Source organism: Bubalus kerabau, chromosome 11, assembly GCF_029407905.1.
Source record: "Bubalus kerabau isolate K-KA32 ecotype Philippines breed swamp buffalo chromosome 11, PCC_UOA_SB_1v2, whole genome shotgun sequence".
In the NCBI taxonomy this organism is placed as follows: domain Eukaryota; kingdom Metazoa; phylum Chordata; class Mammalia; order Artiodactyla; family Bovidae; genus Bubalus; species Bubalus kerabau.
The window spans coordinates 94,972,252-95,044,340 of NC_073634.1; the positions used below are offsets into that span (position 1 = coordinate 94,972,252).

The 72,089-nt window shown below is 40.0% G+C and overlaps 2 protein-coding genes across 2 annotated transcripts in view; both read right to left on the minus strand.

The window, feature by feature from the left end:
* Nucleotides 1–25,633: 25,633 nt before the first annotated feature.
* On the minus strand, nt 25,634–53,052 carry LOC129623855 (N-acetyllactosaminide alpha-1,3-galactosyltransferase-like 1). Its single transcript, XM_055541761.1, has 4 exons — nt 53,036–53,052; nt 32,100–32,147; nt 27,521–27,661; nt 25,634–26,300 (listed from the first exon to the last, which is right to left on the minus strand). Exons 1-4 carry the CDS (start codon nt 53,050–53,052, stop codon nt 25,634–25,636), a joined length of 873 nt encoding a protein of 290 aa, XP_055397736.1.
* Nucleotides 53,053–71,619: 18,567 nt separating this feature from the next.
* The window catches only part of LOC129623856 (N-acetyllactosaminide alpha-1,3-galactosyltransferase-like), a 16,725-nt gene continuing 16,255 nt past the window's right edge, over nt 71,620–72,089 (minus strand). The window contains exon 5 of the mRNA XM_055541762.1: nt 71,620–72,089. This exon is cut by the window's right edge and continues 372 nt beyond it. Within this exon, the coding sequence (XP_055397737.1) occupies nt 71,768–72,089 (322 nt within the window). The 3' untranslated portion in view covers nt 71,620–71,767.

Consider the following 72,089-nt stretch of genomic DNA (forward strand, 5'->3'; position numbering starts at 1 on the left):
AGAGCTATCAGGGAAGCCCCAAAGTAAAAGTGTTAGTCGCTCAGTTGTGTCCGACTCTTTGCACCCCATCGACTGTAGCCCACCAGGTCCCTTTGTCCATGGGATACTCCAGGCTAGAATACTGGAGTGGGTTGCCATTTCCTTCTCCAGGGGATCTTCCCAACCCAGGAATCGAACCTGGGTCTCCTGCATTGCAGGCAGATTCTTTACCTACTGAGCTATGAGGTAAAACCTCCTATTAAAAGCATTTTTGGAAAATAAGCCTGAGGAACATTGCGCTTACTACTCTGTGGTGTTTTGAGAAATAATATTTTCCTGCAGAGCTGCCATAACCAATCTAACTGTTTTAATGCCACTGTAACAGATCATTCAACACATGAAACACAGCCTCCGAAGGTCACCTGGGATGAATGAGGCTGGGTCTAATTGGCGAACGCAACAACCAATCCAGAGGCAACTCATCCTCAGGTAGAAAACCACACGCCTGCTGGCAAAAGGCGCTTCTCTGGCTCCCCAGTGAATTTCCTGGTTCCAAAGCGGATCAAGACCTTCCATCAACAAACCAGTCTCAGCTTTGTGCATTATCAATGTAGAAGATTCACTAACATTTGAACCTGAGCATTGAATCCCCAGGCTGCTGGAAGATGACAAGCACTGCCTGACTGTCCTGTGATGCTGTGTGGACTTGACCTCGTCAGCCAGCAAATGTCAGCTCCAGAGTGTTTATCTCATGCTGAACTTCACAGTTTAGACCTGGTTAGTAAAGTGTGGGTATCAGGCACCCACACGCACTCACACTTGTGTTCCAGTGCTGCTCTCGGTTCTCTATTATTTGCTTACCAACACTTGGGTTTTATGGCCAAAGAGAAGTAGGTAATATTAACATTCTGATTGTGGACATGATATTAATACAATGCTCATTAACTATTTACCGATATTTTATGGAGACTTGCACCATACAATATCATTTTAATATATAAACACAATTTTAAGTATTTGTTAAATTAACCACACTTCTCTGGACTGTAATAGATACCTTCTTTGCAAGATATATACATGCATGCTAAGTCACTCAGTCGTGTTTGACTCTTTCTGATCCTATGGAACATAGCCCGCCAGGCTTCTCTCTCCATGGGATTCTCCAGGCAGGAATAAGCTAGCCCTTCTGGTGGGTTAGGTCATACATGAATGGTCTAGTGGTTTTCTCCACTTTCTTCAATTTCAGTCTGAATTTGGAAATAAGGAGTTCATGATCTGAGCCACAGTCAGCTCCTGGTCTTGTTTTTGCTGACTCTATAGAGCTTCTCCATCTTTGGCTACAAAGAATATAATCAATCTGATTTCGGTGTTGACTATCTGGTAATGTCCATGTGTATAATCTTCTCTTGTGTTGTTGGAAGAGGGTGTTTGCTATGACCAGTGCGTTCTCTTGGCAGAACTCTATCAGCCTTTGCCCTGCTTCATTCTGTACTCCAAGGCCAAATTTGCCTGTTACTCCAAGTGTTTCTTGACTTCCTACTTTTGCATTCCAGTCCCCTATGAAGAAAAAGACATCTTTTTAGGGTGTTATCTCTAGAAGGTCTTGTAGGTATTCATAGAACTGTTCAACTTCAGCTTCTTCAACATTACTATTCAGGGCATAGACTTGGATTACTGTGATAGTGAATGGTTTCCCTTGGAAACGAACAGAGATCATTCTGTCGTTTTTGAGACTGCATCCAAGTACTGCCTTTTGGACTCTTTTATTGACTATAATGGCTACTCCATTTCTTCTAAGGGATTCCTGTTCACAGTAGTAGATATAATGGTCATCTGAGTTAAATTCACCCATTCCAGTCCATTTTAGTTCACTGATTCCTAGAATGTCGATGTTCACTCTTGTCATCTCCTGTTTGACCACTTCCAATTTGCCTTGATTCATGGACCTAACATTCCAGGTTCCTATGCAATATTGCTCTTTACAGCATCGAACCCTGCTTCCATCACCAGTTCCATTCACAACTGGGTGTTGTTTTTGCTTTGGCTCCATCCCTTCATTCTTTCTGGAGTTATTTCTCCACTGATCTCCAGTAGCATATTGGGCACCTACCGACCTGGGTTAGGTCAGGTGGTTAAGGTTATTTACTGCAGGGTAACTGTATCAGTCAGGATATATTCACAACAACAGAATACACACCTGGAATTTCAACAGAGAGAATTTAATATAAGGAATTGGTTAAGTAGTTTTGGACACCTGATGTGAAGAAATGACTCATTGGAAAAGACCCTGATGCTGGGAAAGTTTGAAGGCAGGGGGAAAAGGGGACAAGAAAGGATGAGATGGTTGGATGGCATCACCAACTTGATGGACGTAAGTTTGAGCAAGCTCCAGGAGTTGGTGATGAACAGGGAAGCCTGATGTGCTGCAGTCCATGGGGTCACAAAGAGTTGGACACAACTGAGCGACTTAACTGAACTGAAGTAGTTTTAGAGAACTGAAAAGGAAAAAAAGGTGATACTGAGCTAACCCACAGCTAGGAATTGTGTGATGAAGATGTAGGGACAAAAGGAGCTTGAAGGAGAGTACCCTGAGACCTCTGAGACAGCGCCTGAGATTGACAATTGATGATATCTTTGATTAGGCATGATTAGGCTGGTTCTAGGAGTGTCCCCCAGCCCAAAGCTCAATACTATACTTGTTAACCACTGCTCAGAGAAGACTGCATTCTTTCTCCCTCCTTTGCCTTGCAGAATCAAACAGAAAGTCAATTGGCAAAGTAAAAATATAGTTCTCATAGTCCCAACCCTAGCATCACAAAGCAGAGTATTAAAGTGTGGGTTTGGACTGAAAGACGATGGTGTAATAACTGGAACAGCTCGTCACTTTGCCTACTCAATATCCGTGCACAACTTTCTACATCTATTTCAACTTCCGGTGCAGCAATAACAAACTTCAACTTTTCTTTAACAAAATGCAACTGTCCTTTGTAGAAACAGGCACTCTCACCTTTTCCACAAAAAAGAAAAGATTGCAGATGTTATTTTAGTGATCTTTGGGTGATGTCAGTTACTCCTCAACTTTAGTTATTAGAGTCCCTCTTGAATATCCTGTAAGCTAAAGATGAAACTGTAAAGTTAACCACTGCTATTAATTCTTACAGTGCAAAGGAAGATAGTTTGTATATACACAAATACATAAGCACACAGATTTATAGAAATACATTAAGCAAAGAAGAAAATAATATTTAGGGATTAGTCCCCTCTTCTCTCTGGTCATGAGTCTGTAGTTGATACTTGTAATTTCCTTCTTTCCCTATTCATTCCATATTTCCTTTGCTCTAAGCCAGCAACTATACCAAATGGTATGATCCAAAGCTTCATTCCTGAAGACCCTGAATCTTCAGTGACCCCCTCTTGTCTTGGTTGCTGTAGTTTCCCACTAACTTTTGCAGTGAGAACATAGAGGAGAAAATGAAGATAGGTGACAGAGAGGAGACAGACTCCACTGATGTGGCAGCTGGTGACGTGGGTGGGAGTAGAGAACAGAAATCTAGATGTGCACTACAAATTTTACACAGATGTGACCCAGTTCTGGTTTGAGTTTGAATGGAGTGAGATCTGGGCTTTACGTACGGTCATCAACTACCCTGGTTTGCTCCAGACTGAGGGATTGCCCAGAACTTGAGACTTCCTGCGTTAAAACAGGGAAAGTCCCTGGAAAACTGGAATGAGTTCATCACCCCAGCCTATTATGAACTTGGCGTGAGCACCGAGTCACCTTCTGGGATAACCAGTCCTTAGGGAATAAGCAGTCAAGATGGGTTAGTTAGCCCCATAAGAAAGCATTAAGTGGTACAGGGGAGTGGTGATTCTTAAGACTCCATGGCAGCTGTCATTCAGATCCATCCCCAACCCTTGGAACCCATGGGTCCAATGTGAGTTCTAGGGAGAGAAGAGGTCGGGGGTAAAACCTTTGACACCCCCTGCTCAACAGAGTGTGACCCAGAGGAGACAGATTGTTTCTCACCACAGACCACCCACAGCTTCAGAAACTGAAGGCTCTAGCGCATTAATGACCAGTTGAAGATAGGTTGGGAGGTTACAAGGGATGGGGAGGAGGAACTTGGTAACACGGACTGGTACATGGAAGCACTGAAATACTCAGCAGGGCAGAATAACATTTATGCAGGTGGGGCATAACTCAGTGAAATTTGTGTTATTACAGCAAAACATAACAGGAGCAGGCCAGGAAGTGGGGAGGCCAGAGGAAACTTGGCAAGTTAGGCTTTTCTTGAAGCAATTCCCACTGGCAGAAAAGAATTAGGTTACTTTCTTTGTAATATTGCGCCATCTAGTGTTAATTCTTGTGTACTCCTTTGTCCTAGTTCAGCTGCTAAGTCGTGTTCAACTCTTTGAGACCCCATGGACTGCAGCACGCCAGGCTTCCCTGTCTAGTTAGATGCTTAAAGATGAATTAAGAGTCTGAAGACAGTTTCCAAAGTCATCAGTCATGTGTTCTTTTGTTAATTTGACAAATATTGATTGAATAATTTCGATAGGCCAGTTACTTTTCTAGGCATTGAGAGTACAGCTGTGGACAAAAACCCTGAACTCAGGGATGCTTACAATCTTGTGGGGATGATAAATAAGATAAATAAATAAAGCATATAGTATGCTGTATGGCTATAAATTTTGAGGAGAAGAAATAAATTAAAGGAAGAAAGAATTAAGTTTAAAATTTTGGAGAAGGGGACTCTATAAATTTAGACCAGGTGATTGGGCAGGCCTCACTGAGAAGCTGAATAAAACACAGGGATAGTGAGGAACCTTACCTGCCTCCTGAGAAACCAGTATGTGGGTCAAGAAGCAACAGTTAGAACTGAACATGCATCAACTGACTCATTCTAAATTGGGAAAGGAGTACAACAAGGCTGTATGTTGTCACCCTACTGGTTTAACTTGAGTGAAGAGTAAATCATGCAAAATATGGGGCTGGATGAATCATAAGCTGCAATCAAGATTGACAAGAGAAATATCAACAATGTCAGATAAGCAGATGATTTCACCCTAATGGCAGAAAGTGAGAGGAACTAAAGAGCCTCTTGATGAAGGTGAAAGAGGAGAGTGAAAAATCTGGCTTGAAATTTAACATTAAAACAACTAAGCTGATTCATGTTGATGTCTGACAGAAAACAACAAAATTCTGTAAAGCAATTATCCTTCGATTAAAAAACTAAATTAAAAAACTAAGATCATGGCATCCAGTTCCATCACTTCATGAAAAATAAAGGGGCACTTGCTCCTTGGAAGGAAAGCTATGACAAATCTTGACAGCATATTAAAAAGCAGAGACATCACTTTGCCGACAAAGGCCCATATCATTGAAGCTATAGTTTTTCCAGTAGTCATGTATGGATGTGAAAGTTGGTCCATAAAGAAGGCTGAGAGCCGGAGAATTGATACTTTTGAATTGTGGTGCTGGAGAAGACTCTTGAGAGTCCCTTGGACTGCAAGGATATCAAACCAGCCAATTCTAAAGGAAATCAACCCTGAATATTCATTGAAAGGACTGATGCTGAAGCTCCAATACTTTGGCTTCCTGATGCAAAGAGCCAACTCATTGGAAAAGACCCTGATGCTGGGAAAGATTGAGGGCGGGAGGAGAGGGGACAATAGACGATGAGATGGTTGGGTGGCATCATTGACTCAATGGACATGAGTTTGAGCAAACTTTAAGAGATACTGAAGGACAAGGAAGCCTGGCGTGCTGCCGTCTATGGGGTTGCAAAGAGTTGGACACGACTGAGCGACTGAACAACAATGAACAAACTTCAGAAAGTGGGTATAGAGGGAACATATCTCAACATAATAAAAGCCACTTATGGCATACTCAGGGCTAACATCATACTCAGTGGTAGAAAGCTGAAAGCATTTCCTCTAAGATCAGGAATAAGACAAGGATGCCCACTCTCACCACTTTTATTCAACGTAGTTTTGCAAATTCTGGACACAGTAATCAGGAAAGAAAGATAAAAGATATTCAAGTTGGAAAAGAAGAAGTAAAACTGCACTGCTTATAGATGACCTGATGCTCTATTACACATTAAAATGCCCCCTGTCAAACCCCAAAACCCTACCAGAAAACTGCTGGAACTCATCAATGAATTTGATAGAGTTGCTAGGTACAAAATTTTAATATACAAAAGTCTTGTGTATATACGTATACATATTTACTATCAGAAAGAGAAATTAATAAAACAATTTTGCTTACCATCGCATCAAAAATAATAAAGTGAAAAGTGAAAGTGATAGTCGCTCAGTCATATCCAACTCTTTATGACCCGTGGACTGTAGCCTACAGGTCCCTCTGTCCATGGAATTCTCCAGGCAAGAATAGTGGAGTGGGTTGCCATTCCCTTCTCCATCAAAAATAATAAAATACCTATGAATAAACCTATCTAAGGAGACCAAAACCTGTCCTCTGAAAACTGTAAGATGCTGGTGAAAAAAATTGAAGATGACACAAACAGAAAGATAAATTGTATTCTTGGATTGGAAGACTGAATATTGTTAAAATAACCATAGTCCCCCAAGGCAATCTACAGATTCAGTGCAATCCCTATCAAATTACCAATGGCATTTTTCACAGAACGAGAACAAAAATTTTAAATGTATGGAAACACAAAAGACTCCGGATAGTTAGAACAATCTTGAGAAAGAAGAACAGAGCTCAGGAATCACACTCCCTGACTTTAGGCTATACTGAAAAGCTACAGTTATCAATAGTGTTATGGTACTGGCACAAAAACAGACAACTAGATCAATAGAAAAGGGTAGAAAGCCCAGAAATAAAGCCACACACTTATGGTCAATTAATCTATGACAAAGAAGGCAAGAATATACAATGGGGAAAAGACAGTCTCTTCAATAAGTGATGCTGGGAAAACTGGACAGCTGTATATAAAAGAATGAAATTAGAACTTCTCTAACACCATATACAAAAATAAAATAAAAATGGATTGAAGACCGAAATGTAAGACCAGATACTATAAAACTCCTAAAGGAAAACCTAGGCACCACACTCTTTGACATAAAGTGCAGCAATATATTTTTGGATGTATCTCCTAGAGTAATGGAAATAAAAACAAAAATAAACAAATGGGACCTAATTAAACTTAAAGTTTTTACACAGTAAAGGAAACCATAAACCACAAAAAAACAACCTTGGGACTGGGAAAAACTATTTGCAAATAATGTTACTGACCAGTGATTAATTTCCAGAATATACAAACAGTTCACATAGCTTAAGAGGGATGGTATGGGGAGGGAGGTGGGAGCGGGGTTCAGGATGGGGAACACATGTACATCCGTGGCAGATTCATGTTGATGTATGGCAAAACCAATACAATATTGTAAAATAATTAGCCTCCAATTAAAAGAAATAAATTTATATCAAAAAAAAAAGAAAAAACAAACAAACAACCCAACCAATAAATAGGCAGAAGACCTAAATAGATATTTCTCCAAAGAAGATGACCAACTCACACATGATGACCAACACACACATAAAAGCACGCTCAACATTCAGTTCAGTTCAGTCACTCAGTCGTGTCCAGCTCGTTGTGACCCCATGGACTGCAGCACACCAGGTTTCCCTGTCCTTCACCAACACCCAGAGCTTGGTCAAACTCATGTTCATTGAGTTGGTGATGCCATCCAGCCATCTCATCCTCTGTCGTCCCCTTCTCCTCCTGTCCCCAATCCCTCCCAGCGTCAGGGTCTTTTCAAATGAGTCAGCTCTTCGCATTAGGTGGCCAAAGTACTAGAGTTTCAGCTTCAACATCAGTCCTTCCAATGAACACCCAGGACTGATCTCCTTTAGGATGGACTGGTTGGATCTCATTGCAGTCCATGGGACTCTCAAGAGTCTTCTCCAACACCAGAGTACAAAAGCATCAATTCTTCAGTGCTCAGCTTTCTTTATAGTCCAACTCACATCCATACATGACTAGTGGAAAACCATAGCCTTAACTAGATGGACCTTTTTTGACAAAGTAATGTCTCTGGTTTTTAATATACTATCTAGGTTGGTCATAACTTTCCTTCCAAAGAATAAGCGTCTTTTCATTTCATGGCTGTAGTCACCATCTGCAGTGATTTTGGAACCCAAAAGAATAAAGCCTGACACTGTTTCCACTGTTTCCCCATCTACTTGCCATGAAGTGATGGGACCAGATGCCATGATCTTCGTTTTCTGAATGTTGAGCTTTAAGCCAACTTTTTCACTCTCCTCTTTCACTTTCATCAAGAGGCTCTTTAGTTCTTCTTCACTTTCTTCCATAAGGGTGGTGTCACCTGCATATCTGATGTTATTGATATTTCTCCCAGCAATCTTGATTCCAGCTTGTGCTTCATCCAGCCCAGCGTTTCTCATGACGTACTCTGCATATAAGTTAAATAAGTAGGGTGACAATATATAGCCTTGACGTACTCCTTTTCCTATTTGGAACCAGTCTATTGTTCCATGTCCAGTTTTAACTCTTGCTTCCTGACCTGCATACAGGTTTCTCAAGAGGCAGGTCAGGTATTCTGGTATTATCATCTCTTTCAGAATTTTTCACAGTTTCTTGTGATCCACACAGTCAAAGGCTTTGGCATAGTCAATAAAGCAGAAATAGATGCTTTCTGGAACTCTCTTGCTTTTTCAATGATCCAGCGGATGTTGGTAATTTGATCTCTGGTTCCTCTGCCTTTTCTAAAACCAGCTTGAATATCTGGAAGTTCATGGTTCACGTACTGTTGAAGCCTGGCTAGAGGAATTTTGAGCATTACTTTACTAGCATGTGAGATGAGTGCAATTGTGCGGTAGTTGAGCATTCTTTGGCATTACCTTTCTTTGGGATTGGAATGAAAACTCGCCTTTTCCAGTCCTGTGGCCACTGTTGAGTATTCCAAATTTGCTGGCATATTGAGTGCAGCACTTTCACAGCATCATCTTTCAGGATTTGAAATAGTTTAACTGGAATTCCATCACCTCCACTAGCTTTGTTTGTACTGATGCTTCCTAAGGCCCACTTCACTTCACATTCCAGGATGTCTGGCTCTAGGTCAGTGATTATCTTGGTTGTGAAGATCTTTTTTGTACAGTTCTTCTGTGTATTCTTGCCACCTCTTCTTAATATCTTCTGCTTCTGTTAGGTCCATACCATTTCTGTCCTTTATTGAGCCCATCTTTGCATGAAATGTTCCTTTGGTATCTCTGATTTTCTTAAAGAGATCTCTAGTCTTTCCCATTCTATTCTTTTCCTCTATTTCTTTGCATTGATCACTGAAGAAGGCTTTCTTATTTCTCCTTGCTATTCTTTGGAACTCTGCATTCAAATGGGTATATATTTCCTTTTCTCCTTTGCTTTTCACTTCTCTTCTTTTCACAGCTGTTTGTAAGGCCTCCTCAGCCATTGTGCTTTTTTGCCTTTTTTTTTTCCTTAGGGATGGTGTTGATTCCTGCCTCCTATACAATGTCACAAACATCCATCCATAGTTCATCCGGCACACTGTCTATCAGATCTAGTCCCTCAAATCTATTTCTCACTTCCACTGTATAATCATAAGGGATTTGATTTAGGTCATACATGAATGGTCTAGTGGTTTTCCCTACTTTCTTCAATTTAAGTCTGAATTTGGCAATAAGGAGTTCATAATCTGAGCCACAGTCAGCTCCCAGTCTTGTTTTTGCTGACTGTACAGAGCTTCTCCATCTTTGGCTATAAAGGATATAATCAATCTGATTTCGGTGTTGGTCATCTGGTAACATCCATGTGTGGAGTCTTCTCTTGTGTTGTTGGAAGAGGGTGTCTGCTATGACCAGTGCATTCTCCTGGCAAAATGCTATTAGCCTTTCTTTGCCCTGCTTCATTCCGTATTCCAAGGCCAAATTTGCCTGTTACTCCAGGTCTTTCTTGACCTACTTTTGCATTCCAGTCCCCTATAATGAAAAGGACATCTTTTGGGGGTATTAGTTCTAAAAGGTCTTGTAGGTCTTCATAGAACCATCCAACTTCAGCTTCTTCAGCATTACTGGTCGGGGCATAGGCTTGGATTACCGTGATATTGAATGGTTTGCCTTGGAAACGAACAGAGATCATTCTGTCATTTTTGAGATTACATCCAAGTACTGCATTTTGGACTCTTTTTTTGACCATGATGGCTACTCCATTTCTTCTAAGGGATTCCTGTCCACAGTAGTAGATATAATGGTCATCTGAGTTAAATTCACCCAATCCAGTCCATTTTAGTTCACTGATTCCTAGAATGTCGACGTTCACTCTTGCCATCTCTTGTTTGACCACTTCCAATTTGCCTTGATTCATGGACCTGACATTCCAGGTTCCTATGCAATATTGCTCTTTACAGCATCGGACCTTGCTTCTATCACCAGTCACATCCACAACTGGGTGTTGTTTTTGCTTTGCAGTGATTTTGGAGTGCCCCAAAATAAAGTTTGTTATGGCTTCCATTGTTTCCCCATCTATTTGCCATGAAGTGATGGGACCAGATGCCATGATCTTAGTTTTCTGAATGTTGAGTTTTAAGCCAACTTTTCCACTCTCCTCTTTCACTTTCATCAAGAAGCTCTTTAGTTGCTAACTATTAAAGAAATGCAAACCAAAACCACAATGAGGTATCACCTCACACCATTCACAATGGCAATCATTTAAAAAAATCTACAAGTAATAAATGCTGGAAAGGATGTGGGAAAAAGGAACCTTCCTATCACTATTGTTGGAAATGTAAATTAGTGCAACCACTGTGGAGGACAGTATGGAGGTTCCTCAAAGAAACTAAAAATAGAGTTACCATATTATCTTGCAATCCCACTCCTGGGCAGATATCAAAAAAACTCTTGAAAAGATATTGAAAATATACATGCATTTTGATGTTCATAGCAGCCCTGTTTACAATTGGGAAGACTTGGGAACACACATTTAGATTTTTGATCCATTTGAGTCAATTTTTGTAAATGGTATGAGAAAAGGGCCTAGAGTCACTTTTGTGAAAAGATTTTCCCTTTCTGACTCAGTTTCTTTAAAGATATTCTCATTTTATATTTCTTCTTCTATATTTTAAAAGCCTTAAAAGTTAAAGCAAAAATTAACCATGTGAAGCACTAATGCTTTGTTTAAGGTACCAAGTGAAAAGTTTCAAGCTACGAGAGACAGCCATCACTTAGTAGAGTTTTTCAGTAGTCATTTTTATTTGAAATATTTCAGACATAAACATGTAAAGATTATTATAATGAACATGTATCAACAACAAAGCTTAAGAAATAAAACATTTCACGTCTAGAGGAAGCATACTGTATTTCCCTTTCAAATTGCATTTCCTTCCTATCATATAAGTAACCACAATCACAAATTTGGTGATCATTCTTGCAATTCATATCCTTATATTTTTGCTTATGTATATATCCCTCCTTAGTATGTAATGTTACTTTGTGTTTTTGTAAAGTAATACATAAGTGATATATTTTTTTAATTTATTTTATTTTTAAACTTTACAATATTGTATTAGTTTTGCCAAATATCGAAATGAATCCGCCACAGGTATACATGTGTTCCCCATCCTGAACCCTCCTCCCTCCTCCCTCCCCATACCCTCCCTCTGGGTCATCCCAGTGCACCAGCCGCAAGCATCCAGTATCGTGCATCGGACCTGGACTGGCGACTCATTTCATACATGATATTATACATGTTTCAATGCCATTCTCCCAAATCTCCCCACCCTCTCCCTCTCCCACAGAGTCCATAAGACTGATCTATACATCAGTGTCTCATTTGCTGTCTCATACACAGGGTTATTGTTACCATCTTTCTAAATTCCATATATATGCGTTAGCATACTGTATTGGTGTTTTTCTTTCTGGCTTACTTCACTCTGTATAATAGGCTCCAGTTTCATCCACCTCATTAGAACTGATTCAAATGTATTCTTTTTAATGGCTGAGTAATACTCCATTGTGTATATGTACCACAGCTTTCTTATCCATTCATCTGCTGATGGACATCTAGGTTGCTTCCATGTCCTGGCTATTATAAACAGTGCTGCGATGAACATTGGGGTACACGTGTCTCTTTCAATTCTGGTTTCCTCAGTGTGTATGCCCAGCAGTGGGATTGCTGGATCATAAGGCAGTTCTATTTCCAGTTTTTTAAGGAATCTTCACATTGTTCTCCATAGTGGCTGTACTAGTTTGCATTCCCACCAACAGTGTAAGAGGGTTCCCTTTTCTCCACACCCTCTCCAGCATTTATTGCTTGTAGCCTTTTGGATCGCAGCCATTCTGACTGGCGTGAAATAATACCTCATAGTGTCCTTCTACAGAGAGAAATGCTTTTGCTGAAGTTTTCTATTTTGTCATTTGTTTAGAGATAATTTGGAATTGCTTATTGAAGCATTTTTTTTTCAGTGAAACAAGAATTGGATTTTTAATTTTTAAATTAATTTTTATTGGAGCATAGATTTACAATGTTTTGTTAGTTTCTGCTATACAGCAAAGTAACTTGGTTATACATATACATATATCTACCCTTTTTTAGATTCTTTTCCTATATGGGTCATTACAGAGTATTGAGCAGAGTCCCTTGTGCTACACAGTTCTTATTACTTACTTTTTTAATATATAGCATTGAGTATATGTCAATTCTAATCTTCCAATTTATCCCTCCTCCTGAAGCATTTTTTATGATGGCTGCTCTCAAATCCTTGTCAGATAATTCAAATGTTTGGTTTATCTCTATACTGATATCCGTTGATTGCCTTTTCTCATTCAGGTTGTGACTTTTCTGGTTCTTGGTATGATGAGTGATTTTTTTTTTTTTTTTTTTGTATCCTGGACATTTTGAGAATTAAGTTATGAGACTCTAGATCCTATTTAAGTCTTTTCTTTCAGCAGGCAGTAACCCTGTTTATGTTTAGGGCATAGTCCCTTGCTTACTTTCTTTGGCTTTGGTTCCAATGACAACATAGGTTACAGAGCCTAGAGAGTGCCTTTCTGGTTCACTGTGTTCACCTGGCACCACCAGGGCTCCCGTTTGATCCTGTTGATGCTACCTGCAGGGGCCAAGCGTGCTTTCCCAGGCAGGTCCTGCTGGAGAGAGTGTGGGAGATGCTAGGCCTGGGGGCAGTTACTGCTTCCCTGAGCCTGTTCTCAAGGCTACCACCTGAGGCCTGCTTAATCACTGATACTGCGGCTTGAGGGGGGTGGAAGGTACTTTCCTGGACCCCCAGTGCTGCTAGGGTAGGCGATGGGTAGAGGATGCTGAGCCTATGGGACAGAAAGTGTTTCCCAGGACCTTCTCTCTAGGGCACCTTGTGCCAACATGCTTCTTAATCCATCTGTGCCAGTGCCACTGAGGGAGGGAAACATCCTCCTGGGCCTCCTTCTCCCTTCGCCACTGAATGTGGTCATTCTTCACCACTGAATGTGGTCCAGGAGATTTTGGATATAGGTCTCCCTCTGTTGCTGAGTGGAGGGCCAGGAGGGCCTGGGCCTGTTGGTACTTCCGGTGGGGGCAGGTGCCTACTCTTGAGGTGTTGCTGGTGCAGGCAGGGCAGGCCAGCCCAGTATAGAGTGAAGACGGGGTTCCCCACTAGGTCTCTGCTGCCTCTTTCCTGGCTCTTCAGCCAGAGAGAGCTGGCTTTTGCTGAAACTTTTAAAAATCTGCTCCTTTTGGTGGTTTGAGTTGTGGGCCTTCTTCAGTACCCGTGTAGGATATATGGGAAGGAAGAGAAACCCCAGGAGACTTGCCACCATATTGTTCCTCAAGTCCTAAGGTCCCTAGCCAGCCCAACTTCCTCTTCCCACCTTTCAGAGTCCTTTTATGATTGTCTATAATTATTTCCAGGATTTTTAGTTGTATTTTGAGAGAGGTAAAAGGGAAAGTGAGTCTTTGTCATCTCATCTGGGACCAGAAGTTGCAAAGCAAGTGGGCTATTTTAGTACTGAAACATGTATATTACCACATGTAAAACAGATGACCAGTGCAAGTTCGATGCATGAAGCAGGACACTCAAAGCAAGTGCTCTGGGACAACCCAGAGGGATGGGGTGGAGAGGGAGATGGGAGGGGGTTCAAGATGGGGAGACACATGTGCACCCATGGGGGATTCATGTCAATATATGGCAAAAATTACCACAGTATTGTAAAGAAATTATCCTCCAATTAAAATAAATTAATTAGGGGGGAGGAGCTAAGATGGCGGAGGAATAGGACGGTGAGAACACTTTCTCCCCCACAAATTCATCAAAAGAACATTTAAACGCCGAGTAAATTCCACAAAACAACTTCTGAATGCCAGCAGAGGACATCAGGCACCCAGAAAAGCAACCCATTGTCTTCGAAAGGAGGTAGGAAAAAATATAAAAGACAAAAAAAGAGACAAAAGAGGGAGGGATGGAGCTCCATCCCGGGGAGGGAGTCTTAAAAAGAGAGAAGTTTCCAAACACCAGGAAACATTCTCACTGCCTAGTCTGTGCCGAGCCTTAGAAGCACAGAGGGCAACATAACAGGGAGGAAAAATAAATAAACAATTAAAACCCACAGATTACGAGCCCTACGGTAACTCCCCCAGCGGAGAAGCAGCACAGATGCCTGCATCCGCCATTAGCAAGTGAGGGCTGGGCAGGGAGGCACGGCGCGGGCTGCATCGCTTAGAGTAAGGATCTGGCCTGAATACCCTGAGCGCTACCTGAGCGAAATAATTTGGGCTAGCAAACCAGACTGTGGGATATCTACCACGCAAAAAGCCAGCCCTAACCTAAGACACCGCCAGGCCCACACACGGAACAAAGACTGTACAGAGATAGCCGGCTGCAGACCATCCCCCTCCGGTGACAGGCAGCCAGAGCCAGAAGGAGGCAATTGCAGCCCCAGAGAGACATTATCTACAAAACTGTAAGCAGGCTTCTTTGCTAACTAAAACTTCTTGGGGTTCTGGACAGTCAACATCCACCTGGTTGTACACCCAGATAACTGAGTGGCAGGGAGGATAAGTCGCAGCAACTACGCTTGCCAAACACCTCATCACCTGAGCTGCTCGGACCCAGGAAGGGCACAAAACGCAGGCCCAACTGAGCCTGTGCCTCTGAGGACTACCCGAGTGCCTGAACCTGAGCAGCTTAGACCTGGGAGGTGCAAGCAGCCCAGGGCCGGCCATGGATGGTTCCTGGCGAAACAACCTAGAGCCTGAGTAGTGTGGGCAGGGAGGCTACACGTGCCATGAGCGGGGCAGGCCCAGTGTGGCTGAGGCACTGTGAGCATACACCAGTGTTATTTATTTGCAGCGTCCTTACCTCCCCACAGCACGACTGAACAAGTGAGCCTTAAAAAAAAAAAAGAAAGAAAGAAAAAGGTGTCCACCACTGCCCCCTTTGTATCAGGGTGGAAATCAGACACTGACGAGACCAGCAAACAGAAGAAGCTATAACAGAGGGAACCGCCTTGGAAGCGAGGCAATAGATTAAAACCCCATGGTTAGTACCGACTACATAGAAGGGGCCTATAGATCTTGAGAAATATAAGCTGGAACAAGGAACTAGTCATAAATGAACTGAACCCACAATACACACAACAACATCAGAGAAAATCCTATATATATTTTTACTATTTTTACGATCATTCTTTCTTTCTTTTTTTTTAATTTTTAAAAAAATTTTAAGTCCTCTATTACTCCTTTAATTTTCACTTTTATAACCTAATATTACTTTGCAAAAAAAAAAAAAAAGACCCTTTTTTTTTAAAAAAAAAAAAAGCAAATTTCATATATATTTTTTTATAAATTTTGTGACCTTGTTTTTGTTTTTTCTTTTTCTCTTTCTTTCTTTTTTTTCCCTTCTTTTCTTCAACATTGTCTTTTTGAAATTCCAAACTCTGCTCTAGATTTTTAATTTTAGCTTTTTGGTACTTGTTATCAATTTTGTACCTATATTTTTTTTTATAACTTTTGTGACTTTTTTTTCTCCCTTTCTTTCCTTCATCTTTTCTTTAACATTGTATTCCTGAAATTCCAAACTCTACTCTAGATTTTTAATTTATGCTTTTTGGTATTTGGTATCAATTTTGAACCTATATCTTCTTTATAATTTTTGTGACTTTGTTTGTTTTTGTTTTGTTTTGTTTTTTTTCTTCTTCTTTTCTTTAACATTGTATTTTTGAAACTCCAAACTCTACTCTAGATTTTTAACTTTTGCTTTTTGGTATTTGTTATCAATTTTGTACCTATATTTTCTTTATAATTTTTGTGACTTTGTTTTGTTTTTGTTTTTGTTTCTTTTTCTCTCTTTCTTTTCCTTCTTCTTTTCTTTAACATTGTATTTTTGGAATTACAAACTCTACTCTAGATTTTTAATTTTTGCTTTTAGGTATTTGTTACCAATTTTGTACCTTTAAGAACCCAATCTTCAGTACCCATTTTTTACTAGGGAGCAAGATTACTGGCTTGACTGCTCTCTCCCTCTTTGGACTTTCCTTTTTCTCCACCAGGTCGCCTGTGTCTCATCCCTAACCCCTCTCTACTCTACCCAGCTCTGAATTTCTGTGTGTTCCAGATGGGGGAGAACACTTACGGAACTGATTACTGGCTGGATCTGTCTCTCTCCTTTTCATTCCCTCCTTTTATCCTCCTGGCCACCTCTGCCTCCTTCCTCCCTCTTCTCTTCTCTGTATAACTCCGTGAACATCTCTGAGCGGTCCAGTTGTGGAGTGCACATAAGGAAGTGATTACTGGTTAGCCCGCTCTCTCCTCTATTGATTCCACCTCATCTCATTTGGGTCACCTCTAACTCCCTCCTCCCTCTTCTCTTCTCCATGTAACGCTGTGAACCTCTCTGAGTGACCTTCACGGTGGAGAAACTTTTCATCTTTAATGTAGATGTTTTATCAATGGTGCTGTATAGAAGGAGAAGTTTTGAGACTACTGTAAAAATAAGACCGGTAACTGGAAGCAGGAGGCTTAAGTCCAAACCCTGACTTCAGGGAACATTAATTGACAGGAGCTCATCAAATGCCTCCATACCTACACTGAAACCAAGCACCACACACGGGCCAACAAGTTCCAGGGCAAGACATACCAAGCAAATTCTCCAGCAACACAGGAACACAGCCCTGAGCTCCAATATACAGGCTACCCAAAGTCACCCCCAAACCATAGACATCTCATAACTCATTACTGGACATTTCATTGCACTCCAGAGAGAAGAAATCCAGCTCCACCCACCAGAACACCGACACAAGCTTCCCTAACCAAGAAACCTTGACAAGCCACCTGTACAAACCCACACACAGTGAGGAAACGCCACAATAAAGAGAACTCCACAAACTGCCAGAATACAGAAAGGACACCCTAAACTCAGCAATTTAAACAAGATGAAGAGACAGAGGAATACCCAGCAGGTAAAGGAACAGGATAAATGCCCACCAAACCAAACAAAAGAGGAAGAGATAGGGAATCTACCTGACAAAGAATTCTGAATAATGATAGTGAAATTGATCCAAAATCTTGAAATCAAAATGGAATCACAGATAAATAGCCTGGAGACAAGGATTGAGAAGATGCAAGAAAGGTTTAACAAGGATCTAGAATAAATAAAAAAGAGTCAATATATAATGAATAATGCAATAAATGAGATCAAAAACACTCTGGAGGCAACAAACAGAAGATAGGATTAATGAATTAGAAGATAGAATGATAGAAATAAATGAATCAGAGAGGAAAAAAGAAAAATGAATTAAAAGAAATGAGGACAATCTCAGAGACCTCCAGGACAATATTAAATGCTGCAACATTTGAATCATAGGGGTCCCAGAAGAAGACAAAAAGAAAGACCATGAGAAAATACTTGAGGAGATAATAGTTGAAAACTTCCCTAATATGGGGAAGGAAATAATCACTCAAGTCCAAGAAACCCAGAGAGTCCCAAACAGGATAAACCCAAGGTGAAACACCCCAAGACACATATTAATCAAATTAACAAAGATCAAACACAAAGAACAAATATTAAAAGCAGCAAGGGAAAAACAACAAATAACACACAAGGGAATTCCCATAAGGATAACAGCTGATCTTTCAAAAGAAACTCTACAAGCCAGGAGGGAATGGCAAAACATACTTAAAGTGATGAAAGAAAATAACCTACAGCCCAGATTATTGTACCCAGCAAGGATCTCATTCAAGTATGAAGGAGAAATCAAAAGCTTTTCAGACAAGCAAAAGCTGAGAGAATTCTGCACCACCAAACCAGCTCTCCAACAAATACTAAAGGATATTCTCTAGACAGGAAACACAAAAAGGGTGTATAAATTCGGACCCAAAACAATAAAGTAAATGGCAACAGGATCATACTTATCAATAATTACCTTAAACGTAAATGGGTTGAATGCCCCAACCAAAAGACAAAGTCTGGCTGAATGGATACAAAAATAAGACCCCTACATATGTTGTCTACAAGAGACCCACCTCAAAACAGGGGACACATACAGACTGAAAGTGAAGGGCTGGAAAAAGATTTTCCATGCAAATAGGGACCAAAAGAAAGCAGGAGTAGCAATACTTATATCAGATAAAATAGACTTTAAAACAAAGGCTGTGAAAAGAGACAAAGAAGGTCACTACATAATGATCAAAGGATCAATCCAAGAAGAAGATATAACAATTATAAATATATATGCACCCAACACGGGAGCACCACAATATGTAAGACAAATACTAACAAGTATGAAAGGAGAAATTAACAATGACACAATAATAGTGGGAGACTTTAATACCCCACTCACACCTATGGATAGATCAACTAAACAGAAAATTAACAAGGAAACACAAACTTTAAACGATACAATAGACCAGTTAGACCTAATTGATATCTATAGGACATTTCATCCCAAAACAATGAATTTCACCTTTTTCTCAAGCGCACACGGAACCTTCTCCAGGATAGATCACATTCTGGGCCATAAATCTAGCCTTGGTAAATTCAGAAAAATTGAAATCATTCCAAGCATCTTTTCTGACCACAATGCAGTAAGATTAGATCTCGATTACAGGAGAAAAACTATTAAAAATACCAACATATGGAGCTGAACAGCACGCTGCTGAATAACCAACAAATCACAGAAGAAATCAAAAAAGAAATAAAAATTTGCATAGAAACGAATGAAAATGAAAAAACAACAACCCAAAACCTGTGGGACACCGTAAAAGCAGTGCTAAGGGGAAAGTTCATAGCAATACAGGCATACCTCAAGAAACAAGAAAAAAAGTCAAATAAATAATCTAACTCTATACCTAAAGCAACTAGAAAAGGAAGAAATGAAGAACCCCAGGGTTAGTGGAAGGAAAGAAATCTTAAAACTTAGAGCAGAAATAAATGCAAAGGAAACAAAAGAGACCATAGCAAAAATCAACAAAACCAAAAGCTGGTTCTTTGAAAGGATAAATAAAATTGACAAACCATTAGCCAGACTCATCAAGAAACAAAGGGAGAAAAATCAAATCAATAAAATTAGAAATGAAAATGGAAAGATCACAACAGACAACACAGAAATACAAAGGATCATAAGAGACTACTATCAGCAATTATATGGTAATAAAATGGACAACGTGGAAGAAATGGACAAATTCTTAGAAAAGCACAACTTTCCAAAACTGAACCAGGAAGAAATAGAAAATCTTAACACACCCATCACAAGCACGGAAATTGAAACTATAATCAGAAATCTTCCAACAAACAAAAGCCCAGGTCCAGACGGCTTCACAGCTGAATTATACCGAAAATTTAGAGAAGAGCTAACACCTATCCTACTCAAACTCTTCCAGAAAATTGCAGAGGAAGGTAAATTTCCAAACTTATTCTATGAGGCCATCATCACTCTAATACCAACACCTGACAAAGATGCCACAAAAAAAGAAAACTACAGGCCAATATCACTGATGAACATAGATGCAAAAATCCTTAACAAAATTCTAGCAATCAGAATCCAACAACACATTAAAAAGATCATACACCATGACCAAGTGGGCTTTGTCCCAGGGATGCAAGGATTCTTCAATATCCGCAAATCAATCAATGTAATACACCACATTAACAAATTGAAAAATAAAAACCATATGATTATCTCAATAGATGCAGAGAAAGCCTTTGACAAAATTCAACATCCATTTATGATAAAAACTCTCCAGAAAGCACGAATAGAAGGAACATACCTCAACATAATAAAAGCTGTATATGACAAACCCACAGCAAACATTATCCTCAATGGTGAAAAATTGAAAGCATTTCCTCTAAAGTCAGGAACAAGACAAGGGTGCCCACTTTCACCATTACTATTCAACATAGTTTTGAAAGTTTTGGCCACAGCAATCAGAGCAGAAAAAGAAATAAAAGGAATCCAAATTGGAAAAGAAGAAGTAAACTCTGTTTGCGGATGACATGATCCTCTACATAGAAAACCCTAAAGACTCCACCAGAAAATTACTAGAACTAATCAATGACTATAGTAAAGTTGCAGGATATAAAATCAACACACAGAAATCCCTTGCATTCCTGTACACTAATAATGAGAAAATAGAAAGAGAAATTAAGGAAACAATTCCATTCACCATTGCAACGGAAAGAATAAAATACTTGGGAATATATCTACCTAAAGAAACTAAAGACCTATATATAGAAAACTATAAAACACTGGTGAAAGAAATCAAAGAGGACACTAATAGATGGAGAAATATACCATGTTCATGGATTGGAAGAATCAATATAGTGAAAATGAGTATACTACCCAAAGCAATCTATAGATTCAATGCAATCCCTATCAAGCTACCAACGGTATTGTTCACAGAGCTAGTACAAATAATTTCACAATTTGTATGGAAATACAAAAAACCTTGAATAGCCAAAGCTATCTTGAGAAAGAAGAATGGAACTGGAGGAATCAACCTGCCTGACTTCAGGCTCTACTACAAAGCCACAGTCATCAAGACAGTATGGTACTGGCACAAAGACAGAAATATAGATCAATGGAACAAAATAGAAAGCCCAGAGATAAATCCACGCACATATGGACACCTTATCTTTGACAAAGGAGGCAAGAATATACAATGGAGAAAAGACAATCTCTTTAACAAGTGGTGCTGGGAAAACTGGTCAACCACTTGTAAAAGAATGAAACTAGAACACTTTCTAACACCATACACAAAAATAAACTCAAAATGGATTAAAGATCTAAATGTAAGACCAGAAACTATAAAACTCCTAGAGGAGAACATAGGCAAAACACTCTCTGACATACATCACAGCAGGATCCTCTATGACCCACCTCCCAGAATATTGGAAATAAAAGCAAAAATAAACAAATGGGACCTAATTAAACTTAAAAGCTTCCGCACAACAAAGGAAACTATAAACAAGGTGAAAAGACAGCCTTCAGAATGGGAGAAAATAATAGCAAATGAAGCAACAGACAAACAACTAATCTCAAAAGTATACAAGCAACTCCTACAGCTCAATTCCAGAAAAATAAATGACCCAATCAACAAATGGGCCAAATAACTAAATAGACATTTCTCCAAAGAAGACATACAGATGGCTAACAAATACATGAAAAGATGCTCAACATCACTCATTATCAGAGAAATGCAAATCAAAACCACTATGAGATACCATTTCACACCAGTCAGAATGGCTGCGATCCAAAAGGCTACAAGCAATAAATGCTGGAGAGGGTGTGGAGAAAAGGGAACCCTCTTACACTGTTGGTGGGAATGCAAACTAGTACAGCCACTATGGAGAACAGTGTGGAGATTCCTTAAAAAACTGGAAATAGAACTGCCATACGACCCAGCAATCCCACTGCTGGGCACACACACTGAGGAAACCAGAATTGAAAGAGACACATGTACCCCAATGTTCATCACAGCGCTGTTTATAATAGCCAAGACATGGAAGCAACCTAGATGTCCATCAGCAAATGAATGGATAAGAAAGCTGTGGTACATATACACAATGGAGTATTACTCAGCCATTAAAAAGAATACATTTGAATCAGTTCTAATGAGGTGGATGAAACTGGAGCCTATTATACAGAGTGAAGTAAGCCAGAAAGAAAAACACCAATACAGTATGCTAACGCATATATATGGAATTTAGAAAGATGGTAACAATAACCCTGTATACGAGACAGCAAAAGAGACACAGATGTATAGAACAGTCTTTTGGACTCTGTGGGAGAGGGAGAGGGTGGGATGATTTGGTAGAATGGCTTTGAAATATGTATAATATTATATATGAAACAAGTCACCAGTCCAGGTTCAATGCACGATACTGGATGCTTGGGGCTGGTGCACTGGGACGACCCAGAGGGATGGTATGGGGAGGGAGGAGGGTTCAGGATGGGGAACACATGTATACCTGTGGCAGATTCATTTTGATATATGGCATAACCAATACAATATTGTAAAGTTAAATAAAATAAAATTTAAAAAAATTTTTTAAATTAAAAAAAATAAAATTAATTAATTAAAAAAATTAAGTGGGCTATTTTATTTCATAGTCCTTTCCTCACTTCATTTGCTCACATATTGTTATAAACAGCAAGAAGGAAGCTTAAAAATCTCTTTATAAAACCAAGCTTATCAGGTACATGTTCTGTTTTCCACATAACTGGAGGGGGCAATGTTGTCATGCTTTCGGTCTTACATAACAAAGATCTCCCTTCCTACAGTTTCCAGTAATATGTTCCTCACTTCCTTTTGAGCTCTCAATGACAGCATCGTCAAAGTTCACATTTCTACTAACAGTCTGTTCAGAGAAATATAGGTTCTGTCATGTGCTGGGAAATCTTCCCAGCTTCCATCCACTATCTAGTTCCCAAATCACTCCATAATTTTAGAATTTTTAGTGTCATTATCCCCACTTTCAGGTACTATATCTGTATTAGTTATCTATTGCTGTACAACAAATTACCCCAGAACTTAATGTCTTAAAGCAACACATTTTTATTATCTCACAGTTTCTGGATTCAAGGATCTGGGCATGGTTTCTTCTACTTCTTGGTCTCTCACAAGGCTGCAATTAAGGTATTAGCTGAAGATAAGGTCACATGTGAAGACTCAACTGGGGGAAGATTTGCTTTGAAACTGACATGGTTGTTGGCAGAATTCAGTTTCTTGAGGGTTGTTGGACTGAGGGCCTCAGTTCCTTTCTAGCTGTTGGTTGATGACTGCCCTTGATTCCTTGCTGAGAAAGTCTCTCCAACATTTCAACTTGATTAATCAAAGACAGCAAGAAAGAGGGTCTGCTAGTAAAATGGAAATCACAACCTTATGCAACCTCATCATGGGATGGACACCCCATCATCTTTGTCATATTGTATAGGTTGGAAGGAAGTCACTACATTCAGCTCATACTGCAGGTGGGTGGGTGGGGGGCAGTACATAAGGACATGAATACCAGGGTATGGGGATCATTGGAGACCATCATAAGAGACTGCTACAGTCATCATCATTATTCCTTACAGTTTTAGTGTTTTTAATAACCAATAATTCTTATCTTTTATAGACTATTTACTAAGACTCAGTTTTTCTCCCATAAAAGAGGCTTAAAATAATGACTTATTTTTTACTTTAGAACCTCCAGTTCTTACAACTGTGTTGTAATGCCTCACTAATTTATGGAAACAGTGGATATGACTACCTAAAGATTCTTTGTTGTTGTTCAGTTGTCCAGTCATATCTGACTCTTTACAACCCCATGGACCACAGTGTGCCAGGCTTCCCTGTCCTTCACCATCACCCGGAACTTGCTCAAACTCATGTCCATTGAGTCGGTGATGCCATCCAACCATCTCATCCTCTGTCATTCCCTTCTCCTGCCTTCAATCTTTCCTAGCATCAAGGTCTTTTCCAATGAGTCAGCTCTTCCCATCAGGTGACCAAAGTACTGGAGCTTCAGCTTCAGCATCAGTCCTCCCAGTGAATATTCAGGGTTAACTAAAGATTATTATGGAGGTGATAACTCCCTTTTCTGAACCATCATACTATTTTAGCCATGTCTTCCTTATGAGTTTTTGGTACTTTTGAACTTGTTGAAAGAGATATTTGTAGTTAGTTTTATCTCCCATGCTAGACTGTAGGCTGCTTGAAGGCACATTATACATTTTTGAAACATTCTTTCTATTCCTGATGGCATCTAATATATTTACCATGGAATTAAGTAGATATATAACTTTTTAAAAAATAAAATTGTAGCATTTTAAAAAATGAACTCAATATCTTTGCAACAATAAAAGTAAGATACATATTTGTTAGAATGTCTCTAGCTCACCTAAGTTTAATCAGGTACTAGATAGACTGAAGAGAAGGCAATGGCAACCTAATCCAGTACTCTTGCCTGGAAAATCCCATGGAAGGAGGAGCCTGGAAGGCTGCAGTCCTTGGGGTCGCTAAGAGTCGGGCACAACTGAGCAACTTCACTTTCACTTTTCACTTTCATGCATTGGAGAAGGAAATGGCAACCCACTCCAGTGTTCTTGCCTGGAGAATCCCAGGGACAGAGAAGCCTAGTGGGCTGCCATCTATGAGGTTACACAGAGTCGGACACGACTGAAGCGACTTAGCAGCAGCAGCAGCAGCAGATAGACTGAATACTAATTGAGCAGATTAATCACAAGCAATATATATCTCAACACTAAAAACCTGAGTAAGTAATTGAATGAGTTGACAACTTTTTTTTCCCTTACACCTATCCCTGGTCTTCCCTGGTGGTCCAGTGGTTAAGAATCTGCCTTGCAAGGCAGGGGACACTGGTTACATCCCTGATCTGGGGAGATTTTACATGCCCGTGAGCCACAACTACTGCGCCAGTGCTCTAGAGCCCATGCTCTACAACAGGAGAGGCCACCACAATGAGAAGCTCTTGCACCGAAACTAGAGAGGAGCCCCACTCGCTGCAACTGGAGAAAGCCCGCATGCAGCAAAGAAGACCTGAAAGTGCAAGTAAAGTTGCTCAGTCGAGTCGACTCTTTTCAACCCCATGGACTGTAGCCTGCCAGGCTCCTCTGCCCATGGGATTTTCCAGGCAAGAATACTAGAGTGCCATTTCCTTCTCTAGGGGATCTTCCCAACCCAGGGATGGAACCCGAGTCTCCCACACTGCAGGCAGACTCTTTACCATCTGAACCACCAAAGAAGACCTAATGCGTTCAAAAATAAAAATAATCAATTAAAAAAAAATCCCATAGGTATTTATGTGTATCTATCCACTTATTTATCTATCCTTCTATTATTATTTTTTGAACTAGAATCCGGATGTGTTTCTTCATAAAGCATTTGTTTTATGCCTCCAAAATATTTCTACATTATTTATAATATATATCTATAACTAAATCATATATAACATCATCACTATGCATTAACATTAGTTAATATTCATTTATTTGTAATCCAGCATAAGTTATATTTAGGTGGTTCAAAGTTGGAAGGAGAAAAACAGTTTATTTTGGAAGATTGCACATTTTTCTAATTTCCTAAAACTGAAAATTTTTATGAGTCTCATATTTGAGGAATTATTGTAATGAAGTTGTTAATCCACAAACCCACTAATGCAACCATCAAATATTTTTTGACTGCCATGCGATCTTGACACATTTAATTTGCGGAGGGGTTCTAAAACTTGGATCCCAATTGTATTCTGGTGATAATAACTTAGTCGGTTTCTTGATAAAAAGATATTTGTTTAGGTGATGTTCATATATGCTGCTAAGTTGATTTTCAATGTCTTGAATAGCTCCTTTCTGATATTCTTCAATGAGGTTTAAAACCTCCTCAACTGTGCCACCAAAAATTGCACTATGGTAGTAGAAATCTCCCTCTTCAAAAGGGATGAAAGCTGCTGATTTATGTCTTCTCTCATAAGGGAAAGTGTCACCATCTTTAAAATACCACCATGCACTAAGTTGAGCTACAGATTTTCCCAGGGTTTCCACTCCAAAATCATCCTTGAAGATCTGGTCTGCATTCATAACGAAGAGAAAGTTGACTTCATACTGGATGTGTGATATGATGTAGTTAAATAAGTTCATCATGTATCTGAAATAAAAATCTTTCCCTATATCACTTTTGACCAATAAAAATAGTTTAAATGTTCGAAGGGGACCTAACACTATGGGAGGCAGGGTGGAGAAGCCATCCAGCAAGATGTAAAAGATAACGTTGTAGCCAAACATGAAGTGCTTATTTGCAGATTGGATGAACTCAGCCAAGCTCTGATTTGAAAACCTGTGAAACATGAAGAACAAACAAACACATAACAAAAAAGACTTATTTTGCTGGAAATCATCAGGAAATTACCTGTCATTTAAATGTGCTAACATCGCTTCAGTCATGTGCAACTCTTTGTGACCCTATGGACTGTAGCCCACCAGCAGACTTCTCTGTCCAAGGGGAGTCTCTAGGCAAGAATACTGGAGTGGGTTTGAAACCATGTGCAAGTCCCTGCGTCCTTGTCTTTTGAAGTAAACTGCTGACTCAAGAGTTAATGATTGGGAAATGTGAAGACGTGGAAGCAAAGAATAGCTGTTGGGCTAAGGAACTGGTAACAATTTAGACTACAATTCTGCTACATAACAATCACCAAATCCCCAGTTTCCTGAAAGATATAAAGGCCTGATACACATTCCTAAGTTGTTTTTATAGGAAGCAGAACCCCCTCCAGATGAAAACTGCTGACCACAAGAACATTGACCCTAGACTGGTTGAGGCAGGTTGATGATGCTTGAAACTTCACCTTGATGGCCAACCAATCCAAGACTTGTCCACAAGCTGATCATGCTTTGCTCCTTGAACACTATAAAACTCCTTACTACCCCTCCAAGGTGGGTCACATGGCCTTCAGGGCATGAGCCCACTGGGGCCCCCTTTGCCTGGCAAAGCAATAAAAGCTGCTCTTCTCTTCTTCACCCAAAACTCTGTCTCCTTGTTTCTATTTGGCACAGGTGAACAGAGGCCAAGTTTAGGCAACAGGTTGCCATGCCCTGTTCCAGGGGATCTTTCCAACCCAGGGATCAAACCCACGTCTTTTATGTCTCCTGTATTTGCCAATAGCAAAATGGGTTCTTTACCACTAGCACCACCTGCAAAGCCCATCATTGTTGCTTAAGAACCATCAATAGGTAAGGGTAGAGCAGTTGGGTCTAAAACTTTAAATGTATTGGTTAGTGAAAGAGAATGTAGTGATCTTGTGGGCCTGAGAAGAACCATTGAGTTTGTTGTGAAAACTAACTGGATATAAATGAAAAGATTCCCACATAGTATTAAGGATTCAGATATGGCTGAAGAAAATAACCACTAAAAATAATTACACTGTCAGCCAGAAATAATGGTTAGAGCTATTCATAAATAGCTCTCTAAATGTAGAAAGTCTATGGGTGCTTGTTTATCCACATTTCTTCCCAAAATTAAAAAAAAAAAGGGGGTGGCTATTAATTAGTAGTGCCTACTTTCCAGGAACACATATTATAGCCAAGCCTATGGTGATGTTCAGCCTTTTGTAGTATTTTTCCAGGACCGGTCTATTATAAGTTCCTTCCCATATGACTGGAGCAAGCCAGTTGGTTGTTGTTATTACATCAGGACGTTTTCTGTTGAACAGACAAGAAACAAATCAATCAGGTACCACTTTATTATGAGAGGAAAGGTTGTTGTCCAAGTGATAATAACTAATGATTATCAAGTGCCTACTATGTTCCTGGAATGGTGATAAAGTGCTTTGCTTTTTCCATTACTCATTTAATCCTTGCAATGTCCTATAAGCTCCATTATCATCCCTATTTTTCATATGAGGGAATTTAAGTCACAGATTTGTTGGGTAAATTACTTAGTATCACACAGCTAATAAATGGCAGAGTCAGGCTTCAAGATCAGCCCCGGGCTTCCAAATCTTTACTTCAGTCTTTACGCCATACTGACTTTTAAGCCCAGGGACTTTTTTCTTTGAGCTCTGTGAAAGTGAAAGTCACTCAGTCATGTCCAACTCTTTGTGACCCCATGTACTATACAGTCCATGGAATTCTCCAGACCAGAATACTGGAGTGGGCAGCCTTTCCCTTCTCCAGGGGATCTTCCCATACCAGGGATCAAACCCAGGTCTCCCGCATTGCAGGCGGATTCTTTACCAGCTGAGCCACCAGAGCTCTGACTACAACTTAAACTGAAGTAGCCCAGTGTCTGAACATTTCTCTGATTGTTCCTAAAGCAGACAGCACCACTATCTCCTTATATTCCCCCCCAACCCCCAACTTGTCCTTTTCCTTTTTCTTCCTCCTCTTTTCCTAGAAGATCAAAGGATTCTCTTTTCATTTCTCCTTAATGCTAGGCCCCCATCACTGCCACCTGGAAGAAAATGTGATTAGTTCATAAAGGAAGAATGATATTGGATTTGCTTGTAATAATAACAAAATGACAGCAGAAGCCACAGTATTCGTAATAAATATTTTGGCTGGAGGCAGGGTGTTAAACTATTAAAGTCAATTAAGACCTTTCATTTTGGAAGGAACTGAATACAAAGTGAGAAGCTATTTTGCTATTAGTGATCACAGGTGTTAATCAGAAACAGACTCATTATGGTTAGGATATGTCAACCCTTAATAGTATATTAGTTATAATATAATAACAAATTCTTCAAAACTGCCCCTTTTACTGTTTTAGCTTATACATTTGTCTATTTTTTATACATTTGAACCCTCCCTGTTCTTAAAATTAATAGTCACTTCTATTTGGCTCATAAGTCTCAGACTCTCTCTTAAAACTGGCCAGATGTAGCCTTGTCACAATTTCTAAGTGATGATACTTAGAAATTAGGCTACAGATGTGAATCAGTGTCTGTTTGAGGCAACGAAAGGGTTTGAAGATTCTCTCTTTCCTCATTAGATCAAAGATTTGCTGCCAGAATGAAAGAAAAAAGCATCTCTGAAAGCAGAAAGCAATCAAAAACATGTGTTTAGAAATTGTTTGATAAAACAGAAGAGGAAGAAGAGTCATTAGATTTATAGTGGTCATTAAATCAGATTTAGACTATCGGTACTAAACTCTTCCCCTGAGAGGCAAATCTGGCCAGAGGACATCCTCTGAAAGGTGGACAAGATGACCTGCCCTCCAAATGTTAGCCACATGCCTTGTCTAGCCTTCCTTGTGGCTGGCTTAGTGTCTGTATAGAGAGAGGCCCCAGATACTTGGACTCCAGTGGAGTTTATGTATGGACTCAATGACATGAATATTTCCCAGCAATAAGTGCCAACTCTGAGTTGTGAATAATAGTATGTGAATAATATACATATACACATAATTACACATGTGTATCCAGACTTTTAAAATCTTGTTTTACAATAATGAAACAATGCACATTTATCTGCACTTTGATTTTCTTACTCAATACAACCTTGTGAAAATCCTTCCAGGTTTTTCTGCACAGGTTCTTATTCATTTTTAATGGCTACATAATATTCCACAATGTGGAATATAGCCATTTCCTTATGGATAGGTATTCATTTTATTTCTGGAATTTTTCTCACTATGAAAAATGATACAGTAAACTTTCTTAATCTTGTATCTTATGTATCGTTGCTGTTATTTTTTATCAGCTAGTCCTATAAGCAGGATTCCTGTTTATGTGTGTTCATTTTTATTAGATGTTACCCAGCTGGGTTTTTTTAAGTTTTATTTATTATTATTATTACTATCATTTTGGCCACATGGCACAGATTGTGGGATCTTAGCTTCCTGACCAGGGATTGAACCTGGGTCTATGACAGTGAAAGAACCAAATCTTAACCACTGGACCTCCAAGGAATTTCTGGTCATTTCATTTTAGACTGCAAGCCAGTATATGATGCTTAATAATAAATCACAAACCCTCGAATTAAAGAATGCCTTCTACCATTATTACCATTACTACCAATATTATTACAAATATTATGTAATGGTTTGTTGTGTTATGAAAGTGCTATCATTTTAATCAGTCAAGATGTTTCATGTATTATTCTACAAATACTGAGTGTCTACTATGTATAGGATTTTTTTTTCTAGGTACATTCTATTGGGAGAGGCAGATAATAAATGAATAAACCTGCCAATAAGTATTATGTCAGAAGTTGATGAGTACAATGGAGAAAAATAAAGCAGAGTGAAGGGAAAAGGGAATGGGAGGTGCCATTTTATATGAGTAGTTGGAGAAGGCGTCACTGATAAAATAACATTGAGTGGAATCCTGATGGAAGTGAGAGAATGAGCCATTTAACTACACAGAGGAAAACAGAAGGTGCAAAGGCCCTGAGGTGAGAACCTACTTGGTGTACCTGTGGAACATCAAGGAGGCCAGGGGTGGAATGAGGGAGACAAATGTTGAAGATGTTGGGCAGCTATTTTATCTATAAATTTTTTCTATTTTAAACTCTTTGAACTCTTCGGAAAGGTATCTTAAAAGAGTATTAGTTCTTTATGTTCATAACAGCAAAAACCTCAAAACAGTTCAAGTGCCCTTTGACCAAGCAGTATATGAACAAACTGTGGTATATTTCCACAGTCAATTATTATGCAGCCATCAAAATGAATGACAGTGATATGCAAATTGGTGATGAATTTTAGCAATCTAATTTTAAGGGAAAAAATAAGTCCTTGAAGATTGTATACATCATGGTATCCTGGGTATAAAATCATAAACAACTAAAATTTTAAAATTGACTTCCCAGAATACACTTGGAAGATAAAAATTTACACTTAAAAAAAGAAAGCAAGAGGATGATGAACCAGGATTCAGGATTGTGGTTATTTCAAGGGGTAGGGCAAGGAGATAGAGTGGGGGTATTGAAACAGACACAACTAGGTATTGAAGTTATAATTGTTGCTGTTTAGTTGCTGAGTCGTTTCCAACCTTTTGTGACCCCATGGACTGTAGCCCTCCGGGCTCCTCTGTCCATGGGATTTCCCCAAGTAAAAATACTGGAGTGGGTTGCCATTTCCTTCTCCATGGGATCTTCCTGACTCAGGAAGATTGAACCCATGTCTCCTGCATTGGCAGATGGATTCTTTACCACTGAACCATCACAGGAAAGCCCTATTGAGGTTATAGAACTTGTAATTTTTGCTTCATTAAAAATAAGCAAAAAAACACACAAAGTGAATTTTGTGTGAATAATGATGAGAGTGAGTCATGAAGCAAAGATTATTATTAATCTAATTCTCTGCAACTGCAATCCATTAAAAATATAAATACAAAAAAGGGATGAAATATAAACAAATAATACACATAGAGAATGCTCAAATTCAGTAAGGATTACAGAAATACAAATGGAATGGAGATATTTCAATTAAGCTTTGCAAGTTACAAAATGTTTTCCACTCCATTAACATTTATCCTCTATAGATTAGAAAATAAATAGTATAACTATTAAAGGGCAATTTAGCAACCTAAAGCCATATTTTAAATGTTTATATCCTCTTAAACTAATGATTCCATGATGGGAATTTATCTTATAGATAAATTCACACAGCAGTTAACAAAAATATATGTATACAAGGTTATTCATTGAAATATTACTTACAATAGCCCCCAAGTTGCAAACAATATAAAACCAACAGGGAATGGTTAATAATTAAATTATTGTATACAGCCATTATAAAGAATGAAATTTCCCCCTGAATGTTAATGCCAAAATCAAGAGGAGTTATTAATGACATTTTTCAAGCTGTTACTAAAGAGATTTTTTTTTCCCCTAATAAAACCAGGAACGTTAAACCAGACAACAGCTTTCTCATTATGACCCTTAATTGCCTAATTCTTGATAAATAGGTCCTAGGATTGTATATAAAAACTTTTAAAAGTAAAAAATCGAAGTCCTGGAAACCTCCCAGTTTAGCTACAATTTGATGATAAAAAAAAAAAACCTCCCCATTTGAATAGAATTATATTAATACTATTATACTATTATTATGTCATTTTAATATAATGTTATTACATTATTAATGCCTTATTATAATTTTATATTATTGTTATTATTTTTGAGTAAAATTTTTGGTTCTTACTTGGGATTAAACCAGTCTGAGAGCTGAGGTTCTCCTGTTTCTTGATCCCTAGGTACAAAATGAAAAATCATGTAAGAGTAATCTGCTCACTCAACAAATTCATGTTGCTGGTTCTATAACTATGAACATTTAGATCACCTCCTGTCCTCAGGAAGCTGATAGAGGAGCAGGAAAGATGGTAAGAAAGATAAGTACTAATGGGGAAAACAGATCTCCATGAGAGCATATAAATAGGGCATCCAGCCTAAATTTGGGGTTAAGGGAAAACCAATTGGAGAAGAAATATGTAAATTGAGTCTGAAATAATAAGGGTTACTCTAGGAAAGTGGTGTATGGTGAAGAGGTTATGACCAGGGGCAGAAAGGCAAGGAACAGTATTGGTTGGGGAGAGGGGATATATTTTAAAAATTAACAGAGCCAGAAAATAATGCATATTCATAGAAAATGCAGATTTAATTTGTCAAACGTTACTACCTTATTATGTGATAAATACTCTCATGTTTTAAAATAAAGGAGTTGGAGTAGGAGTCTGGATGTTCATATTTGGCTTCCACTAAAAGATAGGATACACTAAGGTTTTATTGTACTTTTAAGTTAATTACATAATTAAGGTTATGAGGGGATTTCTCTTTCATAAACTGGGAATTTTTGTAAAATAAGAATAACTTTTAGTTTCCTGTGCTTCCATAAAAATGTAATAGTCCTAATTTCCCTATTTCTACCCCTAAGTATACAAGAAAGATCTTAATAACCTAGATAATGATGATGATGTGGTCACTCAGCTAGAGCCAGACATCCTGGAGTGTGAAGTCAAGTGGGCTTTAGGAAGCATTACTATGAACAAAGCTAGTGGAGGTGATGGAACTCCAGCTGAGCTATTTCAAATCCTAAAGATGATGCTGTTAAATTGCTACCCTCAATATTTCAGAAAATTTGGAAAACTCAGCAGTGGCCACAGGTCTGGAAAAGGTCAATTATTCCAATCCCAAAAGGCAATGCCAACTGAGAACTTCCAGACGTACAAGCTGAGTTTAGAAAAAGCAAAGAGATCAAATTGCAAACATTCATTGGATCATAAAGAAAGTATTCTTGCCTGGAGAATCCCATGGACAGAGAAGCCTGGCAGGCTACAGTCCACAAGGTTGCAAAGAGTTGGACTTGACTGAAGTGACTTAGCAAACACGCATGCCAAATGTATCATGCAAAATGCTGGGCTGGATGAATCACAAGCTGGAATGAAGATGGCCAGGAGAAATATCGACAACCTCAGATGTGCAGATGTTGCCATTCTAATGGCAGAAAGTGAAGAGGAACTAAACAGCCTCTGGATGAAGATGAAAGTGGAGTGCGACAAAGCTGGCTTAAAACTCAGCATTAAAAAAACCAAGATCATGGCATCCAGTCCCATCACTTCATGGCAAATAGAAGGGGAAAAAGTGGAAGCAGGACAGATTTTCTTTTCTTGGGCTTCAAAATCACGGCAGACATTGACTACAGCCATAAAACTAAAAGACACATGCTCCTTGGAAGAAAAGCTATAACAAACCTAGACAGCATATTAAAGAGCAGAGACATCGCTTTGTCAACAAAGGTCCGTATCAGTTCAGTTCAGTTCAGTTCAGTCGCTCAGTCATGTCCTACTCTTTCCAACCCATGGACTGCAGCACGCCAGGCCTCCCTGTCCATCACCAACTCCCAGAGCTTATTCAAACTCATGTCCATTGAGTCGGTGATGCCATCCAAACATCTCATCCTCTGTTGCCCCCTTCTCCTCCTGCTTTCAATCTTTTCCAGCATCAGGGTCTTTTCCAATGAGTTAGTTCTTCACATCAGGTGGCCAAAGTATTGGAGTTTCAGCTTCAGCATTAGTCCACTCAATGAATATTCAGAACTTATTTCCTTTAGGATGGACTGCGTTGGATCTCCTTGCAGTCCAAGGGACTCTCAAGAGTCTTCTCCATAACCACAGTTCAAAAGCATCAATTCTTCGGTGCTCAGCTTTCTTTATGGTCCAACTCTTACACCCATACATGACTACTGGAAAAACCATAGCTTTGACTAGACAGATCTTTGTTGGTAAAGAAATGTCTCTGCTTTTTAATATGCTGTCTAGGTTGGTCATAGCTTTTCTTCCAAGAAGCAAGTTTCTTTAAATTTCATGGCTGCAGTTACCATTTTCAGTGATTTTGGACCCCCCCAAAATAAAGTCTGTCACTGTTTCCCCATCTATTTGCCATGAAGTGATGGGTCTGGATGCCATGATCTTGGTTTTCTGAATTTTGAGTTTTAAGCCAACTTTTTCACTCTCCTCTTTCACTTTCATCAAGAGGCTCTTTAGTTCTTCTTCACTTTTTTGCCATAAGTGTCATCTGCATATCTGAGGTTATTGATATTTCTCCCAGCAATCTTGATTCCAGCTTGTGCTTCATCCAGCCGGGCATTTCACATGATGTACTCTGCATGTAAGTTAAATAAGCAGGGTGACAATATACAGCCTTGATGCACTCCTTTCCCTATTTGGAACCAGTGTTTTTCCATGTCCACTTCTAACTGTTGCTTCTTGACCTGCATACAGATTTCTCAGGAGGCAGGTAAGGTGGTCTGGTATTCCCATATCTTTAAGAATGTTCCACTGTTTGTTGTGATCCACACACTCAAAGACCTTGGTGTAGTCAATAAAACAGAAGTAGATGTTTTTTCTGGACCTCTCTTGCTTTTTGGATGATCCAGCGGATATTGGCAATTTGATCTCTGGTTCCTCTGCCTTTCCCTAAATCCAGTTTGAACATCTGGAAGTTCATGGTTCACGTACTGCTAAAGCCTGGCTTGGAGAATTTTGAGCTTTACTTTGCTAGCATGTGAGATGAGGTCCAAAAGCTATGGTTTTTCTGGTAGTCATATACAGATGAGAGAGTTGGACCATTAAGAAGGCTGAGCACCGAAGAACTGATGGTTTTGAATTGTGGTGCTGAAGAAGACTCTTGAGAGTCCCTTGGACAGCAAGGAGATCAAACCAGTCAATCCTAAAGGAAATCAACCCTGAATATTCATGAAAGGACTGTTGCTGAAGCTGAAGCTCCAATACTTAGGTCACCTGATGTAAAGAGCCAACTCATTGGTAAAGACCCTGATGCTGGGAAAGGTTGAAGTCAAAAGGAGAAGGGGGTGGCAGAGGATGAGATGATGAGATAGCATCACCAAATCAATGGACTTGAATTTAAGCAAACTCTGGCAGACAATGGAGGGCAGGGAAACCTGGTGTGCTGAAGTCCATGGAGCTGCAAAGAGTCAGACACAACTTAGCAATCGAACAACAACCACCCTTAAAAATAGCAAGACACCCTGGACATTGTTTATAAAGCAAACAAAAGAAGACTCTGAAAGCAAAGAAAGCAGTTCAGGCAGGCACCCCAGAACTCAAGCATTGCCATGGCAGTGAGTTCCCTGGGTTTTCTGCCACAGGTATTCCAGATCGAGTTCAAGAGAAGCCAGTAACCCAGAAATGTCAATGGGTATAAACACAAAAAAAAAAACCTTGAAAAAAGCCTACTCTTTACAATTAAAGGACCAGGAAAAGGGCAGCCTAGCAAGACAGAAAACTCTGAGACTACTCACTCTACTCCAGCCCAGTACGACAGAATAACTGTGGCCCCATATCCATCCCTCCAGCAAAGACCAAGTGAAGAGCTAAAACTTCCATGCTTGCCAGACTGTATGAGGCCTCCCTCCCCTCCTCACTGGTGTAGTGGGGGTTAGAACATTCACCACTGCTTAGCAGCGTGGCCATCTTCCTGTGGTCGGGGTCAGCGGGGACCATGTAAGGAACCTGAATTCTCAGCCCCGCTCATTAGTAACAAGGAGTTGAGACTCTTCCTACACGAACAAGGAAGCAGAGTTGAGAACCTGAAACCTCAAGCTGGAGCAGTATCAGAGGATGCCTCTGAAAATGCAAGATTTAAATAAAAATCTAAATTTGATGCTCCTAGGATTCAGGGAGAGTCAGGGAGAGGAACTGGCTATGAGTATAAATGGTAGCTCAGAGGAGATCTTTGTGGTGATGGAACAGTTGTGTATTTTGATTTTCTGTGGTGGTTACATGAATCTACACATGGGATAAAATGTCATATTATTATATACATACATTGTCCCAACATTGATTTCCTGTTTTGTTATTGAATTGAATTGTTATTGAGTGCAAGATGTGACACTGGGGGAAATTGGGTCAAAGGTATGTATAACTTCTTTATACTATCTTTCCAACCCCTGTGAGTCTATAATTATTTCAAAATCAAATATTAAAGAACACTTTAAAGTGTATCTTTTGACACTTCCTAGATGTTTTTAACTGAAGTTATTTCCTTATAGGACTGCTCAAGATTTGTGCTATTTCAAAATACAAATTGTCCAACTTTATTAAAAACTGTACAGTGACAAGTGGAGAACTTTAAAAAAAGGTTGTTTTTAGGGTTGGTTTCACTAATTTCTTGGGTCCTACACAATGGTCAATGGTAGAAAACATGATTGACTAAAAAGGGCTGTCCATCTAAAGAAAAATATCATCCTGGACAAAGATACATACTTAAACCATAGAAAATGTCAAAAATTTCTCTGGTTTAAGCAAATGAGTGTGTCAAGTGAGTGAAATTGGAAGATATCCATGCAAACTCGTCTGCGTGCATATATGTCTGTGCATAAAATATTTCTGAACTGAGGCCTCCACATTTGTCAGTGTTGCCTCCAGAGAGGTCAGTCTAGTTTTCTGGTCTCTCTGACGGCCATTACCATTAGAACCCACTTGACTCCAGTCAGTTTGCCCTCCATGCAGTTTGTATGGTACTTACAGAAAAAAGATTCTTACCTGCAGTACTCTATCTTCTCTAGGTTCTTCTTTATTCTTTGGATACAAGATAAAAAGGCATTTTAGTGTTAAATTTGAAAAATTGCCGTTGCAATTGAATAACCCAAAAAAAAAAATCTAGAATTCAGATCCTTTCATTCACTCACTTGTTAGCCAGATAATTACTAAGTATCTACTATATGCCAGGCACAATGCTCCTATTCTGGAATACATGGCATCTCCTTCTGACATGATATTACAGTTCTGAAATCCAGGCCTGCAATGAGCTTATGGTCTATTATTTCCTTTTTGAGCAAGCACATTATCTTCAAAAGGATGATATTAATACTATTACAAGTGACCACAAGTCCTTTCTGTTAAGGCACAATACCTCTAAAGGGCAAATAACACATAGAACACGAAACCAAAGCAGTAGGGTTCATTTTAAAAGGTATTAGCTGTCACAGTTTAGCTGATTATCAAATAGCACCAGGAGCGTTGCATTGCTCCTTTTAAAAAGATCATGAAAAGAAGCCCATGGAGGAGGAAAGGATTTGAATTTTTTGTGAGAGAGAATTTTAGCAGATTAACTAATTTATTTCTCAGTATATCTGTGTTTCTGTAGGAGGTTACTTTGAGTCTTTTTCTGTTAGAAGGATTATTGATATAACTTAAAGTGTATCTAAAATAGCCCCCTAACACTCTCAATCCTCTCATCTTGCATAATTTCTTTTTCATAGTGTTATGACATAAAATACAATGCTCCTGACATTATGTTAAATATTTCTTTGCTTACTGTCCATCTCCTCCACCTAGAATGTAAAGCTTCATAAGAGCGGTTACTTTGTGTTATTCCTGAGTACTAAGTTCCTAGAACTTAGAATAGGGCCTGGCACAAAGGAGGCACTCAATAAATAGTTGTTGAATGTTGAAAAATGAAAGAATTAATGTATTTATGATTTTATTTGTTCCCCAAAGGGAAAGTAACTCCTGATTAATTTAGGGAATATTTGTTAATAGTTTTTGAACAACACTCAGCATTTTAGATAAACTCTGCCAGTCATTAAATATAATAACTCATCAGTCTATTGTATTTACTGAGAACGATGCATAATCAACAGCAAGGATAAAGCAAATGCAATCAATAACAGCAATTTCCATTTGGCATTCATTGTCTCCTAGAAAAGAAGAGGAAAAAAAGTTTTTTGGGGAGTAAAAAACAACTTTCCTGCCATCTTGTAATAACATATTATTTTGCAGAAACTTGGCCATCAGTCCAAGTGTCTGATTCCAGAATGCTCAGCATTAGGAAGAAAGCAGACTTGAGTCAGGAAAACCACCTATTGTGTTTGAAGTACTGGAGAAATCACCCATAAGGTGAGCCCTTTAGGAGGGATTCATTTTAGATTAGGTGCAAAGGTCCTGTGATATTCTTTTCATAAGTGAAAGTTGCTCAGTCGTGTCCGACTCTTTGTGACCCCATGGACTATACAGTCCATGGAATTCTCCAGGACAGAATACTGGAGTGGGTAGCCTTTCCCTTCTCCAGGAGATCTTCCCAATGCAGGGATCAAACCCAGGTCTCCTGCATTGCAGGCAGATTCTTTACCAGCTGAGCCACAAGGGAAGCCCACTCTTTTCATAGTCCTTTATCAAAGTCCATCCTATTTGCATAAATGAAATTCAGTGAAACTCATTCTATTTCACTTAGACTTCTGTGACGATAAAATGGGGATACTAAGGATGATATCATTATGCATTAGATATATTCCACTCCAAAGCTGATACGTATATATACAAGTATTTTCCTCACAAAGATTTTGACTGGTAATTTATTCAAAGTCTAGAGTACCAGAAATCTAAAAACATACACACTCTTTGGAAGGTGAAAGTGAGAAAGTAAAAGTGTTAGTCGCTCAGTCATGTCTGACTCTTTGTGACCCCATAGATTGTAGCCCGCCAGGATCCTCTGTCCATGGGATTCTTCAGACAAGAATACTGGAGTAGGTAACCATTCTCTTCTCTAGGGAATCTTCCTGACCCAGGATCTAACCCAGGTCTCCTGCACTGCGGGCAGATTATTCAGTCTAAGCTACCAGTGTTGTAAACAGTGATTAAAAATTTAAATTAAAGGCAGTGAGCTCTTAAATTGAATATTTGGCTTCAACCAATTACTGAGCTTGTGTTGAAGGTGTTTGGTCCAGTTAAGGGTTATGGTTTACAAGCATTAACTGATTTCATCATCCAAAAGTAGGTCCTACCTGTAGGTTGTGTGTTGGAGTAAAGTGGAGGTCTCTGATAATTACTTTTTGAACATGAATTCAGTGAACAGGATGTTTTAGATCTGTGCCTTCCAACATGGTGGCCACTAGCAACAAGTGACTAGTGAATACTTGAAATGTTGCTAATTCAACAGCAGACTTGGAAGACGTGGTATGAAAAAATAATGTGGAATCTCTCATTAATAACTGTTTATATCGACTTCATGTTGAAAAGAAATTTTGAATATTTGTGGATTAAGCAAAATATATCATTAAAGTGAATTTTATGATTCTCTTACATTTTTGCTGTGTAGCTTCACATTTGCAACATTTCAAGTTACAAATGTGGCTTGCATTACATTTCTGTCTTATAATTTTTGTATAAATGATACAACATTATGAATGCTTTAACTGGGCACAATTTTAGTGTCTCTGCAATGTGAAATGGCCACCTTTTAAATCCAAGACCATTAGAGATTTCCCTGGCAGTCCAGTGGTTAAGATGCTGTGCTCTCAATGCAGGGGGCAGAGGTTTGATCCCTGGTCTGGGAACTAAGATCCTGAAGGCTGCACGGCACAGTCAAAAAAAAAAAAATTCAAGATGGTTAGAAATGCTTGTGATAAGATTCCATTTAGCCAGATTATTTTCTGACAATCTGCCCTCAATGACATTTTTTTTTTATCACTAGCAACACCTGACATTTTTAAAGGCCAGTAGCATGTTGATGTGTGCCTTATTTTGTACAATGTATTCTCAAGGCCTAAGTTTGGGGATGATCCCTATCTGGGAATTTGCCAGATGATCCAAACCTTCATATCTTTCCTTCCTAAGAGCCTTACCTTTGGTTTTGGTGATATAAAGAGAAAAAGTCCTAGGATGTTTTCCAAGCATTATATTTCAGGGATTCTAAAAGAAAAACCAGATATTGTGCCATACTTCTCAGGTGTTCGAGTCTTTTATGCTAATGGTGATGTCACCACCCTTTTATGATGAGAACTTTAAAAGTCATAATGATACTGTCATAATGATACATTTGGTAGGAAGTTGTACTCAAGGCTACCAGATGGTAGAACTTTTTCTTACTTGAAAAACTAAAGGACTTAAAAACGCTTTGCTTTTAGTTTCCTTTGTTGTACTTCCTTCCTTTTTTGATGACTTTTGCCTCTAGAAATGCATTTTGAATGGTGTGCTGTGTGTGTTTAGGGATGACAGAAGAAAATGCAACATCTTTTTCTTCATCTTGTTTTAGGCATTGTCCATTATTCCAGGGAAAGCTAATCTCCTCTTACGCTTTCTTAGAATATTTTAAAAGTAGTTATTTTTCTGATTATAGAAGAAACACATTTCCATGCTTTAAAATTTGTCAAGTGCAAAAGAGCACAATGGAGAAAATGATAACCATACGGACTTATACTTCCTGAGATATTCACTCTGTGTTGAGATAGCATGCATCCTTATTTTCTTTAAAAATAGTTTTTCTTATTGAAACATTATTTTAAGAATAGTTTTTCTTATTGAAAAACTTTTTTAAGAACAGTTTTTCTTATTGAAAAACTTCTTTAAAATAGTTTTTCTTTGAAAAAAGACACATTCTAACAGAAAAAGTGTTATATAATGTACATTAAATTTTCTTCTACCTCAGCACCAATTTTTCCCCTCATCCCTAGTGACAGTTTCTTGGGTTTTATTCCGTAACTATTCTGTGTCCTGAAAGCATACATACATTTTTAAGTATATAGTTCCCCTTTTCACACAGATAGCGGCATACTGAAAACACTCTTCAGTACTTTGAATGCCTCCTTTATCAGTACATTTTGAAGATCTTTCCAGTACATCTCATATATCTGACTCATTCTTTTTCTAGTGAACTGTATATTGTTATATGACTACATCATGATTTATTCCACCAGTTTTATATTGCTAGAGATTTTGATTGTTTACGGTCTTAGCTATTCTGAGAAATGCCACTGTGGAAAAACTGGAACATGCTCTGTGAGCACATGTTGAACTATGTGTTAGTTGCTCAGTTGTGTCCGACCCTTTGCAACCCCACGGACTGTAGCCTGCCAGGCTCTCTGTCCATGGAATTCTCCAGGCAAGAATACTGGAAGGGATAGCCATTCCCTTCTCCAGGGGATCATCCCAACCCAGGGGTCGAACCCCAGTCTCTTGCATTGCAGGCAGATTCTTTACCGTCTGAGACACCAGGGAAGCCCTAACATTGAACTACACTGCAGGATAAATTCCTAGCAATGGAACTTTGGGGTCAAAGGTTAAATCCATTTAAAATTCAAATGAATGTTACTGAATTGTTTTCCATAGAAATTGTTCCAGCTTAACATGTACCATCAGTGTATGAAAGCACCCATTTCCTTATACTCTCATCAATATAGTGCACAGCTAAAATTTTTAGTATTTGACAGTCTGAAAAGTGGGAATTGTATCTCAGTGGAGTTTTAATCTGCATTTATTTTATTATGGCTGATCTTGAGCATCTTTTTGGATATTTAAGAGCCATCGTAATTCCTTCTCTGTAAACTGTTTATAGTTTTGCTCATTTTCTATTAGGCCTTTGCATTTTTATATTTTTAAATAACCTTTTTATTTTGGTATAATTTTATATTTAAAGGTACAGTAATTAAGACTGTCTGATTTTAAGATAGACAAAAGGATTATTGGGACAGAACCCAGAGTCCAGAAATTGATTTACACCTCTATGGACAATTGATTTTGACAAATAGGAAAAAGTAATTCATTGGGGGAATAAAAAAGATAGTTTTTTTTAAACAAATGACTCAAACAATTGGGTGTATATATGCCAAAAAAAAAAAGAGAAAGAACTTTGATCAGTACTTTACACCATACCAAAAAAAAAAAAAATTAACTCAAAATGGATTACTGACCTACATGTAAAATTTAAACAATAAAATGTAAAGGAGAAAAAACAATTAAGACAGTAAAAAGGAAACTAGAGATTGGGACAAATATAGTTAAAAATGGGCAAAATATTTGAATAGATATTTCACCAAAAAGTTAAACAAAACACACAGAGAAGGTAATTAAGTATGTGAGAAAATCCTATTAGTCTTTATTATCATTAATCTTTCCCTGAAGAAGGGCATGGCAATCCACTCCAGTATTCTTGCCTGGAGAACCATGGACAGAGAAGGTGCTTGGCAGGCTACGTCCATGAGGTCAAAAGAGTCAGGCATGACTGAAGTGACTAGCACACAGGCATCATTAGTCTTTAGCAAATGCAAATTAAAATCACCATATTTACCATCACGTACCTATTAGAATGGCTAAAATTAAGAAAACTGACCATCCTAGTGTTGGTGAGGATGCAAGAACTGGAGCTCTCACATGCTGTTGGTGGAAATGTAAAATGGTACTACTTTGGAAGAGTTTGGCAATTTCTTAATCATTCAAGCAAGCACTTAATTTAGCAAGTCCTCTTCTAGATATTTACCTAAGAGAAATGGAAGCTTATGTCCATAGACAGACCAGTTCGTGACTGTTCATAGTAGCTTTCTTGGTAGTAGCCAAAAGGTAGAAACAACCCAAATGTTCAACAAGTGAATAGGTAAACAAATTATGGCATGGTATGTCCATACAATGGAATAGTACTCAGAAATAGAAAAGATCAGAGTATTGATACATGCAACAACATAAATGGACCTCAAATGTGGAAGAAGCCAGGAAAAAAAGGACATATGTTGTGTGATTCTGTTTATATGAAATTCTTAAATATGCAAATCAAACAATACAATGCACATTTTAATGTCTTGGCTGCCCCAAATCCAGACATCCTTCTTTTAGAGGGAGTCCTAAATGCAAGAAGCAAAAGCATCCTTCTGTCCAGAATGGAATCTGAAATAGGCAGAACTTTCCTCCCCCTGCCAGCTGCAGCTTAAATGGAGACATGCGATCTAAACCACCTGCTGTGCTCATCAGATTCTCCTACCTGGGACTTTGAGGCTTAAGGGAGTTCAGTTTGAGATTATCTGTAATATAGTCAAGGACTAACATTATGGCAGATGTTTCCAAGGGTATGGAGGTCAGCGAGGAGATAATAAGTGATGCGTTCAGGGTTGGTACTCAGATTTATACCTACAGCAGAATCTCATGTGTGCATTTCCTCCCATAGTCCCTTTATATATCTTCAGCTGCTATTTGCTAAGTACTCTGCACTGCCTCCTACCGTTCTGTAGTAAGCACTGCTCTTACTCCCTACTGTCTAGTTCCCTCTTCCTTCCCGGGCAGATGGCAAATAGCATTTCCTAGCCCTTTTGTGTTTGGCAGGGGCATGTGGTAAGTCCAGGCTGGGGCACTGAAATGTCTCTCTTCCCCTGACACCGTGACTAACAATGTCACAAGTAGTGGACCCACCATTATTCTGGGTCCCCAGGTGACAATATGGAGCAGGTTATCTGGCTCCAACCCTCACTACTAATGTATGGTGAGTAAGAAAGTTTTTTTGTGTGTAAAGATCAGGAAGATTTGAGGGTTCAATTTTCCTACCCAAACACCATTCCATAAATTTTTTGTTTTGATGAATCAGAATCATTTTCAACGCACTGATCAATTCAGATATTGATACCAGAAAGAAGGGTTGTAGGCCAAAAAGCTTCGGAAAATTGGGGGAATCTAGAAGGCAATGGCAACCCACTCCAGTACTTTTGCCTGGAAAATCCCATGGACGGAGGAGCCTGGTAGGCTGCAATCCATGGGGTCCCTAGGAGTCGGACACGACTGAGCGGCTTCACTTTCACTTTTCAGTTTCACACATTTGAGAAAGAAATGGCAACCCACTCCAGTGTTCTTGCCTGGAGAATCCCAGGGACGGGGAAGCCTGGTGGGCTGCTGTCTATGGGGTCGCACAGAGTTGGACACGACTGAAGCGACAGCAGCAGCAGCAGAATTGGTTGTTAGGCCATGTATGGATGTGAGAGTTGGACTGTGAAGAAAGCTGAGCGTCGAAGAATTGATGCTTTTGAACTGTGGTGTTGGAGAAAACTCTTGAGAGTCCCTTGGACTGCAAGGAGATCCAACCAGTCCATTCTGAAGGCGATCAGCCCTGGGATTTCTTTGGAAGGAATGATGCTAAAGCTGAAACTCCAGTACTTTGGCCACCTCATGCGAAGAGTTGACTCATTGGAAAAGACTGTGATGCTGGGAGGGATTGGGGGCAGGAGGAGAAGGGGACGACAGAGGATGAGATGGCTGGATGGCATCACTGACTCGATGGACGTGAGTCTGAGTGAACTCCGGGAGTTGGTGATGGACAGGGAGGCCTGGCGTGCTGCGATTCATGGGGTCGCAAAGAGTCTGACATGACTGAGCAACTGAACTGAACTGGGATTTAAACGCAATTGAGAAGTCACATTCGTATTCAGAGAGAGGTATGTGGCAAGCTATGGAATACAGCAGTAAACAGCTAATTAAGTTATCCCTGGGCTCCCATGAATGAGGTGCTCATTGAAGACAAAGGCTTTGGGGAACAATAGTTCCTGCCATAAAAATATATGATGATGATAACCGGTATTGTTGCTGTTGTTCAGTCACTTAAGTCGTGTCTGACTCTTTGTGCAACCGTGAACTGCAGTACACCAGGCTTTCTTGTCCTTCACTATCTCCCAGTTCAGTCACTCAGTCCTGTCCTACTCTTTGCAACCCCATGGACTGGAGCACACCAGGCCTCCCTGTCCATCACCAACTCCCGGAGTTTACTCAAACTCATGTCCATCAAGTCGATGATGCCATCCAGCCATCTCCTCCTCTTCGTCCCCTTCTCCTCATGCCCTCAATCTTTCCCAGCATCAGGGTCTTTTCCAACGAGTCAGCTCTTTGCGTCAGGTGGCCAAAGTATTGGAGTTTCAGCTTCAGCATCAGTCCTTCCTATGAACACCCAAGACTGATCTCCTTTAGGATGGACTGGCTGGATCTCCTTGCAGTCCAAGGGACCGTCAAGAGTCTCCTCCAACACCACAGTTCAAAAGCATCAGTTCTTCAGTGCTCAGCTTTCCTTATAGTCCAAGTCTCACATCCATACATGACTACTGGAAAAACCATAGCCTTGACTAGATGGACCTTTGTTGACAAAGTAATGTCTCTGCTTTTTAATATGCTATCTATGTTAGTATCCAAAATGTTCCTATCTGGAGACCTTGGGGGTCAGTGGAGGAGCACTGGCTAGGAGTCAAGAGGGTGGAGTTTGAGTCAGGAGTTTGGATTGGATCACAGTTCTCCCTGTGAGCTGTGGGTGCATTAATATGCTATCTAGGTTGGTCATAACTTTCCTTCCAAGGAGCAAGCGACTTTTAATTTCATGGCTGCAATCACCAACTGCAGTGATTTTGGAGCCACTGTTTCCACTGTTTCCCCATCTATTTGCCATGAAGTAATGGGACTGGATGCCATGATCTTAGTTTTCTGAATGTTGAGTTCTAAGCCAACTTTTTCACTCTCCTCTTTCACTTTCATCAAGAGGCTCCCGGAGAAGGCAATGGCACCCCACTCCAGTACTCTTGCCTGGAAAATCCCATGGATGGAGTAGCCTGGTAGGCTATAGTCCACGGGGTCTCGAAAAGTCAGACATGACTGAGTGACTTTACTTTCACTTTCACTCATTCTCCTCCTTCACTTTCATCAAGAGGCTTTTTAGTTCTTCTTCGCTTCCTGCCATAAGGGTGGTGTCATCTGCATATCTGAGGCTATTAATATTTCTGCCAGCAATCTTGATTCCAGCTTGTGCTCCGTCCAGCCCAGTGTTTCTCATGATGTACTCTACACATAAGTTAAATAAGCAGGGTGACAATATACAGCCCTGATGTACTCTTTTTCCTATTTGGAACCAGTCTGTTGTTCCATGTCCAATTCTAACTGTTGCTTCCTGACCTGCATACAGATTTCACAAGAGGCAGGTCAGGTGGCCTGGTATTACCATCTCTCTCAGAATTTTCCACAGTTTATTGTGATATGCACAGTCAATAAAGCAGATAGATGTTTTTCTGGAACTTTCTTCCTTTTTCAATGATCCAACGGATGTTGGCAATTTGATCTCTGTTTCTCTGCCTTTTCTAAAACCAGCTTGAACATCTGGAAGTTCACGGTTCACGTATTGCTGAAGCCTGGCTTGGAGACTTTTGAGCATTACTCTGCTAGCGTGTAAGATGAGTGCAACTGTGAGGTAGTTTGAGCATTCTTTGACATTGCCTTTCTTTGGGATTGGAATGAAAACTGACCTTTTCCAGTCCTGTGGCCACTGCTGAGTTTTTTAAATTTGCTGGCATATAGAGTGCAGCACTTTCACAGCATCATCTTTCAGGATTTGAAATAGCTCAACTGGAATGCCATCACTTCCACTAGCTTTGTTCATAGTGATACTTCCTATGGCTCACTTGACTTCATACTCCAGGATGTCTGGCTCTAGGTGAGTGATCACACCGTCATGGTTATCTGGGTCGTGAAGATCTTTTTTGTACAGTTCTTCTGTGTATTCTTGCCACCTCTTCTTAAAATCTTCTGCTTCTGTAAGGTCCATACCATTCTGTCCTTTATTGAGCCCATCTTTGCATGAAATGGTCCCTTGGTATCTCTAATTTTCTTGAAGAGATCTCTAGTCTTTCCCATTCTATTGTTTTCCTATATTTCTTTGCACTGATAACTGAGGAAGGCTTTCTTATCTCTCCTTGCTATTCTTTGGAACTATGCATTCAAATGGGTATGTCTTTCCTTTTCTCCTTTGCTTTTCGCTTCTCTTCTTTTCACAGTTATTTGTAAGGCCTCCTCAGACAGCCATTGTGCTTCTTTGCATTTCTTTTTCTTGGGGATGGTCTTGATCCCTGTTTCATGTACAGTGTCACGAACCTCCATCCATGGTTCATCAGGCACTCTGTCTATAAGATCTAGTCCCTTAAATCTACTTCTCACTTCCACTGTATAATCATAAGGGATTTGATTTAGGTCATACCTGAATGGTCTAGTGGTTTTCCCTACTTTCTTCAATTTAAGTCTGAATTGCCAATAAGGAGTTCACTATCTGAGCCACAGTCAGCTCCTGGTCTTGTTTTTGCTGACTGTATAGAACTTCTCCATCTTTGGCTGCAAAGAATATGATCAATCTGATTTTGGTGATGGCCAGCATCACTGACTCGATGGACGCAAGTCTGGGTGAACTCCAGGAGTTGGTGATGGACAGGGAGGCCTGGCATGCTGTGATTCATGGGGTCGCAAAGAGTTGGACACGACTGAGCAAATGAACTGAACTGAACTGATCTGGTGATGTCCATGTGTAAAGTCTTCTCTTGTGTTGTTGGAATAGGGTGTTTTCTATGGCCAGTTTTCCCTTGGCAAAATTCTATTAGCCTTTGCCCTGCTTCATTCCGTATTCCAAGGCCAAATATGCCCGTTACTCCAGGTGTTTCTTGATTTCCTACTTTTGCTTTCTAGTCCCCTATAATGAAAAGGACATTGTTTTTTTGGTGTTAGTTCTAAAAGGTCTTGTAGGTCTTCATAGAATCATTCTTCAGCTTCTTCAGCTTTACTGGTCAGGGCATAGACTTGGATTACCGTGATATTGAATGGTTTGCCTTGGAAACGAACAGAGATCATTCTGTCGTTTTTGAGATTACATCCAAGTACTGCATTTTGGACTCTTGTTGACTATGATGGCCACTCCATTTCTTCTAAGGAATTCTTGCCCACTGTAGTAGATATAATGGTCATCAGAGTTAAATTCACCCATTCCAGTCCATTTTAGTTTGCTTATTCCTAAAATGTCTACATTCACTCTTGCCATCTCCTGTTTGACCACTTCCAATTTGCCTTGATTCATGGACCTAACATTCCAGGTTCCTATGCAATATTGCTCTTTATAGTATCGGACCTTGCCTCCATCACCAGTCACATCCATAACTGGGTGTTGTTTTTGCTTTGGCTCTGTCTCTTCATTATTTCTGGAGTTATTTCTCCACTGATCTCCAGTAGCATATTGGGCACCTGCTGACCTGGGAAGTTCATCCTGCAGTGTCCTATCTTTTGCTTTTTCATACTGTTCATGGGGACTCAAGGCAAGAATATTGAAGTGGTTTGCCATTTCCTTCTCCAGTGGACCACATTTTATCAGAACTCTCCACCATGACCAGTCCATCTTGGATGGCCCTACATGGCTTGGCTCATAGTTTCATTGATTAGACAAGGTTGTGGTCCATGTGATTTGATGTTAGTTTTCTGTAATTGTGGTTTTCAGTCTCTCTGCCCTCTGATAGAGAAGGATAAGAGGCTTATGGAAGTTTCCTGATGGGAGGTACTGACTGAGGGGGAAACTGGGTCTTGTTCTGATGGGTGGGGCCCTGCTCAGTAAATCTTTATTCTAATTTTCTATTGATGGGTGGAGGTGTGTTCCATCCCTGCTACTTACCTGGGGCCAAACTATGGTAGAGGCAATGAAGATAATGGTGACCTCCTTCAAAAGTTCCCATGTATGTACTGCTACACTCAGTACCCCCAACCCTGCGGCAGGCCACCACTAACCCACACCTCTGCTGGAGACTCTTGGACACTCACAGGCAAGTCTGGGTCAGTCTTTTGTGGGGTCACTGCTCCTTTCTTCTGGGTCCTGGTGCACAAGGTTCTGTTTGTGCCCTCTAAGAGTCTAATTCCCAGTCCTGTGTAAGTTCTGGCAGCTCTGTGGTGGGGTTAATGGCAATTTCCTCCAAGAGGGCTTATGCCATACCCAAGTCTGCTGCAGCCAGAGCCCCAGTCCCTGTGGCAGTCCACTGCTGACCCGTACCTCCACAGGAGACGCTCAAACACAGTTCTGCCTCAGTCTCTGTGGTCTCAACTATCTCTCTTAGTCTCAACTATCTCCCAGAGTTTGCTCAAATTCATGTCCATTGAGTAGGTGATGCTATCTAACCATAGATTAGATGCTATCTAACAAAGACCTTCAATCTTTTCTAGTATCAGGGTCTTTTCCAATGAGTTGGCTTTTCACATTAGATGACCCAAGTACTGGAACTTCAGCTTCAGATCAGTCCTTCTGATGAATATTCAGGGTTGTTTTGGTTTGGGATTGATTAGTTTGATTTCCTTGCAGTCTGAGAGACTCTCAAGAATCTTCTCCAGCATCACAATTTGAAAGCATCTATTTTTTGGTGCTCAGGCTTTTTCATGGTCCAACTCTCACATCCATACATGGCTACTGGAAAAACCATAGCTTTGACTATATGGTATAACACTGACTTATGGGCCAAGCCATATACTACATACATGTATTAACCTATATAAGGAAACGAAGGACACACAGAGATCAAGGGCCAACTGGTGGGTTGATGGCTATGGTATATCTAAAAACACTAGAGAGTTTAAAGAAAAAGCACAAGGGTAAAGTTAAAATTTTTGTGATTCCAGCTTCCATCAGATAGCTGCGTCCTTCATGATTGTAGGGGGTTGCAGCTCTTCCTGATGACCCTGGTTTTGTCTTTTTGTAACACCACCTCTTTCTGCTCTTTCTGGCTCTTGGGTTTGTCACAGCTTCTCAGTCACCACATTGTCCCCCTGAGTGCCTTAGCAATTTCATCACCTGCATAATCAATTCTTGAATTAGAATCCCTCATTTTAAATATCCAGATTTTCCCGACTAGACCCTGATTGATATGGTTGCTACTATGTACTTGGAGTACCTTGGTATCAATCAGTTAGCTTTTGCTGTATAATAACTCACTCCAAACCTTAATGGCTCAAAGCAGCAATGCTTGATTTTTTTTTTTTTTTTTTTTTTTTTTTTGCTCATGAGTCTGTGCATCGTTTGCTGCTCAGCTGGGCCAGCTCATCTCAGTGGGGGAAGCACTTGTGAGTCTGCAGTACTCTGGTCAGTTGGCTGGGGATTACTAATCTATATTCACACATCTGGCTGTTCGAGAACATTATTTAGGGCAATGTGAAAAGCTCATGGATACAGAGAGGGGATAATAATGTCCATTTTGCAAACTATCTACCAAAGAAATTGCCTCTCAAAATGGAATTCTAGTATCAGGTTGCTCACCTATTTAAGTTTGACTACCAGGAAACCTCCTTACAAGTAAAACCCTATTCCACTTGTCGGTTACTAAAAGTCTGTGGCATATAGTGGCATCACAATTATTTAAGTTATGTTATAACCTATTATTGCTTGGTAGGAAGTCTCAGCCAAATGGAAGACATTATGTAGCTTCTGTACTTGCCCTCATGACTATAAATAGTGCAAAGTCTGTGAGATGGGATTGCTGCTTCTGACTGCTCTGGAGAGTTTAGAGAAATAAAATAATAAGTCTAGAAATTTAACCTCTCAGCTCAAGACATGGGCACAGAACAAGACGGCTCTTATGGTACTATTTTGTATGTGCACATGTGTGCACGTGAGTGGTCATCGTGGCTGAAGATAAGGCTAAAAATCTATTTGTGTGACATACATAATTTTGAATAGTTGAGTATATAGCTTCTAAAAGTACCTTGACTCTTTGCAACCCCGTGGACTGTAGCCCACCAGGCTCCTCAGTCCATGGGATTCTCCAGGCAAGAATACTGGAGTGGGTTGCCATTTCCTTCTCCAGGAGATCTTCCCCACCCAGTGATCAAACCCAGGTCTCCCACATTGCAGGCAGATGCTTTAACCTCTGAGCCACCAGGGAAGCCCATGTGTTAAATTAAAGAATGGGAAAGACTGGGACCTTTAGGAATAAGAACATTTGGGTGGGTTTGAAACCACTAGGTGGCATTTCTGGAGAAGGCAATGGCACCCCACTCCAGTACTCTTGCCTGGAAAATCCCATGGATGGAGGAGCCTGATAGGCTGCAGTCCATAGGGTCGCTAAGAGTCGGACACAACTGAGCGACTTCACTTTCACTTTTCACTTTCATGCATTGGAGAAGGAAATGGCAGCCCACTCCAGTGTTCTTGCCTGGAGAATCCCAGGGACAGGGGAGCCTGGTGGGCTGCCGTCTATGGGGTCACACAGAGTCGGACACGACTGAAGTGACTTAGCAGGTGGCACTTCAGGGGAACTCCACGGAGCTCCAGTCGTTCATACCTCAGCACAGAAAGAATTCAGTGAGAGGCAAAGTGATAGACAAGAAGTGATTCAGTAGCATAGGATGCTTATGAGGCTTACAAGTGGGTGGGCAAGAAGGTGCTGCACCCAAGAATTTAGTGGGCTGCAGTTTTATAATCAAAAGGAAAGTGGGGGAGGGGGAAGGACTTCTTTGTCATTCTTGAGTAGACACCAGGCTTCCATCATCAATTCTTCCTCCAGGTTGGACAGGGGAATTTTCTTGTTCCTACATGATCAAGCTAGGTCCACAGACTACTGTTTTTTATGTGTGGAGAGAGCATGTCCTAATTTCCTGAGCCACTGAGCAGGGTGAGGGTTTCGTGCCACCACTCTCTCATTGTTTTGAGGCATGTCTTGTGCTTCTCTTATGTGGTTTTGTTGCTAAGCAAGCCTGCTTGGTTTTGTGGTTAAACAAATCTGGGTTTGTTTGAGTAATCATTGAACTTACAGGGGTCTCCCCTATTTTTCTACTTACAACTCCCTAATGGGATTAACTATTTAATCACCTACTTTGTCCCTTTACTCTGTCCCTATCAGATTCAAATGAATCTGAGAATTTGCAACTGTAATCCTTCTTTGCTTCCTTTGTCAATAGAATCAATTCCTCCTCCTCCTCAACTCTGAGGAGACAAGCATTTCCTGCTTAAGATGCTGTAATGATCCCCCCAAGATAGTTGATTTACAAGGTGATGCATATTCTCATTGCCTCAAGACTTAACACTTAGAGTCAGATATTGCATGCCCCTAGGAGAGAATTTAAATTATGCTTCAGTAGGAGACAGTTACATTAAAAGAATTTTAAGCTCTTGCTAATTTATAATAGCAGGGAAACACATGTGAGAATGGATTCAAAGTGATGTTAGATCAAGATGAATGGAATATAATACTGAATTGAACTATAGTTATTGAAACAGGTACACTTACCCAAGATTCTGGATTTAATATGTTTTCTTAGTCAACTATAAGTGGTTCTAACAGTTTTCTTAGTTGCTAAACTAAAATTTGAATTCAGTGTTATTCTATAATCAATGAGATTAAGATGTCATAGCTTCCACAGTATGATGTAGAAGAAATCCAAAGGTTTAGGAAGATAAGAACTTCAGAGTGAATTTACCATGTTCAAAGCATTCCCCTTCCAAGGAGGAGGGGAAGGCCTTAGAGGACACGTTCTTTTACTAAGTCATTGAGAAATAAATCAGTGTAGGGAGACACTGTTGCTGAAATGGACTCTGATTCAATGAAAGTTATGGGATTTACGTCACTGGAAAATCTCTAGGCCTGCTGGGCAGAGGTATGGTGCCTTACCATGTTCCCACATCTAAGCCAGGTAACAACTCTGGAGTCCCTTGACTGAAGGGTGTGTATGTCACCTTGAGGGGGGACCTGTGGTCTTTGGGAGAAAATGCAGAATGAATACTAGCTCTGAGTTGACAGTAATTTCTAGGGGCTAGAAATGGCACTGTGGTCTGCTGAACCAGTGAGGGCTTATGGAGAATAGGGGATAAACTAAATTCAATTCTGTCCTGAGTTTATCTCACAGTTGTTCAGTCGCTAAGTTGTATCCAACTCTTTGCGACTCCATGGACTGCAGCACACCAGGCTTCCCTGTCCTTCACTGTCTCCCAGAGTTTGCTCAAATTCATGTCTCACAGTGGTCCCAGCACAGAAAAGAGTCCCTCTGCAGTTTTTGAATTCCTGGATTCATCGTTGAAACATTGATATTTAGCAACTGGTCGAATACTTACATCAGCCTCTTACCCATGGTGTAAGGGTTAATGTGTTAAGCGGGGTCAAATGGAAGCCAAGTAAAAGGCTCTCCTACTAAATAATAAATCAAGAGTAATAACACCTTCATGTGGAGACTGTAAAGATTAGTGCTACCATGAAGGACTTGAATATTACAGACTGTTGATCCCTATCACATCCTTGTTTAACTTGCATGTTTGGCTAGTATAAAAGCCAGATAAATTTGGAGAATGCCTGTGGATCATTATAAAGTTAATTAAGCAGTGATGCCAATTACAGCTACTTTTTCTAGGTGTTGTTACATCTTGTTCCCAGAGCGAATGAACATGGTCCCGGGTATTTGGTCTGCAGCTGACCAATGTTTTTCCTTACATCAGTTAATACAGATTATCAGAAGCAGCTTGCTTTTACCTGGAGAGACATCAGTAAACTGTAGAGGTACGTGAACTCTAGAGCTGCATTGTCATAACATAAGCCACAGGGTCTGCGGTCACTTGGGTGTCTCACAGGATATCATTGTTAGCATCATGTTGGGTATTTTGAGCAGAAGAAAAGCAAGAATCCCAGATGTCGTGCTAATACAAATGTATACCAGAAGGTGGAAGAAAAACCCCATCAAAGTTTGGTGGCTTGCCACACCACTGACATTTCTGATGAACTTTCTGTGGGTATCTACTCATGACAGTTTCATGCTCATTGCACCCCTTACCTCCAAACTAGAGGCATCAAACTCAGTGGGACTGTTTGGATATTGGAGGCAACATATATTGTATTTGAGTGTGCCCCTATGACCTATTTATTGAGAAATTGGTGATCCCCAAGTCAGGGGTAGGCTCTAAATAAGGTAGAATCTGCAGAGGAAGCTTCTGTGCCCCTTAGCAGATTCAAGTGGAAAATGTACTGTAAGGAGCATTTTGCATAGCTCAAGGAGGAAATGAATGCTGGACCCATGAGGATTCTAAATTTGTTGTAACCTGTCCTACCCACCATGAACTTAATGCTCTCTGATCCAACAAACTAAATCTTAGCTATATGCAGCTACAATCCACTATCAAATGGAAGCCATTTCTATGAGAATGGACACTGGCAGTTTGGAACGTTAGTGACAAGAAGGTCTGAGGTTGTGTAGGGGCTGAAATTGGCACAGAGTGTAAGGATAATGTGTATCCCATGAAAATGCTCCCCAGAGAGTGATCTCAGTAGAGGAGATTTTCAGTAATCAAGTGGAGAAGATCATTTGTTCTGTGATGTTGGACAGCCTCTTTCTGTAGCCACCGTAGTGCTTGCTCAATGGGCCCGTGTATGAAGTGGCTTTAGTGGCAGGAATGGAGGCTCTCCAATGGGTTTCATAAAATAGATTTCTTTTCATCAATAACGATCGTGTTTGTTCCACTGCTAAAAGCCCAGCTATCCAATAGTAGAGGACACCCAGAGTCTTGGTATGGCACTTTTCTTGGGAGGGACCGACCATCTGGCCACAAGCGGCTTATTAGTTACCTGAATCTTTTCCATTCCATCAGAGAAGGCAAAGAAATTTGTCCTCAAACAAATATAAATACAGATTGCCTTTCTTCCCTATAGTGCTTTTGCCAGAACCGCGACTTGTGGACTTCTGGAATGCTTTATCCATGGCCTCTGACATGGAGATATACTTTGGTTGTCAAGTAGGTGATACAATAGGCTCGTGTCTATGGGGTTTACTAGTTTTACCATGTACCTCATGACCCAGAAGCAGCTAACTTTATGAAATGGATTGCTGAATATTCGTTTGTAGTATCAGCTGCAAGACAACACTTTGTGAGGCTAGGGTGCTCTCCTAAAGGTGTGGGATATTCCTCATAATAGTGGCCACTATGTCATACTGCTTTCCTCAAATCTAGAATGCATTGGTCCTGGAAATAAGAGACAGAGATGTGAGGCCCTCGTTTATAACTGTACCAAGTAATCCACTGGAGAAACATTTCCTTTCATCTCTAAAATCTTGGGCTCAGTGAATTTGGAAGGTCTTAGGGCACAAATATCTTTCAATCACAGATTGAAAGGCACAAAAACCTTTCAATCACAATCACAGGAAACTAATCAGGCTGATTACATGGACCACAGCCTTGTCTAACTCAATGAAACTATGGCCTTGGGTAGGGCCCCCCAAGACAGATGGGTCATAGTGCAGTGTTCTCCACGGGAGAAGGGAATGGCAAACCACTCAGTATTCTTGCCTTGAGAACCCCATGAACAGTATGAAAGGCAAAAAGGTATGACACTGAAAGATGAACTCCCCAGGTCAGTAGGTACCCAATATGCTACTGGAGATCGGGGGAGAAATAACTCCAGAAAGAATGAAGAGACAGAGCCAAAGCAAAAACAACTCCCAGTTGTGGATGTGATGGGTGATGGAGGTAAAGTCCAATGCTGTAAAGAACAATATTTCTTCAGTCAGTTCAGCCGCTCAGTCATGTCCAACTCTGCTACTCCATGAACTGCAGCACACCAGGCTTCCCTGTTCATCATCAACTCCCAGAGCATAGGAACCTGGAATGTTAGGTTCATGAATCAAGGCAAATTGGAAGTGGTCAAAGAGGAGATGGCAAGAGTGAACATCGACATTTTAGGAATCAGTGAACTAAAATGGACTGGAATGGGTGAATTTAACTCAGATGACCATTATATCTACTACTGTGGGCAAGAATCCCTTAGAAGAAATGGAGCGGCCATCATAGTCAACAAAAGAGTCCAAAATTCAGTACTTGAATGCAACCTCAAAAATAACAGAACAATTTCTGTTCATTTCCAAGGTAAACCATTCAATATCACAATAATTCAAGTCTACGCCCTGACCAGTAACACTGAAGAAGCTGAAGTTGAACGGTTCTATGAAGACCTACAAGACCTTCTAGAATTAACACCAAAAAAAAAAAAAAAGATGTCCTTTTCATCATAGGGGAATGGAATGCAAAAGTAGGCAGACAACAGATAACCTGGAGTAACAGGCAAATTTGGCCTTGAAGTACAGAATGAAGCAGGGCAAAGGCTAATAGAGTTTTGCCAAGAGAACGCACTGGTCATAGCAGACACCCTCTTCCAAGAACACAAGAGAAGACTCTACACATGGACATCACCAGATGGTCAACACCAAAATCAGATTGATTATATTCTTTGCAGCCAAAGATGGAAAAGCTCTATACAGTCAGCAAAAACAAGACTGGGAGCTGACTGTGGCTCAGATCATGAAATCTGTGTTGCCAAATTCAGGCTTAACTTGAAGAAAGTAGGGAAAACCACTAGACCATTCAGGTATAACATAAATCAAATCCCTTATGATTATACAGTGGAAGTGACAAATAGATTGCAGGGATTAGATCTGATAAACAGTGCCTGAAGAACTATGTATGGAGGTTTGTGACATTGTACAAGAGGCAGTGATCAAGGCCATCCCTCACAGGGGAACAGGCAGGAAGGCTGGGGGGCCCCAAGTGGAGGAAATAGGCTGCAAGTGTCAGACTTTTTAAATTTCTCTTGTAAGCAGCAGAAGGAAACAAATTACAAGTGTTGGACTTTTTTCCCTTCTCTATACAAAATTAAAAGGTTTGTTTTAAAATTCTGTTTTGCTATGACAACACCTGGTTCCACCTGAAATAAACTTTTCTCAAACCTTGAGCTAACCAATGAGTTTTTCTTCAGTTCAGTTCAGTTCAGTTGCTCAGTTGTGTCCAACTCTTTGTGACTCCATGGACTGCAGCACACCAGGACTCCCTATCCATCACCAACTCCCAGAGTTTACCCACTCATGTCCATCGTGTCATTGATGCCATCCAACCATCTCATCCTCTGTTGCTTCTTCTCTTGCCCTCAATCTTTCCCAGCAACAGGGTCTTTTCCAATGAGTCAGTTCTTCCCATCAGGTGGCCAAAGTAATGGAGTTTCAGCTTCAACATCTGTCCTTCCAATGAACACTCAGGACTGATCTCCTTTAGGATGAACTGGCTGGATCTCCTTGTAATCCAAGGGACTCTCAAGAGTCTTCTCCAACACTACAGTTCAAAAGCATCAATTCTTCAGCACTCAGCTTTCTTAATAGTCCAACTCTCACATCCATTCATGACTACTGGAAAAACCATAGCCTTGACTAGACGGACCTTTGTTGGCAAAGTAATGTCTCTGCTCTTTAATATGTTGTCCCAGTTGGTCATAACTTTCCTTCCTAGGAATAAGCATCTTTTAATTTCATGGCTGCAATCACCATCTGCAGTGATTTTGGAACCCAAAAGAATAAAGTCTGACACTGTTTCCACTGTTTCCCCATCTATTTGCCATGAAGTGATGGGACTGGATGCCATAATCTTAGTTATCTGAATTGTTGAGCTTTAAGCCAACTTTTTCACTCTCCTCTTTCACTTTCATCAAGAGGCTCTTTAGTTCCTCTTCACGTTCAGCCATAAGAATGGTATCATCTACATATCTGAGTTTATTGATATTTCTCCCAGCAATCCTGATTCCAGCTTGTCCTTCCTCCAGCCCAGCGTTTCTCATGAAGTACTCTGCATATAAGTTAAATAAGCAGGGTGACAATATACAGCCTTGATGTACTCCTTTTCCTATTTGGAACCAGTCTATTGTTCCATGTCCAGTTCTAATTGTTGCTTCTTGACCTGCATACAGATTTCTCAAGAGGCAGGTCAGGTGGTCTGGTATTCCCATCTCTCTCAGAACTTTTTACAGTTTATTGTGATTCACACAGTCAAAGGCTTTGGCATAGTCAATAAATCAGAAATAGATGTTTTCTGGAACTCTCTTGCTTTTTCCATGATCCAGCGCATGTTGGCAATTTGATCTCTGGTTCCTCTGCCTTTTCTAAAACCAGCTTGAACATCTGGAAGTTTATGGTTCACGTACTACTGAAGCCTGGTTGGAGAATTTTGAGCATTACTTTACTAGCGTGTGAGATGAGTGCAATTGTGTGGTAGTTTGAGCATTCTTTGGCATTGCCTTTCTTTGGGATTGGAATGAAAACTGACCTTTTCCAGTCCTATGGCCACTGCTGAGTTTTTTAAATTTGCTGGCATATTGAGTGCAGCACTTTCACAGCATCATCTTTCAGGATTTGAAATAGCTCAACTGGAATGCCATCACCCCCACTAGCTTTGTTCGTAGTGATGCTTTCTAAGGCCCACTTGACTTCACATTCCAGGATGTCTGGCTCTAGGTGAGTGTGAGTGATCCAGTCATCATGATTATCTGTGTCATGAAGGCCTTTTTTTGTACAGTTCTTCTGTGCATTCTTGCCACCTCTTCTTAATATCGTCTGCTTCTGTAAGGTCCACACCATTCTGTCCTTTATTGAGCCCATCTTTGCATGAAATGGTCCCTTGATATCTCATTTTCTTGAAAAGATCTCTAGTCCTTCCCATTCTATTGTTTCCCTCTATTTCTTTGCACTGATAACTGAGGAAGGCTTTCTTATTTCTACTTGCTATTCTTTGGAACTCTGCATTCAGATGGGTATATCTTTCCTTTTCTACTTTGCTTTTCACTTCTCTTCTTTTCACAGTTATTTGTAAGGCCTCCTCAGACAGTCATTGTGTTTTTTTGCATTTCTTTTTCTTGGGGATGGTCTTGATCCCTGTCTCTGGTACAATGTCACGAACCTCCAACCATAGTTCATCACACACTCTATTAGATCTAGTCCCTTAAATCTACTTCTCACTTCCACTGTATAATCATAACGGATTTGATTTAGGTCATACCTGAATGGTCTAGTGGTTTTCCCTACTTTCTTCAATTTAAGTCTGGATTGCCAATAAGGAGTTCACTATCTGAGCCACAGTCAGCTCCTGGTCTTGTTTTTGCTGACTGTATAGAGCTTCTCCATCTTTGGCTGCAAAGAATATAATCAATCTGATTTCAGTGTTGGCCATTTGGTGATGTCCATGTGTAGACCCTTCCCTTGTGTTGTTGGAAGAGGGTGTTTTCTATGACCAGTATGTTCTCTTGGCAAAACTCTATTAGCCTTGGCCCTGCTTCATTCTGTACTCCAAGGCCAAATTTGCCTGTTGTCCCAGGTGTTTCTTGACTTCCTACTTTTGCGTTCCATGCCCCTATAATGAAAAGACATCTTTTTTTTGGTGTTAGTTCTAAAAGGTCTTGTAGGTCTTCATAGAACTGTTCTAATTTAAGCTTCTTCAGCTTTACTGGTCAGGGCATAGACTTGGATTATCGTGATATTGAATGGTTTCCCTTGGAAATGAACAGAGATTGTTCTGTCATTTTTGAGATTGCATCCAAGTACTGCATTTTGAACTCTTTTGTTGACTATGACGTTGCATCATCAAAAAAGCAAGAGAGTTCGAGATAAACATCTACTTCATTTTTACTGACTATGCCAAAGGCTTTGACTGTGTGGAACACAACAAACTGTGGAACATTCTTAAAGAGATGGGAATACTGGACCACCCTACCGGCCTCCTGAGAAATCTGTATGCAGGTCAAGAAGCAACAGTTAGAACTAGACATGGAACAACAGGCTGGTTCCAAATTGGGAAAGGAGTACGTCAAGGCTGTGTATTGTCACCCTGCTTTTTTAACTTGTATGCAGAGTACACAATTAGAAATGCTGGACTGGATGAAGCACAAGCTGGAATCAAGATTGCTGGGAGAAATATCAATAAACTCAGATGTGTAGATGACAGCACCCTTATGGCAGAAAGTGAAGAAGAACTAAAGAGCCTTTTGATGAAAGTGAAAGAGGAGAGTGAAAAAGTTGGCTTAAAACTCAACATTCAAAAACCTAAGATCACGGCATCTGGTTCCATCACGTCATGGCAAATAGATGGGGAAACAATGGAAACAGTTACAGACTTTATTTTGGGGAGCTCCAAAATCACTGCAGATGATGACTGCAGCCATGAAATTAAAAGAACCTTGCTTCTTGGAATAAAAGCTATGACCAACCTAAATAGCATATTAAAAAACAGAGACATTACTTTGCCAACAAAGGTCCATCTAGTCAAAGCTATGGTTTTTCCAGTAGTCATGTATGGATGTGAGAGTTGGACTATAAAGAAAGCTGAGCGCCAAAGAATTGATGCTTTTGAACTGTGGTGTTGGAGAAGACTCTTGAGAGTCCCTTGGACTGCAAGAAGATCCAACCAGTCCATCCTACAGGAAATCAGTCCTGAATATTCACTTGAAGGACTCATACTGAATCAGAAATTCCAGTATTTTGGCCACCTGATGCAAAGAACTGACTCACTGGAAAAGACCCTGATGCTGGGAAAGATTGAAGGCTGGAGGAGAAGGGGACGACAGAGGATAAAATGGTTAGATAGTATCACTGACTCAATGGACATGAGTTTGAGTAAGCTCTGGGAGTTGGTGATGGACAGGAAAGCCTGGCGTGGTGCAGTCCATGGGGTCACAAAGAGTCAGACATGACTGAGCGACTGAAATGAACTGAACTGAGCTGAGGGCACCAACAGGGGCTTCCCTGGTGGCTCAGTGGTAAAGAATCTGTGGCTAATGCATGAGACCCATGTTCGATCCCTGGGTTGGGAAGATGCCCCTGAAAACGAAATGGCAACCCATGCCAGTATTCTTGCCTAGGAAATCCCATAGACAGAGGAGGCTGGCAGGCTACAGTCCATGGAGTTGCAGAGTTGAACATGACTTAGCAACTGAAGAAAGTTAAGGAAGGAATGAGGGCATAAAGAAGGCGTGTTTCCACCAGGAAACATAGTGATGGTCCTGTTGAATTGGAATCTGAGGCTTTTTTCTGGACTTTTTATCTTTCCATCATGCTGAGTCAACAGCCAGAGAAGGGGTCTGGATGGGGCTACTGATAACAATTATCAAAATGAAAGAGATTGCAGCTGCATGATAGTGGAAGGAGGACTGTGTTAAGAACTTAAGGTGTTCTCTTGGAGGTCCTTATTAGACAGTCCTTATGAGAAAAGCAGCAATCCAGTAAAGACCCACTAAAGAATCAGACACCAGACAACAAAGGTATAAAGCCACCACACTAGATAAAGAACTATGTATAGATGAGCTTCTAACAGAGGGCAAGGAACACGAAATCAGTGATAGAAGGAAGAAATGATAAATGTGAATTTGACTCTGTAACCAGCTACAAAAATGAAGACTGCCACAGGCCTGCACATTTTTCTTATATTTACATTACAAATAGAAAGTTGATGTATATAGTTATATACATATGTATGTCTTTATATGTTAACCAAAGGAAATGTCAATCCACTCCAATAGTCTTGCCTGGGAAATTTCATGGACAGAGAAGACTGGTGGGCTATAGTCCATGGGGTTGCAAAGAGTCAGACATGATTGAGTGACTGGCACACGCACAATTGTTTTCCTTATTTGTTTCTTCTACAATTTCTTTCTTAATGAGGAGTGGTTATTTCTTTTCTTTCCAATTTATATCAGAGTTCACCAAACTATGAAGAGTCATGTACCATTCTGAGGGAGGAGACCTCATATTATCTTGGGTTCTTGAACATGGGGAGGGAAATAATGTCAGATGGTAATTTGTGTTTGACCTTTTTGAGAAGAAAGTGATTCTTTACTTGTACAAAAGTTAGTTGAATTCTGCAAAGTGGAAACATAAAGTTGTTTTATGAGAGTTAGGTATGGGTGGAAGGATGAGAATGGCTGTTTCAAGGCAGAATGGGTGGGTTGTGGTAGCCATTTTTCTGCCAACTGTTGGGTCTCTCATTTTTCTCATCTGCCCAATGCAGCAGGTACCTATATTTCCAGACTCTCTTACCTCTGATTATTGTATAGCACCAGAAAATGGAAAACAGTGGCAGAAGAAAGCAAGGTAGAAGGGAAAAGCCCATCTGTGTGTGTGTGTGTGTGTGTGTGTGTGTGTGTGGTCTCTGTCTTTCTCTGTCTCCTTTGGGTGGCATCTCTAGCAGTGACTAAAAATCCTCTTTGTTGTTTCATCTCATGCCAGGCAGCTCATGTTAGGTTCTAGCGCTTTCTGGACATCCTACAATTTTTTTCCTCAGTCCCAAGAGGGCTACTGTCTTCATTGAATGAATCAGTTTAGTTTAGTTCAGTCTCTCAGTCGTGTCCGACTCTTTGTGACCCCATGAATCTCAGCACGCCAGGCCTCCCTACATATAATTTAAAAGTCTGCAAATAATAAGTGCTGGAGAGGGGTGGAGGAAAAGGAACCCTCCTATACTTTTGGTGGAGATGTGAGTTGTTGCAGCAGCTATGCAGAACAGTATGGAAGGTCTTTAAGAAACTGAAAATAGAGTTATCATATGATCCAGTAATCCCACTCATGGGCATACATCTGGAGAAAACTCTAATTCATAAAGATACATGCACCCAGTATTAATAGTAGCACTATTTCCAATAGTTAAAACATGGAAAAAACCTAAGTGTCAATCGACAGAATGGATAAAGAAGATGTATACATACATATATATCTTATTTTCTCCTCAACTCTTTTATCACATATATGTCCAATCCCCTGCATTAAATTTCCACTGTTTGAAATACCTGGAACAGTAGTTCTATTTTCCTAACTAGACCCTGACAATTGAGAAAACCTGTATGCATGCATGCATGTGTGCATTTATGTGATATAAGTTAATTTATATAAAATAGTGTATAAGCATATATGCACAGGCACACATACATGTGTGTGTATATATTTATGTGGTGGGTATATAAATGCATATAAAGGAAATATTGAGTGATAGGATTTTTTGATATAAATTTATTTATTTTATGGAGGCTAATTAATTTACAATATTGTATTGGTTTTGCCATACATTGACATGAATCCGCCACAGGTGTACATGTGTTCCCAATCCTGAACCCCCACCCATCTCCCCCCTCCCCATACCATCCCTCTGGGTCATCCCAGTGCACCAGCCCCGAGCATCCTGTATGATGCATCAAACCTGCACTGGCGATTCATTTCACATATGATAATATACATGTTTCAATGCCATTCTCCCAAATCATCCCACCTTCTCCCTCTCCCACAGAGTCCAGAAGACTGTTCTATACATCTGTGTCTCTTTTGCTGTCTCTCATTTGGGGTTATCATTACCATCTTTCTAAATTCCATATATATGCATTAGTATACTGTATTGGTGTTTTTCTTCCTGGCTTATTTTTCTCTGTATAATAGGCTCCAGTTTCATCCACCTCATTAGAACTGATTCAAATGTATTCTTTTTAATGACTGAGTAATACTCCATTGTGTATACATACCACAGCTTTCTTATCCATTCGTCTGCTGATGGACATCTAGGTTGCTTCCATGTCCTGACTATTATAAACAGTGCTGCAATGAACATTGGGGTACATGTGTCTCTTTCTACTCTGGTTTCCTCAGTGTGTATGCCCAGCAGTGGGATTGCTGGGTCGTATGGCAGTTCTCGGAGAAGGCAATGGCACCCCACTCCAGTACTCTTGCCTGGAAAATCCCATGGACAGAGGAGCCTGGTAGGCTGCAGTCCATGGGGTCGTGAAGAGTCGGAGATGACTGAGCAACTTCACTTTCAATTTTTACTTTCATGCATTGGAGAAGGAAATGGCAACCCACTCCAGTGTCCTTGCCTGGAGAATCACAGGGACGGGGGAGCTTGGTGGGCTGTCATCTATGGGGTCGCACAGAGTTGGACATGACTGAAGCGACTAAGCAGCATGGCAGTTCTATTTCCAGTTTTTTAGAATCTCCACACTATTCTCCATAGTGGCTGTACTAATTTGCATTCCCACCAACAGTGTAAGAGGGTTCCTTTTTCTCCACACCCTCTCCAGCATTTATTGCTTGTAGACTTTTGGATAGCAGCCATTCTGACTGGCATGAAATGGTACCTCATTGTGGTTTTGATTTGCATTTCTCTGATGATGAGTGATGTTGAACATCTTTTCATGTGTTTGTTAGCCATCTGTATGTCTTCTTTGGAGAAATCTCTGTTTAGTTATTTGGCCCATTTTTTGATTGGGTCATTTATTTTTCTGGAATTGAGCTACAGGAGTTGTTTGTATATTTTTGAGATTAATTCTTTGTCAGTTGCTTCATTTGCTATTATTTTCTCCCATTCTGAAGGCTGTCTTTTCACCTTGCTTATAGTTTCCTTTGTTGTGCAGAAGCTTTTAATTTTAGTTATGTCCCATTTGTCTGTTTTTGCTTTTATTTCCAATATTCTGGGAGGTGGGTCATAGAGGATCCTGCTGTGATTTATGTTGGAGAGTGTTTTGCCTATGTTCTCCTCTAGGAGTTTTATAGTTTCTGGTCTTATGTTTAGATCTTTAATCCATTTTGAGTTTATTTTTGTACATGGTGTTAGAAAGTGTTCTAGTTTCATTCTTTTACAAGTGGTTGACCAGTTTTCCCAGCACCACTTGTTAAAGAGATTGTCTTTTCTCCATTGTATATTCTTGCCTCCTTTGTGAAAGATAAGGTGTCCATAGGTGCGTGGATTTATCTTTGGGCTTTCTATTTTGTTCCATTGATCTATATTCCTGTCTTTGTGCCAGTACCATACTGTCTTGATGACTGTGGCTTTGTAGTAGAACCCAAAGTCAGGCAGGTTGATTCCTCCAGTTCCATTCTTCTTTCTCAAGATTGCTTTGACTATTTGAGGTTTTTTGTATTTCCATACAAATTGTGAAATTATTTGTTCTAGCTCTGTGAAAAATACCGTTGGTAGCTTGATAGGGATTGCATTGAATCTGTAGATTGCTTTGGGTAGTATACTCATTTTCACTATATTGATTCTTCTGATCCATGAACACGGTATATTTTTCCATCTCTTAGTGTTATCTTTGATTTCTTTCACCAGTGTTTTATAGTTTTCTATATATAGGTCTTTTGTTTCTTTAGGTAGATATATTCCTAAGTATTTTATTCTTTTCATTGCAATGGTGAATGGAATTGTTTCCTTAATTTCTCTTTCTATTTTCTCATTATTCATGTATAGGAATGCAAGGGATTTCTGTGTGTTGATTTTTATATCCTGCAACTTTACTATATTCATTGATTAGCTCTAGTAATTTTCTGGTGGAGTCTTTAGGGTTTTCTATGTAGAGGATCATGTCATCCGCAAACAGTGAGAGTTTTACTTCTTCTTTTCCAATTTGGATTCCTTTTATTTCTTTTTCTGCTCTGATTGCTGTGGCCAAAACTTCCAAAACTATGTTGAATAGTAGTGGAGAGAGTGGGCACCCTTGTCTTCTTCCTGACTTTAGGGGAAATGGTTTCAAATTTCACCACTGAGGATAATGTTTGCTGTGGGTTTGTCATATATAGCTTTTATTATATTGAGGTATGTTCCTTCTATTCCTGCTTTCTGGAGAGTTTTTATCATAAATGGATGTTTAATTTTGTCAAAGGTTTTCTCTGCATCTATTGAGATAATCATATGGCTTTTATTTTTCAATTTGTTAATGTGGTGTATTACATTGATTCATTTCTGGATATTGAAGAATCCTTGCATCCCTGGGACAAAGCCCACTTGATCATGGTGTATGATCTTTTTAATGTGTTGTTGGATTCTGATTGCTAGAATTTTGTTAACGATTTTTGCATCTATGTTCATCAGTGATATTGGCCTGTAGTTTTCTTTTTTTGTGGCATCTTTGTCAGGTGTTGGTATTAGGGTGATGGTGGCCTCATAGAATGAGTTTGGAAGTTTACCTTCCTCTGCAATTTTCTAGAAGAGTTTGAGTAGGATAGGTGTTAGCTCTTCTCTAAATTTTTGGTAGAATTCAGCTGTGAAGCCATCTGAACCTGGGCTTTTGTTTGCTGGAAGATTTCTGATTACAGTTTCAATTTCCGTGCTTGTGATGGGTGTGTTAAGATTTTCTATTTCTTCCTGGTTCAGTTTTGGAAAGTTGTGCTTTTCTAAGAATTTGTCCATTTCTTCCACGTTGTCCATTTTATTGCCATATAATTGCTGATAGTAGTCTCTTATGATCCTTTGTATTGCTGTGTTGTCTGTTGTGATCTCTCCATTTTCATTTCCAATTTTATTGATTTGATTTTTCTCCCTTTGTTTCTTGATGAATCTGGCTAATGGTTTGTCAACTTTATTTATCCTCTCAAAGAACCAAGCTTTTGGCTTTGTTGATTTTTGCTATGGTCTCTTTTGTTTCTTTTGCATTTATTTCTGCCCTAATTTTTAAGATTTCTTTCCTTCTACTAACCCTGGGGTTCTTCATTTCTTCCTTTTCTAGTTGCTTTAGGTGTAGAGTTAGGTTATTTATTTGACTTTTTTCTTGTTTCTTGAGGTATGCCTGTATTGCTATGAACTTTCCCCTTAGCACTGCTTTTACAGTGTCCCACAGGTTTTGGGTTGTTGTGTTTTCATTTTCATTCCTTTCTATGCATATTTTGATTTCTTTTTTGATTTCTTCTGTGATTTGTTGGTTATTCAGCAGCGTGTTGTTCAGCCTCCATATGTTGGAATTTTTAAGTTTTTCTCCTGTAATTGAGATCTAATCTTACTTCATTATGGTCAGAAAAGATGCTTGGAATGATTTCTATTTTTTTGAATTTACCAAGGCTAGATTTATGGCCCAGGATGTGATCTATCCTGGAGAAGGTTCCATGTGCTCTTGAGAAAAAGGTGAAATTCATTGTTTTGGGGTGAATTGTCCTATATATATCAATTAGGTCTAACTGGTCTATTGTATCATTTAAAGTTTGTGTTTCCTTGTTAATTTTCTGTTTAGTTGATCTATCCATAGGTGTGAGTGGGGTATTAAAGTCTCCCACTATTATTGTGTTATTGTTAATTTCTCCTTTCATACTTGTTAGCATTTGTCTTACATATTGCAGTGCTCCTATGTTGGGTGCATGTATATTTATAATTGTTTTATCTTCTTCTTGGATTGATCCTTTGATCATTATGTAGTGTCTTTCTTTGTCTCTTTTCACAGCCTTTGTTTTAAAGTCTATTTTATCTGATATGAGTTTTGCTACTCCTGCTTTCTTTTGGTCTCTATTTGCATGGAATATCTTTTTCCAGCCCTTCACTTTCAGTCCGTATGTGTCCCTTGTTTCAAGGTGGGTCTCTTGTAGAAAACGTATATAGGGGTCATGTTTTTGTATCCATTCAGCCAGTCTTTGTCTTTTGGTTGGGACATTCAACCCATTTACATTTAAGGTAATTATTGATAAGTATGATCCTATTGCCATTTACTTTGTTGTTTTGGGTTCGAGTTTATACACCCTTTCTCTGTTTCCTGTCTAAAGAAGATCCTTTAGCATTTGTTGGAGAGCTGGTTTGGTAGTGCTGAATTCTCCCAGCTTTTGCTTGTCTGTAAAGCTTTTGATTTCTCCTTCATATTTGAATGAGATCCTTGCTGGGTATAGTAATCTGGGCTGTAGATTATTTTCTTTCATCACTGTAAGTATGTCCTGTCATTCCCTCTGGCCTGAAGAGTTTCTATTGAAAGATCAGCTATTATCCTTATGGTAATCCCCTTGTGTGTTATTTGTTATTTTTCCCTTGCTGATTTTAATATTTGTTCTTTGTGTTTGATCTTTGTTAATTTGATTAATATGTGTCTTGGGGTGTTTTGCCTTGGGTTTATCCTGTTTTGGACTCTCTGGGTTTCTTGGACTTGGGTGGTTATTTCCTTCCCCATTTTAGGGAAATTTTCAACTATTATCTCCTCAAGTATTTTCTCATGGTCTTTCTTTATGTCTTCTTCTTCTGGGACTCCTATGATTCGAATGTTGGCGCATTTAACATTGTCCCAGAGGTCTTGAGATTGTCCTCATTTCTTTTAATTCATTTTTCTTTTTTCCTTTGTTTCATTTATTTCTACCATTCTATCTTCCACCTCACTTATCCTATCTTCTGCCTCCGTTATTCTACTGTTGGTTCACTCCAGAGTGTTTTTGATCTCATTTATTTCATTATTCATTATATATTGACTCTTTTTTTTTTTTCTTCTAGGTCCCTGTTAAACCTTTCTTTCATCTTCTCAATCCTTGTCTCCAGGTTATTAATCTGTAACTCCATTTTGTTTTCAAGATTTTGGATCATTTTCACTATCATTATTTGGAATTCTTTATCAGGTAGATCCCCTATCTCTTCCTCTTTTGTTTGGTTTGGTGGGCATTTATCCTGTTCCTTTACCTGCTGGGTATTTCTCTGCCTCTTCATCTTGTTTATATTGCTGTGTTTGGGGTGGCCTTTCCATATTCTGGCAGTTTGTGGAGTTCTCTTTATTGTGGAGTTTGCTTGCTGTGTGTGGGGTTGGATGGGTGGCTTGTCAAGGTTTCCTGATTAGGGAAGCTTGTGTCGGTGTTCTGGTGGGTGGAGCTGGATTTCTTCTCTCTGGAGTTCAATGAAGTGTCCAATAATGAGTTATGAGATGCCAATGGGTTTGGAGTGACTTTGGGCAGCCTGTATATTGAAGCTCAGGGCTATGTTTCTGTGTCGCTGGAGAATTTGGATGGTATGTCTTGTTCTGGAGCTTGTTGGCCCTTGGGTGGTGCTTGGTATCAGTGTAGGTATGGAGGCATTTGATGAGCTTCTGTCAATTAATGTTCCCTGGAGTCAGGAGTTCTCTGGTGTTCTCAGGATTTGGACTTAAGCCTCCTGCCTCTGGTTTTCAGTCATATTCTTACAGTAACCTCAAGACTTCTCCATCTATACAGCACCGATGATAGAACATCTAGGTTAATGATGAAAAGTTTCTCCACAGTGAGAAACACCTGGAGAGGTACACAGAGTTACATGGAGAAGAGAAGAGGGAGGAGGGAGATAGAGGTGACCAGGAGGAGAAGAGGGGGAATCAAAAGAGGCAAGAGCAAGCTAGCCAGTAATCACTTCCCTATGTGCTCTCCACAGTCTGGATCATTCAGAGATGTTCACGTAGTTACACAGAGAAGAGAATAAGGAGGAAGGAGACAGAGGTGACCAGGAAGTTAAAAGGGGGAATCAAAAGGAGAGAGACAGATCCAGCCAGTAATCAGTTCCCTAAGTGTTCTCCACAGTCCAGAACACACAAAGAGATTCACAGAGTTGGGTAGAGAAGAGAAGGGGGAGGGAAGAGATAGAGGCAACCTGGTGGAGAAAAAGGAGGGTCCAAAGGGGGAGAGAGCAGTCAAGCCAGTAATCTCGCTCCCAAGTAAAAATGGGTACTGAAGATTGGGTTCTTAAAAGTACAAAATTGCTAACAAATACCAAAAGCGAAGATTAAAAATCTAGGGTAGAGGTTGGATTCTCAAAAATACAATATTAAAGAAATTTTTTTAAAAAGTCACAAAAATTATAAAATATATATATATGAAGTTGGCTTTAAAAAATAGGGTCTTTTTTTTGCAAAGTAATAGGTTATAAAAATGAAAATTAAAGGAGTAATAGAGGACTTAAAATAAAAAAAAATTAATTTAAAGAATGATAATAGTAAAAATATATCTAGGACTTTCTCTGGCGTTGTTGTGGACAGTGTGGTGTCAGTTCATTTTCAGATAGTTCCTTGATCTGGCTTATACATCTCAAGATCTATAGGCCCCTTTCTATGTAGTAGGTTCTAACTACAGGGTTTTAATCTATTGCACCTGTCACTTCCAGGGTGGTTCCCTCTGTTTTAGCTTCTTCTGTTTGCTGGTCTCTTCAGAGTCTAATTTCTGCCCTGCCCCAAGGGGGCAGTGCTGGACACTTTTTTAGGCTCACTTGTTCAGTCGTGCTGTGGGGAGGGAGGGAGGCTGCAAACAAATAACACTGGCGTGTGCGCACAGTGTCTTGGCCACACTGGGTTTGCACCCGCTCACGGCGTGTGTGCTTTCCCTGTCTATACTGCTTAGGCTCTAGGTTGCTCTGCAGGGAACTGTCTGAGGCGGGCCCTGGGCTGCATGCACCTCCCAGGTCTAAGCTCAGGTTCAGGTACTCAGGTAGTCCTCAGAGGCGCAGACCTGGTTGGGCCTGCATTTTGTGCCCTTCCCAGGTCCAAACCACTCAGGTGACCAGGTGTTTGGCGAGCACAGTCGCTCTGACTTATCACCTCCCCCGTCCCTGCCGCTCAGTTTTCTGGGTGTACAACTGACGCACCTTCTCAGGGGATGTCAACCATCCAGAATCCCAAGAAGTCTTGGTTAGCAACGAAGCCTACATGCAGTGTGGTAGACGATGCCTCTCTGGGGCCATGATTGCCCCCTTCCGGCTTCGACTGCCCTCGCCTGCCTGTCTCTGGCAGGGGATGAGCTGGTTAGCAGCCGGCTAGCTCTGGTCAGTCCTTTGTTAGCTGTGAGTGGGCCTGGCAGTGTTTTAGTTTAGGGCTTTTCGCCCGGTAGCTATCCCATGGTCTGGTTTGTTAGTTAGTTCCCTCAGATTGCCCTCTGGGCATTCAGGCCCAGTCTGCACTCTAAGCCATGCAGCCCGCGCCTCCCTGCCCACCCCCACTTGCTAGTGGCGGAAGCAGGCATATGCGCTGCTTCTCCGCTGGGAGTTACCATTGGGCATGTAATCTGTGGGGCTTAATTATTTATTTATTTTTCCTCCCAGTTGTGTTGCCCTCTGAGGTTCCAAGGCTTGCCACAGACTCGCCAGTGAGAGTGTTTCCTGGTGTTTGGAAACTTCTTTTTTAAGACTCCCTTCCCTGAACAGATCTCCATCCCTACCTCTTTTGTCTCTTTTTTTATCTTTTATATTTTTTCCTACCTCCTTTTGAAGACAATGGGCTGCTTTACTGGGTGCCTGATGTCCTCTGCCAGCATTCAGAAGTTGTTTTGTGGAATTTACTCAGCGTTCAAATGTTCTTTTGATGAATTTGTGGGGGAGAAAGTGGTCTCCCCGTCCTAGTCCTCCGCCATCTTAGGACCGCCCCCCCAAGTGATAGATTTTCAAACGGAAAGTATAGGAAGAGTTTCAATTTTCTCTCTATATTTAAAATTTCCTTATTAGTTTTTACAACAGATAACTTTGTAGTTTGAAAACACATTTTGAACTTATGGCTGCAGGTGGGAAGGAAGGGCAGAAGGGATAGTTAGGGAATTTGGGATGAACATGTACACTCTGTTATATTAAACATAGATAACCAACAATGACCTACTGTACAGCACATGGAACTTTGCTCAATGTTATGTGGGAGCCTGGATGGGAGGGGAGTTTGGGAAAGAATGGATACATCTATTTGTATGACTGAGTCCCTTCACTGTTCACCTGAAACTATCACAACATTGTTAATAGGCTACACCCCAATACAAACTAAAAAGTTAAAAAGAAAAAAAAAAACCAGTTTTTGAATAACCCAGTTTTCTAAGTAACTGTCTGCCCATCTGATGGCAGCTTTAATGTCCTCAAAATTTTACATAGAGAGTAGATTAGTATAGTTGCACCGATTTCCCTTATCCATACCCCTAGATTATCCCTTTCCTTAAGCAATATAAGAAATATATATCTAGCTGGATCAGTGGAAATATTTCAGATTTTATTTTCTCCTGAAAGATTCTATTTTGTCCATTGTGATCCAAAAAAATACTTCCTCAAAATTCACACAAGATATGAGAACACTATATTTCCATCTGATGTCAATATATTCATTCTGTTACTGCTATATCCTATGTTATATGATTCAAAAAGAAAGGTGATGAAAAGTATGAATATAACTGTGTTGGTGAGTTTGTCATTCTATTAGTGATTATTTTTATGGTGCTAAAATTTGTCAAGTACTAATTTTTTAAAGACAAGACAAAATGATGCTTTTAAATTCAGCAACACAAAGGAAGGACTATAAAATTACACTGACTGTCTAAGAAAGTCATAATTTTTAATAGCCCAATAGATTTTGAAAGTGGTATGCTCAATTCTATTAGGACCAAAATGATCCCAGCAGTATTCTGGTGACAAGATTTTAGTGGGTTTATGGAGGAAAAAATACTTGTTCAAGTGACTTTCATCATGCCACACTGCCTCAATGTTATTTTTCTTGTCGTTCATGATTCCTCTGAAGCACTCCCTAGCAATATTGAGAACCTGAATGGGACTACCGCCAAATACAGCAGCATGGTAATAAAAGTCCCCCTTACCAATAGGTATATATGCTTCTGATAACTGACTC

Excerpts from the sequence above, each read along its gene's own strand:
- LOC129623855 (XM_055541761.1), bottom strand. Across the intron at positions 27,662-32,099 it reads TCAGACTGGTTTAATCCCAA|AAAACGTCCTGATGTAATAA; the intron begins GTAAGAACCAAA and ends TCTGTTCAACAG. Across the intron at positions 26,301-27,520 it reads ATAATATGTGTTCCTGGAAA|GTTTTCAAATCAGAGCTTGG; the intron begins GTAGGCACTACT and ends CATGTTTCACAG.